Consider the following 71,569-nt stretch of genomic DNA (forward strand, 5'->3'; position numbering starts at 1 on the left):
TTGTTGAAACATAAATCATTAAAAATCTGATCTACTGCATATGGGAATGAGAAGTTTGAAATAGATGAACAGAGAGAAAAGAGAGAAAACAAAGGTGTACGCATACACACACATTGTTATATAAAGATATAAAGATACATATCTACGTTACTATACATGTTTTATATATATATATATATATATATATATATATATATATATATATATGTAATATGTGTATAAACCATGAGTCAATTTACGAATAACAGAATTACAGAAAGGATATAGCGATTACGGAAAGACGAGAGAGAGAGAGTACAGTTTGAAATAATCTCTTACTGTCTAACTAAGCAAGTAAATATTTGCGCACTTACATTTTGCAGCCGCAAAAGTTTGCACAAAATTTGATTGTGCGAACTTTTTCTTTTCTGTTTGCTTTGTTGTCTATACAGGCAAGTAAAGAAGAGAGAAATTGGGTCACACATGAGTGTACACGCACACTCACACACAAACACACACACAAACACACACACACACACACGCACGCACATACACGTACACGCAAACACGCACATTTACACAAGTAAAGACACTTTTCAACGACACGTCGCTCAATGTACTGACTCTCGGTTTGAGTCCGTAAAAAAACCAAAAAAAAAAAAAAAACCAAGAAAAATTCATTTGTATAATAGTTCTGAGTATGGACGAGTTAAGTGTGAAACACAATCACACGTGAAATCCTCGACGACGGCATTTGGCAACCTGACAAAGGATAATTCATCATTGGTATTATTATAACCACTGATTCACAGTCTGCTATGGAGCATAATCCTTGATGCGATTTACAGATAAAAGAAACATTACCAGAGCTACTGAGCGATTATTATTATTCCTCGCTCTCTCTTATCAAGGCAATGAGACGACGTTCCCTTGAAATTGCTTTGGATGTCTATAATGTGCCTACCTTATATCTCTTCAAGGATCGTTCATGTACGTTTAGTACACTGAAGCACATACAGTTTGATTTTATGGTAGAAACGATTAAGATACTCACGTTGTGGAAAGAAATTACGATAAACAGGTATAACCAATTGCCTGATGTTCTAATTCAATTTAATTTCATTCGAATCAATTCAATTCATTTATTTTCATTCTTCTCTTTTTCCAACAGAACACAACACAGTATAAATTAGGAATTATATCACAAACGTATACATACAACTTTGCAAATGATATCAAATGATACAAATAAAGTTAGTTATATATATATATATATATATATATATATATATATATATATAATGCATACTTGCAAAAATAATACAAGGTTATGTTTCAGTTGAGAAAAAGAAAAGAATTGAGAGGTCCACTAAAAAGCAAGCGTGTAGATTGTGAACCACTCAATTGAATTGAATTGAATCTAATTTAGTCCAAACTTTCTTTACCACTAGCATTGTCTTTTGCTGATTGTGATACTCGTATAAGTTTATCATCAAATGTGGTGCATAGACCCTATACTAACAATGTTTCTTTGAGTTTACTCGTATACCGTTTTCTGCGTTTGCTATTACTTTAAAAGTTTATTTTAATTCATTCTTCATTTTCAGAAGAGATTATATAGTTATCAATAGAAAGAGTAATCGATATCGTACAATTTCAGCCATAGCAGCAAAACTACATAAAATGGCCCCGGCTATCATAAACCTTTATAAAAAGCACCTTGACACATACAATCAGTGTTAAATATTGCCTTTATTTCTTTTTCTTTGCTAAGCAGTGTAACGAGAGGGAGAATTTTTTGTTGTATTTTACACAAATTATATGCTTTGACCAAAGTCTCTGCAAGAATCTTCACCCATCCCAGCCCCCCCCCCCAAAAAAAAAACTTAAATATCTAAACAAAATTGTCTGTAATGGTGAGAACAATAGTCGCAGCCCATGCGGTCAAGGTATATACAGGGCGATTAAAATCAACGCAAACAGGTCAAATGTGACCAAACAAGTACCCCCCTTGTCGTTCGCCCCACGTGACTAGAAATAGTCAGCAAACGGCATCAACCAGGCACATTGTGCCAGAAGAAGAAGAAAAAGAAAAAGAAAAAGAAGAAGAAAAAGAAAAAGAAGAAGAAAAAGAAAAAGAAGAAGAAAAAGAAGAAGAGGAAGAGGAAGAGGAAGAAGAAGAAGAAGAAGTCCTATGAAATTACCCAATTATTTACCTGAGCAATCGTTAGCACACTTACCTTTCATCAACAAAAGCAACTTCTTGAGTAAATCTCCTTCAGCAGGCATTTAAGGATGAAGTAGTCAAATGACGATCACACGATTCTCTTTTTAACACTTTCACAGTATTGTGTAAATCCAATAATGGATTTCAAGTACATAGCTATTATGTCGCAATAACTTAAGTTAAGACAGTTATGTAACATTACATTTGAGAAGGTGATATCATTATGCTAAAGTTTTGTTCCGCTGTTTTGAAAGCATGCCTTAGTTCTCTACTCCAAATCTTTGCTGTGGATGAAGATGGTTGTAAAACACTGTTGCGTCAATTTGGCAAATAAATCACAGTGACACATGGTGTATTCCTGTTTCTGATTGAGCATTAGTCTTGTTAGTCCAAGCTAACATAATCCCTGTGCTATAATTTATTGTGGTTTTTTATTTGAATACAAATATAACGCGCAGCTTATTGAATAAATATGACTGCATAACTGCCAGTATATATCGTAGATATTGTGTGGCAATACAGCTTGGTATATATACGAATATCAAACCAGTCTGGAGTTCAAATTCAGAATCAAATTCATTTTTACACCAACGTGAGACATATAGTTATTTTCTTTACCACTAGCAGCAATAACCTATAAGTAACAGTACATTATACATACACGTAAGATGAACCGGATTGAGTGGATCGATGACAATATTGTTGCATGAGTTAAACCAGCGGTGGTCAGTCTGCCTCCAAGTTAATGAAGCATCAAATTAATCCACCGATTACAAATTGTTCCTTTTCTCAATTTTAAAGAAATAATTTCATTGAATCATGGCTCAATCTTACCAGACATAATGAGGAAAAAGTAACAAGCTGAATATGATATGAATGCTGGGTTGTTAAGTATCGATATTCTTGAGTGGAATTCAACGAAATTGAGGTCTACACATCCAAGACAGTGTATTCATCTCCATGTGAAAAATAAGAAAAACGTACGTACATACAAATCATTGTGATGATGACGGCTAGCTGTATTGTCAACACTAAAACTTACAAAACGCTGCCGAATACAAAGTTAATATTAACCTTGCCCCGGTACGTTTATGAAACCGCAGGCTATTATAGCTACCAAGATAGACATGGTATTTTCTGGAGTTTATATTGCAATCAAAAAGAGTAACGATGACCGAAGGTTTTTTGGTTATCGTTGGACGCTGTTTGTGATTCTTACATATTATGAACACCGTCCAATATTTGTGATCGTTTGCCTTTATCTTGAGCCATCTACAAACAGTTGCAACAGTGCAAGGCAGTGATGTCCACTTCCAAGCGGTAAAAATATATCTTCGCAGATCACGTGTCTGCAGGATTAGGGCGCTCACGTGTCGGGAACAACGTGCCGTGTTCGGCTTTAAGCATCATCTCCAGCCGCGAATCTCCCACATGCTCACAAACCTCACACCATGGATGTCGTCCCGCAACTCACCGTCCTCGTAACCGTTGGTTACCTACTCACCCTCTTCTTCAATTTCCAAGCGGGCATTCCACCGGACTCCGAGCTATCACTTGGTGAGTCAATAAGACTATTATTTTAACCAGGTAAAAGGGATCAGAGAAACTCTACGACTCTGAAACCATCTAAACTACTTGTCATTCTTGTGATGGACGATGGTCACTTGAACATCGTCAGGACAAAACAGTACTCGTTTCTGTCCCCCCGGCCCCCATCACTCCGCCTTTCTCTAACTCCCCCTCTCTTTCTCATGTTCTTTTGAACGTTTGATAAAGGTCTGTTTCGAAACTCAATCGGCAACCTCTCCGACAAGTACACGACGCCAATCACCCCGGCGGGCTACACCTTCGCCATTTGGGGTGTCATCTACAGCTCGTTTGCAGCATGGCTCGTCTATCTGATCACCACTCTCTTCCGGTCCAACGCTAAGGGGGCTGTTTACCTCAACCCACCAGTTATCAACGAGGCATTCCTTGTTGCCATGTTTCTTAATCTTACCTTCAACGTAACCTGGCTGTTCGCCTGGGATCGGACTACATTCATTTTGTCTCTGATTGTCCTGTACCTCATAACCATCTCCCTATATGTTGCCCTTTCGATCAACGCAACACGTGTCTACCAATACATCTTTGTCTTCAGGGAATTCGGACGGTAAGACACTGCATAATGCTTCAATTTTGTAACAAAGGTTATATCATGCAAGGTAATGACGACACTGATATGAATATTATGAATATTAATGCGAATGATAGTGAAACTAACATTATACTTCTACTACTACTACTACTACTATATCTACTGCAACTATACTAATATCTGTACTGGTGATAATTATTATTTCAATGGAAGAGCAAATTTTTATCCCTAAGCGCTCAACTTGTTCATGGTATGATTGTATTTTGTTTAAAGGAAACGCAAACCCTAAGAACAATGTGACTTGACTGAAAGCAGTAACATTAAAAGAACACACCAGTGAAAGTTTACAATCGATGCAAAAGTTATGATTTTTTAAAGCTTTGATGTTGGAACTGCTGGTTAAGGAGACTACTAGAGGTTATGACGTATGAGTGGACTACAATATAAAGAAAATATAAAAGGGAATTCAATAGAAAATAAATATTCATGAAAATTACACATTCCATGAACTTGATACTGACATATTTTAGAGGTAGCACTTATTCTCCCTCCTTTCTGAAAGCGGTTTGTCAAGTATTCTTTCATTTTGCTAGAATATTGAATCTTTTGGAATTCGTTTTATATTTTCTTTGTTGTTTCTATTTACGTTTTCCTTATAGCATGTATATCGTTGAACGCATGTGACATCACAAGCTGTAGTAGTCTTCTCATCCAGCGTTGACTGCGCAAAAACTTAAGAAATTAGTAACTTTTAAACAGATTGTCCGATTTTCCTCAAACTTTCACTGGTGTGTTCTACGAGTATTGCTTCATTTACTCATTCCACATGTATATGAAGGTGAACTTGTCCTTCAGCTGGTCTAGGGAGTAAGTGAATACATAGTCTGTTACGAGGCTGTAGGAAAAGCAATATCCATCCATTTTGATACATTACAAAAACAGTTTATTGCATAACTAGGCAACATTTTTTTTCCAGATTCGATCTCTGGGCGAACCGTGTGCTCGTCCAGAATGGTATTGCCCTCTACGCCACCTGGACGACTGTGGCAACAAAGGTCAATCTCTCCGTCACGCTGATGTACGTCTTCGGTATTGATGAGTAAGTAACACTCTCTTGGGATAAAACAAAAGTAATGAACGTTAAACTATGGATATAATGTGACGTCATCGTCTGTTACAATCTTCAGGCGATGACGTCACCAAATTATCAACATCTCCTTAGTCGCTCACTGAACGGTATTTTTACCATTTTCGTTCTGGAACCCGTTGAGGACTGACTGATTTTGCTACAACACGCATTTCCCATAGACGCTTGCACGACTATACTAGGGACTCGTCCTGAACGGGTTAAGATGGTTATAACAGTTTGGAGTTGTTAAATGTGAGGGATATTCCTTACAGAAGGATAACGTGTAATTTTATAATATTTGTTACATTTATATTTTTCTCACGAAAACTGGTGTAGAAATGTCGGTGAAAGACGAAAATCAAATTAAGGATTAGGTATAACATTCTGGGATGTCTATGGGTAATGGAGATACATCAAAGCACAAAATATTACGAAGACAACCCCTCAGAAAAATCCATCATTTCGACCACAAGGGTGCAAGAAAGAAGTGTTTATATTACCCTATCTCAAAGGGTTTCTTTAATAAATTTCTTGTATCAAACAGGGTAACAACGGTGTATGTCTGCCTCTTGATCCTGGCCACCGAACTCATCACGTACTTCATATTCGATTGCTTCATCTACGACCGCTACTCACGGTACATCCTCATCGTCTACCCCGCCGCCATGTGGTCGCTAGGTGGCGTCCTCGTAGCCAACATCACTAACCCGACCAGTGTTCAGGCGGTGCTGGCGTCATCTCTCTTCGCACTTACCTTCGTCTTCTTCGTTATCAAAACGGTACTGGTGATCATCCGCGATCCCGTCTACGTTGTCGCCAAGCTGAGTGGCTCTGACAAGTCAGTTTATTCCCGCTTAGTCTAGAAGCATCATATTGTGAAGATATGCAAATCACGAAAATACGTTAGGTTCTCGAGGAGGGAAAAAAGGACCAAGCGGTCCAATGCTTCTTTGAATCGCAAGGCAGAACTTAAAAGACGGAGTATCAAGAAAATTCCGAAAGCTGAAATAGGGAGCTTTATAGGACTGAAAGCTTGAAATAATACTTCCGCGTCTCGATAAGATGTATATAGAGTCGCATCATTCTCTTGCTGATATCGCGACACTCCGTATCTGCATGATTATTGTAGGTAGAACTTTCCGAAGTCGTCATGCCGAATCGATTATTTTCCATCTCACATCTTCCTGTGTGTAACGCATTTGAATAAAACGATATTCTAATCTGCTTATAGAACAATGCATCAGTGGTAACGGAGGTAGAGTAATTTTAGACAAATAGCCACGAAAACTATAATAGAGAAACTCAGAATGTCAACAGATTAGCAACTATAATTTCCGTTACAATAAAAATTCTCGACTGACATCGACACGAATTTATGATGACTTTGTTCAGGGTATGCTGAACTTACACGTTTTCAAACTCATTAAAAAGACTCGGGGAACAAGTCGTTGTTTAAATGTGATCGTGGCTTATCCACTTCTTGGAACACTGATATACTGTAAGATAGTCAATATCTGTGTCTGATTACTAAGTCCGTCTGAAAATTTGATTTCCATTTTTTTTTTTTTTTTTTATTCAAGTTCCATATTCCACATTCCATATTCAGGCTTCATATTCCATTTGATTTCGGAGTAAAATATGTATAACACAACATTCAATTTTAGACATAATTTCACAAATGTATAAGGACATGTGATAAAATGATGTGTAAATATGAGGAACCTACTAAAAAGCAATGCTTGTAGAATGTAGGTTCCAAAGAAACAATATAAGCGTTTAGTACAACATGCTAATTACGAATTTACTAATTTACGAATTTACTAATTTACGAATTTACGAATTTACTAATTACGAATTACGAATTACTAATTACGAATTTACTAATGACGAATACTAATTTTGACTCGTGCTCTCTCTGTCACAGTAGACGTGACTACAATATCGAGTTTACGATTAAAATGTTAAAGGCCTTTCCGACATGAACTTGAAATTTCTCAACATTTTCTTGTTTACTACAAAAGTTAAATGACGTATCGACATTTTGGCAACATTTGATGAAAAGAAAACGGCCTATTACATCAGAATTTAGCATCATCTAATTCTTTGTAGTTCATTCGATACTTAATGTGTTAGTTCTTGATCACATTGTTAACGTTCTCTTCTAAATCCTTTCTCAGCTAAATGGTAAGCACAATCATAGTCAATATCCTGTGATTTATTTGTTGTATCTTTTCCATAGCATTTCATATATGTATTTAAAATGCTATATATGTATAACTTCACCGTCTATTGTCTGAATTGATTATAATTATGTAAAATGCACAAAGAATATCTTATTACATGTTGTACAAAATTGTATTTACATTTCATTGTTCTTCATTGTCCTGTTCTCGATCATAGACTTTAAGAGATGGAGGAAGAGAGATAAAGACTAAGAAGAGAGAGACATATATATATACATATATATATATATACATATACATATATATACATATACATATATATACATATGTATATACATATATATAATATATATAAAATTTCAATGTACCTCGGAAATAAACTATGAAAACACAGATTGAAATGAGACTATATTACGCAATCCGATCATTTTAATGTTGCATTCTATTTCAAAATTCAAACAGAAAAAAAACCTAGAATGGAAACGGTTACGTGTCAAGTGACCAGTTTTGTAACTACGTGTATTATGATAATAATATGACGTGAAAATAGTCTGACGACATCCAGTTGTTTAATAATAACATCCTTCCATATGGAAGAATCCAACGTGACACCATTCACAATTAATATTCCTTAAAATGGTATGAAGTATTATCTGAGAATAGAGGAATACTGTAACAAAAGAAAGAGAAGTCCATTTTTCAAAACGCATACATGAAGACGAAGCAAACATACACACGCGAGTGTTTGCACTCCCAGAAGTATTCGAGAGGTGTTTTTTTTTTCTTTTAGGAGTTCTATCAAGAACACGTTGCCAAGATGAAAAAATGATGATTCTATGCGATATGGTATAAACTAACACAATAATCTAGTGACGTCACGTTGCAAGTCAAATGAGGCATTTCATATTTAGTACGGTCTGCTATGTCGAAATATTGGATCCCGTGAGATTTTCGTGCCAAAATTGATTTTTTAGCTAACTCTGTCAATTTTGGGGTGCTGAATCCAAAAAACTTTGGTTTCATTTTTTTCGACCACGTCTTCAGCCGCCATTTTGAATTTCAAAATGGCCGCCATAGCAAACTGTATTTTGTTTGTTTGTTTGTTTGTTTGATTTATTTTTCTTCCAACACAATTTCATACATAAATCAAAATTATTTTCAGTAATATCACATGGAATATCAGTAAGCAGATTACAAGTGCATGATTCAAAGAAGGAAAATCGATGTGTAAATTAATTTCATTAAAAAATTATAAATCGTATTACCAATTTTCCAAATAATTATCTGAGAAATTATGCGGAAGAAGAACTGCCACTATAAGCAAAAGCTTGAGCACGTGGCAGCCCAGGGACCTATCTACATAATACACAAAAAATTATATTGTTTGCGGAATGGAGAAATACTACAAAATATAAAACACTGTAAATACATTATGTTTTTTTTATATATGTATAGTGCATAGGTACGAATAAGAGTAACGTGAAATATGATGATGATGATGATGATGGTGATGTATGATGATGTTGACAGGGTAATGATGAAGAAAAATGTGATAATGAAGATGAAAGTGATAGTGGTGATGCTGAAGATAATGGGAATGAAATGAAATGATAGACACAGAAACATTGCGTATATTTATTGTAGTTTTAAATCTAATTTACAGGAAAAGAAATGTGATCATACAAAAAATATATATATATTCAAATGCTATATTCATAGATTGTAATCTGACAGTAATGTAGTTTTCAATCTAGCCTTGAATTTTGACCCAGTTCTCATAATGTGAGCATCAATGAACGTTCAAATTTGATGCAAAAAGCATGTTTATGATGTCAGACATTTTGATACACCAATTCCTGATATTGTAGAGTGTTCTGATACAATTTGAGGGCTGCCACCTTGAAATTCAAAATGGCCGCCATAACTAACTGTGTTTTTACCTGTATCTCAGGTTGTAAGCATTATGGAAAGTATAAATTTGAGGCAAAAAGCATGCTTATGATGTGACAAGTGACATGTGACATGATGTGATATGCTAATATATACATTTTTGTTTTAAATGATGGATCATTTTGGTTAGCGGCCATCTTGAAATTCAAAATGGCCACCATAGCATATGTAATTGGGCCTATATCTGGAGTCGTATGCAGTGTGTAAGGTTCTAACTAGGGGCAAAGAGCATGCGTATGCTATCAGACTTTCTGAAACATCTTTTTCTGTCCATTTTGATATTATACTAGTAGGTGGCCATCTTGAAATTCAAAATGGCCGCCATACCAGAATGCATATTTTGACCAATATTTCATGTTGTAAACAATACAGAAAGTTCACATTCCGGGCATAAACCGGGCTCATGATGTTGAACATTCAGATGCACTTTGATCCCCTCCGTAAAATTGCAGATCATTTTTGCGGCTGCCATTTTATCATTCAAAATGGCTGCTTTTCAGCTAATATCTATGGTTACAAGCAACTTTTAGGCATATCAATGTTTATGGAGGTGTACATTGTATATTCTTTTACAAACATACACGCACATAATCATACATTTTGTAATAATGGATTATTCGCATTGGCTGCCACTCTTGAAATTCAAGATGTGGATTTCGACCCATATTTGGTGCTGTAAGATCTTTACCCTGCAAACTCAAGCATGCTGGAGCACTTTCATGTAGGACCTACAAATATGTGGAAGTCAATCACTTCAATAAATAGTATTATCATTGCATAGACGGGACTGTTTCCTGTAGGTACACTGCCACATTGAAATGCAAAATGGCTGCCATGGCTTCAAGAGCATTGCATTTGGGCAAAACTTGTGAATGGGAAATCATGTGATTCTGGTGTCAAAGCAAGTGACTTTCAAACGTGCCTAAATAACTGTGTCTGAGTGACTAAATGCTCACATTTAGACGATTTGGTTGTGGAGTTTAAATAAACAATATTAGCCGTGTGGGAATACTCGAAAATTTATCGTAAATTTACTTAGTTAATGTCTTCTAGCTTCGTTCCCTGCATGTGTTTTTGAAGTCACAGCACTTGTATAGGGATGTACACAGTGGAGCATTGGTTCTAAATTCTTCCACAAACAATGACTTTTGCATTTCTTGCCATATGAACATGATAATGAATTCTGTGGCTACCATTGGTGTAGGGAGCTCAAAGCATTTAATTGCACAGTTTATGTATATCCGCTGGAAATAACGACAATGTACCATATCATATTCCCCTGAAGTAGAGGCACAAATTACGTTGTGAAGGTTTACAAGGTTTGTTCTCTGGATGTGTTGTATCAAGATTCTACGAGAGCAAATTGTCCAGGTTGAAGTCATCTATGCCCAACTTCTGGAAGGCATGGACTGTCTCATTGCACATTCTGCACGATTCAAGGCTTAGAGAATTCTTGATCCATCTGCTCTTGGAGACATCCTCAAATTCTCAACTTCAGCCTTTGCCATGAAAGGCATGACCAAGCAGACCTCTGTTTTTCGCAACAATTTGCAGAACATAATCTCTCAACAGTGTCAATTGTACTTTATCATCTTCTTTTCCGGTGATGGAGCAGACAACGTGCGATGCAATTGCAAAAGTAAAGTAAAGATCCATTAGGAGAATGAAAATGTCAGTGTCTATACGTAATAATCATCAATATCTCTGAAATTCTCTGTTGCTCTTGAAGAAGCATCTAATACATGCAATGGAATGAGGATATCAGCTTCCTCGTTGTGACAGGTGACAGCTCCCATGGCATCTTTGATGAACCCTTTGTTTCTTTTTTTTTTACCTGTTCTGTGTCAGATGGAAGAGAAGGCCATAAAATTGTGAGATGAAGAGTGATTGTGGAATTACTTAGAACAGTAGAACTTATATAACTTCCGATAATTGTATCGTCCAGTAATGACTGGATAATGACAGGTCTATCAGATAGTTGTACTGGTAGAAGCGTTATAAGACGATTGTGGCCCTCTTAAGCTTACGACTTTTGATTAAATCTTAGACAGTATATTTCAACTGCGAGAGCTGAATGTGTGGCCTTTCTCATATCATCCCAGACAGATCTTTTCTCATATTATCCCAGACAGGTTTTTTGTTTTGTTTTGTTTAAATTCTTTCAGATACAAATTCTTAGACAAGAACATGAAAACTTTCTTTTTCATCCCTTTCTAGAATATCCTCCTTGAACGTTTCCGATATCTGATTGCCAAGCACCATATTCATAAGTTTCAATGCAGGGGCAATTTTTGAGATTGCCCTCGTGTGATGGTGTTCTAAATTGTTGAGGAATTCTGATGCATCCAAAGTGCCAAAGAACTGAGCTATTATTGCTCCTTTGTAGTTTTAGAATAATTGGCGGTACATCTGTAAGCATCTTGGAAGTCTTGATAATTAAGGATGACCCACACAAGGGCAATCAGGTAAAATCTACTCATTGGCATTCCTTATTCATTCTGTGTTATTCCAGAAATACATCCAGCAATTATGAGCTCCCTGATGAGTTGTTTCATTTTGTGGTCAACAAACACGCCTGTGAATGGGATGCCTGGTAGGGTGACTATGGCATTTTTTGCCATTGCAAGACTTTTCCTTGTTTGTCTTTATTCTCTCGAGGCAGTATCAAGTTTTTGAACCTCAACTTTAATCGCATCAATGCTTGCTTTTATAATGACTGGGATTAAAAATAACTATTAACGAGGTTCAATGACAACATGTCTTGCCTGATAGTTAAAACAAATCACGTGTACGCGAACCACATACCCGCTTGGCTATTATGGGATGTGGGATGTAACGTTTACACGCTTGCCCACACTTATGGGAAGTGGTATGGGACCCTTCCCCCCCCCCCCCCCCCCCCTTACGCAGTCTTTGCCCCTCAGGATGGCTTGATGACGTCATTGGAACCTCGTCCTTACAGTCTGAATTTATGGCGGCAATTTTGAATTAAGAGATGGCTGTCGTTCTGCGTGACCTGAAAATGAATTCGGTCTAACTAGTACAATTTTTGCAAATTCATCTATGGCTCTTACCACAGTATTACATTGTTATATGTTTTTCTTTGGCCACCATCTTGAATTTCAAGATGGTGGCCTGTCTAATGATCTACAATAGGAAACAGATGTACTGGAACGTTAGATACCACAAGCATGTGCATTACTGAAAATTTGATGCTCCTACAATAATTGCAACATGAGATATGCGTAAAAACGCTACGGCGGCCATTTTGAACTCCAAGATGGCAGCCTAGTAATTGTATCAAAACAATCCACAATATCAGAAAATGATATATCAGAGTGTCTGACATCACAACGATGCATTTTGCACCAAATATGAAGCTTTTACAATGCTCATTGTATGAGATATGGTTCAAAATACTGTTTGCTATGGTGGCCATTTTGAAATTCAAGATGGCAGCCTACAAATGGTATAAAAAAATCCAAAATATCAGAAAAAGATATACCAGAGTGTCTGACATCACAACCATGCATTTTGCACCAAATTTGAAGCTTCTACAATGCTCACTTAATGAGATATGGATAAAAATACAGTTTGCTATGGCGGCCATTTTGAAATTCAAAATGGCGGCTGAAGACGTGGTCAGAAAAAATGGAACCAAAGTTTTTTGGATTCAGCACCCCCAAATTGACAAAGTTAGCCAAAAAAAAAATCAATTTTGGCACAAAAATCTCACGGGATTACATAGTAGCCTCTACTAATTGCAGATGTTAATCGTTGAAAAGCAGATTATCGTTGAAAAGCAGATTATCGTTGAAAAGCAGATTGTCGTTGAAAATATCAATACACATTTCACCTACATTTCGAGTAGTATACTATATCTTGATCCGTCCAAACTTCCATTCAATACGCCACTTTCAAGACGAATTGAACCGTTGGATCGGATTTGAGGCCAGCATTGCAGAAAGTGAGTCCAGGAAAGTCTTGTGGATCCGATCATCCAGTCAAACGTGTTCAAAAAGTTTGCACTTGAACTGAATTGATCTCTTTGTCACAATTTAAAGTGTTTTATACCGAGCGTGTATTCCCACTGCGCAGAAGACTTTCATAAAGCCTAGTTGCCTCCTGAACAATGTAGTCCCCATCATATATTGTCATGTGCTCGTTGTTATTGAGTCATGCACCCTTGCAAACTGTCATATATAGTCAACTTTAAGGGAAGAATTTTATTCATTCATAGCTCACTTTCACCGGACATGTTAAAAGCGTAAACATCTTGTTGTTCAGTAATGATATTCTTATATAACAACAAACCAATGGGGTTGCAACGGTTCTGACACCTAATCCAGATACGAAAAGATGAGCTATCGAACACAAAGTTCTCATCTTCACGTGCAAAATATAACAGCTGTATAGGCAACTCGTCTTGTCCATCCTCATGCAGTTTACACAAAAAAGCAGTATGGATTTCCTCGTGATAATGAAGTGAGCTCCATGGTTGCCCTTGTCCTTGTCCTTACTGAAACTTACAAGACGATGTCCCCGGTACACTCATGAAACAGCAGGTATATCAGCTCCTGAGCTCCTGTGTTTATGCAGATCCTAAAAAGAATCACCTTCGATTGAGTAAGTTACAGCGATGATCAGAGACGTACAGGGTTTATCGTATCGTCTGATCGTAGTTGTGATTTTTACGTATATGAATACTGTGCATTAATTGTAGGTAACCCTGCACAGCCATTATCTTGAGCCATCTACAAACAGGGCAAGGTAGCATCCACTAATTCCAAGTTGTGAGAATCTCTTGGCAAATCACGGGTCTATTGAATCTTTAATAAGCTCATCACGTGTCGGGAACAACGTGCCTTGTTCGGCTTTAAGTGAGATCTCTCGCCATGAACAAGCTCCCACATGCTGACAAACCTTGAACCGTAGATGTCGTTTCTCAACTCACGATCCTAGTATACGAAGTTATCAATACTTGCCCGCTTCTTGAACTGAATTGAACTGAATTGAATTGAATTGAATTGAATTGAATTGATTGGATTTGAATTGATTTGATTTGAATTGAATTGAATTGAATTCAACTCAACTCAACTCAATTCAATTCAGTTCAATACAAGTTCATTCAATTCAATAATAAACAAACTGTTCCTGATCAAAAAAGTGAATTGATAAATAAAACAAAACGCTGATTCAGTAGGTTAATGGGCCACAAATTATTCTAGTCTAATCGCAAAGGGGATCTTGAATTGCTCCGCTTTGCGTTACTACTTTGGGAAAAACCGGAGGAAGATAACCGCCAAGACCCCAAGTATGATGACGATTTGGAGGATTCTGAACTTCGAACCTGTCATTTCAAGTTCCTTCACCGACGCCCCGCCTTGTCTGGCTTTGTACGGCTTGTAGACACGTTGCCACACTGTCATGATATGCTCGCGTGCTCCCGCCCAACGATGGTTGCCAACGAGACGATAGTGGGCGGGGACGTAGGGACCGAAGATGTAGTGGTAGGCAAGGACCGGATCAGTTAGAATTAGCACGAGAAGGTTGGGCTTGGCGCCGATATCACTGGCGATTTCATCCAAGTACTGCATGACGTCGATCTGTGATGGACGGCAGGGTGTATTTTCAAACAGTGTTTGAACGCGAATGCATAACTCTGATATAAAATACAGGCCAAACTGATGCGCAAGCCCAAGATAGTGCGCTGTTAATTTACCAAGGTTGCAGTGAAATAAATTTGCCGATGACATTTTAATGGTGTATGTAAACTAAAATCGTGCACAACTGAGTATGCTCTGCTAATTTTGTGGCAGTGTATAACCTTTATTGGATCAGTGTTTCCCGTTACCAACGTCTGTGGTTGTACTAGAATGCGTTGTAACGAAAGCAACTCTTTTTTTTTCTTGCTGCCAATTCACTCATTCATGTCATAAGAATTAATACGACACAATGGAGTGCCCTTCCATGTTCATTAATTATTAATGCTCTTACTACCTAGAAAAGAAAATTAAATTGTTCATTCATATCCAATCCGTACCTGCAATAACATTGTTTTGAATTACCCAAGAATCCCGGTGGCTCAGAAATCTTTAAGACACAACAGAACTGATGTATGGGATGCTCTTTCTAATCATCAACTGAAGCAATTCAAATCCTTCTTAAAACCTTTAATAAGAAAGTAATGATGAAAGATAAAGATTGTTCGCAGATGAAAAGTGGTATTTGTATTTATATAGAAAATATATTGAAACATAACAATTTATTTGGAATTATAACAAAAACATATAGTTGATTTTTTATCCCTTTAGATATAATATTATGATCCCTTTAGATATGATTATATCTTTTTTAAGTAAAATCAAATCATTATCAATGATTGAGGTATCTAAATGAGTTATTGACTTTGTTTGTAAAATTCAATTTTCCTCAGAAGATCTTATTTCTCCAAATTCTCTGTGTTATCTATGTATTTTCGTTTTTACACTATATTCTGAACAAAAAAGTTTGCAGAAATTATTTGAAATTGAAACTCAAAATGAAAACAAAACTGAAACATCATTCATTGTTATTATCATTATCATTATCATTATCATTATCGCAGTCATCGGTAACAATAAATGGACGTCGAATCTGTGATCATTAAATACCTCGAGTGTGTGACGCGGGGATTTCTTGTAGCGCTTGTCCATGGCCTCCTGCGTGCGTCTGATGTGCGCCATCATTTGGGCCTTTGTCGGAAGCTGATTATCACCTGTCAGGAAAAAATATTTCATATCGAACACGACATTCTTAAAAATGCTATCTCACTGAGCGGAGAATGTTTGCCAACGATGCGAATTCAGCGAATTTTAGGTTTCCTAAACAGTTGCAGTCAAAGTCGCAAGCAGCTTTCAGTTTTAGTTTTTTCTTGTCGTTAAAAAAAGTATATTTGCGAAGAGTTAAATTGCGGCAAGAAAAACTGTTCGCAAATTTTATTACAACTGTTAACAAACTTAATTGCAGCTGTTCCTGAAGCCTGGAGGAACCGAAGATTCACTACGTTTGGAAAAAATTCGGCGCTCAGTGAGATGGTGAAAAGTTATATTATTTGGACCGATAACTTATCAGTAGAGAAATCGCAAATCAATCCCTTGTAATCAAGTAAATTACTAGATGTTAAATTCATGTGGTGTTTATATCCGTCTTACTTTACTCTATTAATCTCTGTAATGTAGCAATAATTTCTTTGATTTATTCACATCTAATACAATAGGTTAACCACGTTTCCTTGAGATCTATGAATCGAAAGAGACTTTTATCTTTCTCTCTCTTTTTTCTTTAAAGAGAGCTGTCTCGTGTTTGTTTATGTGTGTGTATTTCGTTGTCTTTTCATTCTTTTTTTCTTAAGGGCAATTTTCCTATTGTTTTGCTAGATGAACAATTATCTTAGGAAAGAAAGATATATTCAGAGGGAGACAAATTGAAGACACTTACACCTGAACAGTTATTTTGTTAGTTACTTAGTTATTTTTCATGAGGAGACTGTTAACTTCAAGCCCCGCTTTTTAGCAGTCCTCTCCATTTCCAGCAATTTTGATTCAGTATTTGTCATAAAAGTCACAACTTTAATTATATTTTAGTGCATAGTATTTTACATTCTTGTACTGATTTTGCGGCATTATGTGTATTCATATATTTTGTTGTCATAGTATTTTTGTTGGAAATGAAATGAAGGAAACGAAAAGGGAGATTTACATCAAAACATTGAACAATCTGCTGAAAATGATTGGAGGTAACCATTTTGGTAAACGTAGATGGGTACTTATAGTATTCAAATGATGCACAGGACAGAGTGGATCGGTGAAAACTGGATGCGCGAGTTTAACTTTGGAACTGTTTAAACCCACGTGCCCAGCTAGTGGTTTTTAGACTGTTCCAAAGTTAAACGAGAGCATTCAATTCTCACTGATCCACGTAATAGGCCTGTGCATCATTTGTGTTATAAAATTCATGAAATACAACCATTTTCCCCATCACGCGTCCGGTACACCTACAACACTATACAAGACTTGAGCTATGCACGGATTTTACCGGATGAATGGCCATGCATTCGGATTTTACCGGACGCATTGCCATGCATTTGGATTTTACCGCACGCATGGCTCAGTGTGGATCAGTAGAAAACAATGCATGACAACTGACCAATCAGATTGCAGAGATTCTATAGCCCATTTTATAATAACCTTTGAACACCCTTGTCGCCCAACGCGCCTGTAGCTCAGATGAGGGGAAGATGGGGCCCAGGGACTGAATCAGACCAAGCACTGCCAAGGTTGGGTGCTGATGGTGCGGAGAAAAGACATACCGATACATTTCAACGCGGTTGTCATTGACCGGAAGCATGGAAGATGAGAGGAATGGGATGGAGATCTTGTAGCCTGTTGCCATGACAACGAGATCGATGTTATCCTCCGTGGTGCCGTCTTCGAACACAACTCCGGTCGTGGTGAAGCGACGGATGTTTGGCTTGACAGTGACCAGGCCATTCATGATACAGCCCGGAAGGTCATCGTTGACGGTTGGGTGAGCGGCAGTGATGCAGAAGTCCGGCTTGAGGCCAATAAGTTCGTGGTCCACACGTTTCCTAGAAACACGGAGATGTAGTTACAGCGTCATTTGTCATATGCCATTATGTAGAAAGAGAGAGTTCCCACGTGGGTGATACTTAGCTATAGTTTAACATATCATTCCACTGCACATAAACCACATACCACTTGTCAATCCTTATCTTTTCGGAAAAGTGGTGAGGCTCGTGCCACCTATTCACACTAGCCCTGTACACTATACTTCTACAATCTGCATGTAAAAGACCCCATTCCACTGACCATCGGAGACTCATCTGATCCCCAAAATGCAGAAATTTCGGCATTCCGGTGAGATCTGCGCCGACAAATATATCATATACTATTACGTTTGGGACCTTGCTTCTGGCGAATCCGATAAAAGATCTCAAATCGATCGGGGTCATTGGACGAAAGACTGGCAACCGTCCGATTATTTCAGCCGTATATATTGGCGGCGTCCAATTCATCTGACACTATTATCGAAACTTCCGACAATGGTCCGACACCAATCCGACCAATTCTTTATTATCCGACAAAGTTTATATATTTTGTGTATTACATCCTTGTTGTAATTTTTTGACAAAAATTGTGATACTACTACAGGAAATAAATTTTGTTTCAATTAGATTGAACTGAATTGAAAAAAGAAAATCCGACTAGTCCGAATCGGTTAGAAATCGGATACTGACCATGTTGACAAGATGAGAGTGAGAATTTTTCGCCAAAATCCGAAATCGTGCACAGAACGTCGACTGTAATGCTTGATTTAAGTCTCAAATTTATCAATTCTTGTTTTAAATATCTCTCATTTCATGTGTATACGGCTGTGGACGAGCGATCGATGAAATTCGTGTACGTGTATAGAATAGATGTTAGCATAGGCATGATAGGTCCAATGAATTACAGACATACAGTATAGGAGGCATCAGGTATACTCACTTGCTCTGATAAAGAAGTATCCATTCTTGGAGGCTGGTGGGCATTAATTGATCGAGTCGACTGCCGAGATCAAAAGGAACGCTTCTGTCACTAATTCTGTATCTAATCCAGGCTCCACTTCTCGTGCTCAGAAACAACTAGGGAAAAGATCCAGAAACAGAAGACAAGCGGAATAGAAGAGTGGCCAAACGGCAGATCTGGGCAGGAACCCAGACTAAGATCCTGAACATGATTTCTTACCCGTCTCGAAAAGAAAAGAAAATAGAATTAGTATTTCTCATAGTAAGTATCAATTTATCATAGAAAATATAACTGTATCACTGTTTCAAATTTTACTTTGAGTAGATATTTTAGGTTAGATACATCGTAAATGTCATTGACTGCTTTCTACGAGATTCCGCAACAAGCAGTATACGCTGCATAGGACCAATTGATTTATCAGTTTATTGTGATGGGATTTCCCGATCAATTGCAAGCTTTCTCCGATCAATTTAACTTTTTGAGCAATTTATTTCTACGATATGATCGCGATAAAAATTCAGAATTAAAATTAGTGTCTGCGCGGTCAAAATCAGCAATCAAATTTCATGTTGCGACGATCAATTCAAAAATAATCATGAGCAACGGTATTCGTCAATCGTGTCAAACGAAAACGTGTACAGAAAACATGTACAAAAGAATGAAATGAGAATAAACAAAACATCGAAAACAAAACAAAAAGGAAAAGGAAAAGGAAAAGCATTTTTCGTAACGAATAGAACAAAAGAAGAGAAAAATATGAAGAAAAGAATATCAAAAGAAAAGTAAAGAATAAAAGAATGAAATAGAAAACACAATGAATGTAAATTGTATGTACTTTAGCATACATTTTGGATGCATGTAGGATCAATATGTCTGTATTCTGTCCACATGGATACACGTAAAAAATAATTCTAATTTGTATAAGTAGAAAATCGGCTTCTTCAAAACGAATTTGACTGCTCGAAAGAAGCTCATCAGTCGTGACTTCCTGATTTGATTTTATGTTTTAGATTCCACCTCTCATCACAAAAAAAAATGCATTCCTACTTACACTTTTGATTGCTAAAACACGAAATTGAGTGCTCTTCAACGAAAGTGGTACATTTAATCGCGCAAAAAGAAACTGCTTGCAGTTTGTGTAAACTTAAATAACCGAAAGGTACAAAACGTGTGTTATATCTCGTTGGATATGAATGGCCATTTAAAAGAATTTGATAGGCAAGAGTTTGAAATTGACCAGATCAGTATAATATTATGATTCCCGGGGGCCCGTTTCATAAAACTTGTCATTAGTGACACGTTGTCATAGATGTGACAAGCTACTGAAATCCTTGCATCTGATTGGCTGAGAGCAAATTTGTCATAGAAATGTGACAGTTGTCACTGATGACAAGTTTTATGAAACGGGCCCCCGGAAATCATGATATACTGATAATGTCAGTTTAAGTACTGAGAATGATTTTAATGATGATAGCGTCATCCTTAGCATTGTCAGTATCATAATCATAATCATCCTCCTTATTTTCTTGACCACTACCATGACTATTACTGTGGACTATTTTCACTCGAAAATTTTCGTTTGAAGATTTCCGTTCGAATTCAAGAATAGGCGTTCAAATGTTTAAAAAAAAATGTTTATCAACAAATTACTCTCATGGTTCATTTTCATTTCTTGATCATTCAATTATGTTTCATATCATTCTGATTAATTCTATTTCATTCATCTTGGAGATAGATTGACTCAATTCAACAACCTGACGTTCTCATATAATGTCGCGCCAGATAGATAGACGTTCAATTCGTCCTAAATACCGACTTCAATTTCATTCACAGGCAAACACATTCGTACTTTGAGCGTTCGAACTCACTCAACAATGAAAAAAATGAAGGTCTATTTAATTTGTACTGTATTTCTTTATGTCAGATCCTTTTTACTATTTTTATTCAATTTCAAACTTTCAGTTTAATTTCCGATTTCAATGTAAGGCAAAAGTCCCCATTTCAAGGTATTACTCAAACAGATGGAGTAAGAAAAACACAAGTAATAAAGAAAAACACTGTCCAATTGCTGTAAATGTTTGCCCATAGTGGAGTTGAATTGAATTCTTAACTTCGAACTTATTGATCAAATTTTGAATTGAACTGAATTGAACAATTGCACCGTCGCATCGAATGGAATTCTTTAGAAAACGGGAAAACTACGCTAAAGGCAAGTCAAGGGAGACATTATTCTGAGAGCCTCCAGTGTGACGATTCAGTGTCGCTTAAGAGCTCCCATGGTCAGTCCGTCAAGTGTCTTCGTGACTCCACCACGAAGACGGTTGAACAGGAAATACACTTACATTGGACGCCATCCGCCCGAGCTCGAAGGCCGCGTCGCCTCCTGAGTTCCCGATCCCGACGATGACCACTCTCTTGTCGCGGTACTTCTCCGGTGTCAAATAGTCATGACTGTGTATCACCGTACCCATGAAATCTTCTACTCCTGGTAAAACACAAAGATGTGATCTATATTGTCCTGGTTAACACAAGGAAACACATAACATTCATTTGCACACACGCACACACGCACACATCCACACTGAGAGAAAAAGAAAGAGAGAGATAGAGAGACAAACTCGCCTCTCGCTTCGCCGCTTGTTTCCTAAGGCTGCGTTCACATAGAAGTATACTATTCGGGTATTCGGGGCTCCTTTTCGAGGGCACGCGAATACGAGCTTGAATTGAACGATAGGATTTCCTAACAACGGTTCACATAAGAGGGCACTATTCGAGAGTACCGAATAGCATAGAATAGTATAGCATAGTGGGAATCGAGCTTGTTCGATTTTCTTGCAGCGTATACCGTCTCTCGTTTATGAAATAATGACAATTTTGGTCTGGATTTGCCCTTTAGCAAAAATAAGAACGTAGACTGACATTCTGATGCAGTTTAGAAATTGTTAATAAGATTTGGTGGAATGTAGGAGGAAGAAATCCTCACTGCATGGGATGGTGAGTTGACGGTGCGGGTGATGGTGTACTGGGTGCCCGAATAGCGAATAGCGAATATCGTATACTTCTATGTGAACGCAGCCTAAGAGATACGGGTATTTCCTATTGAAATAAATCACAACAGAATAATGTTGTTGATGCAGTATAAGAATACCAATTCGACCACACAAAACAATAGGCAACGTGTACACAATATTGTACCACAATCACCTCATAACGTTGGAAAGTCACTGTTAAAAAGCAGTGAAAACAAGAAATTCCCTTTTTTTCTAGTGTGAAAATTTGATGGCAGTCTGAGTTGCAAGTTGACACAAGTCAAGATTATGTGAATTACTTCATTTGCAGATCGTAAAAACTTCAAATAAATTGTTGATGAAGAGCATAACATTCCAGAGGAATTTCTCTGTTCTCCTATATATGTATATGTACATCTCATTATAAATCATACACATAATTTTAATAATTGTATGCATTTACACAATTTCCTTAGCTAGATATGATTGATGAGGTGACACGACATTATTTCGCTCCTGCGACAATTGATTCGATCTTATTTTCTCCAAACACTTATAAGGTTAGGGTTAGGGTTGTGATAGGGTTTTAAGTTCAGTTTGTTTCGAGGATTAGGATTACGTATATGGTCATGTTTGCATAGATTGAATTTAGGTTTTGTTTAGCGTTCAGATATTCCATGGGAACAATAATTGCTTGCAGGGGCACATACCATGGAGCCAGTTGATGAAACCGGGCAAAGACAAAAATACCTTCAAAGTGTGGAACGTTTGGCTCGCAGTGATGACCGGTACAAACAAACACCGCGTCGAAAGTTTCCTTCCACGCTTTATTCTGATCAACAGAGGTCAGTGTCACTGTCCATCTGCCCGTGGTATCGAAGTCGGGTGCGGGGTCAACACTGGTGACCTTGGTGTGGACTTTCATATGCTTACGAAGTCCGAAGTGATCGGCGTACATCTCGAAATACTGCGCGCAAAGGTGAGAAAGACATTTGGAACTTGTTACAACCCCGTTGAACTTGGTGTGGACTTAAATATGCTTGCGCAGTCCGAAGTGATATGTGTACATCTCGAAACACTTTAGCAAGAAGCACTAGTAAGAATTACATTAGAAAATTGTTAACTGACGGCTATCAGTAGAGACTGATGGTAGAAGGTGACGATGATAGTGGAGGTGATGATAATGATTGTAAAGCATTTCTAAATGATCATATCTCATTTTTCATTTCATTTTCATTCATTTTCCAAATCCAAACTATATAGAACAAATCTTGAAGAGCACTCCGAGAGAGCAGACCCCAGACAAACAGACATGACTAATATATCATCATTTCGTAGTCAATATCCTCAACACAACGACCGAGGTATATAAAGACATCTGTACAATACATTTGGTGTAAATCTGATCATCCATTGTAAAGAAAGATGTAAAAAAGACGTCTAAATATGACGTAAAAACGTAAATATGACGTGATTTTTACCAGTGTGAATGCAAAATTCTGGTCGTAAGGACGACATAATGACGTCATTTTTAAACAAATAAGACGTCATATTTTACTTTTTGTGCTTGTGCATACTGTCGACAAGAGGTAAATATATTTGACGTCAATATGACGTCCATGAAGACGTAAAAAGACGTCAATATATGACGTCAATATGACGGCAACACGACCAAAAAAAGACGTGGATATGACGTGATTTTTACCGGTGTGAACGCATTTTTACTGGTGTGAACGCAAAATTCTGGTCGTAAAGACGTCATAATTACGTCATTTTTAAACCAATAATACGTCATAAAGACGTCAGAAAATGACGTGCTGGTGCAAACTGTCGACTATAAGACGTAAATATATGACGTGAATATGACGTCTGTCTTTAAGTAAAAAAAGACGTAAATTTGACGTGATTTTTACCAGTCTCTGCTACCAGGGAAGGTGTAGGAATTCATTGTCATCTAGTGCGGTAAATGGGAAATTACAGGAATTGTTCATTTCGTAAATGAATCAAATCAACTAAGTTAAAATTACTGTCAGACCAAGGAGGTTCGAGAGATGGGGTTACAACTGACTATAATTATTCAATCAGCTGTCAGTTTTCTATGGGTGGACAAAAGAATTCCACAGGTGCATTATTGTGCCTTTGATGTTCGATGCTTGAAGCCGCCATCTTTCTGAGCAATCTGATGATTCATTTTTAACGCTAACAATATCGGGCATATGCTGCTCATTCATATATCAAATGCAATGAAATTTCACCTAATGATAAAGCATATAAAACAAAAGTCAATTCCGTTCGAAAATATGTGCAAAGGTGTAAATCTGAGCTGTATTTTGTGAAAGTGTTTGAAATGTTACCCTCATGGAAAGCCGGTTTTATCACTTTTCCGATTATTTCCGCAAAATGAAATTAATATGGTATCATCTTCAAGTATAGTTCTTCATAAACTAATATGTCAAATTAGCGTACAGACACGTACAGTCGAGTAATTTTTATATCTATTTCAGCAATATTTGAGCAATTTCTATTCGCGCACCCCCGTGCCTTTACCATTGTCTATAGCCCATCGTTTGTAAGTAGGGATAACGAAAAGTAATTAACATCATAAAGACATATCTTCTGTAGAGAGTGGCTGGTCATTATGCAATGAGAAATGAATTTATTGTCTTCCTACCGGAGAAGCAGATCCAGTTTGACACAATCTTCAAATATTTTTTGAGTGGCGGCTTCGAGCATGGGATCAAAGCAAATAAGACTGTTGTGACTCCATTTCTCGAACCTCCTTGGTCAGACATTACTAATGGCGGAGCACTTCCGACGCCCTGACGGCCACGTCGAGATTCATTGACCCATGAAAAAACAAGAACATCACAGAAAATACTAACCAGAATATTGATACAGTAGGAACGGAGAGTGGGATAAACACTAGACAATACATTCACGCAGTACACACACATAACAGTAGCAGTGAGTACACAGATACAAGCATAGTGAAGGAGATTACATGACTGACAGTGAAATAGACGACGTAGAAAGAGGTTGGGGAAAACATCCGGGCTCCTGTTGTCTTTGTTATTTGTTGCCGGTCGGGGGAGCAGATTAATATGAACTTTGTATGGGGAGAGAAGAATGGTTCCATGGCATTTGCTCCTGCGACAATTACTGCTCCCATGAAATCTAAATCAAACATAATCTCGTGTCACGCGAGAAGAGTGGAAGAAGAGGAAGTCAAAAGAATAGGTGGGTGGAGTGGAATTTGGTGTAGACCTTAAAGGTACAGTCTAATATTGGGAGCAATGATTTCAAAAATGTTCGAGTTATCACATCTGATGCATATGTGTAGGTCAGCTGTATCACAAAACATCCTAGTATGCCATATCAAAAATATGCAATAAAGCCTGAAATAATAAGCATAATAAGAGATACCTCTGGGTTTTTTTTTTCAATAAACCATTACTGTAGATGGTTTATTCATGAAGCAATTTTATCATAACTATTGTTCACATTTTGTTTATGTAACAGTACTTAACATTAGTTACACTGATTAACATTTTCACATTGGCTGTTTCTATCCCTAACTCACATTTTAAAACTACAGCTGTATTTTGTAGTACTAAAGCTGGGACTCTTTTTTCATCTGCAAATGGTAAATACGGCCTTTAATGAATTCCCATAAGTTTGTGGCGTAAACAAAATTCCCGGGGTGCTGTTACCAAATAAATTAACAGGTTAGCGACATAACTGAAATTCCATGGGGGTGCTGTTCCAGAAATTAATTATACATAAAATCGTTAGAAAATGAATGCCATACTTTTGTGAAATGGTTAAAATCAGTAGTTGGAGGCAAAAGCCACTGTGGTTATTTGCAAGGCAACGAACTTCATAATAAGGTAGGATCTTCAAGGTAATAGAAATACACCGGGACAAGATGAAAAGAGGTATAGAGTCCTCTGATAATACAGAAACGAATTGAATACGATGCCATCGGTACACATATAAAGACTTTCCAAGAAAGCAACATTTCCTCTTTTAGCCTTAGCGGACTAGACACGACGTGACTTAGCACGATTGCCAGAGTGTAGAAAACCATTGCTCCCAAAGAAAAAGAAAAAGAAAAAAGCGGAGAATACCGCATTAATTTCTGCCAAGTATTGCGCCGAGTAGGTGCATTTACGAACAATGTATCGATTACTCGGCAAATATTCATTAACAGGCATATCCATGTGAACGTAACAGGTATACTATGGCTAAGTACGCCGTATTTGGGACTTTATATATCAACAGGGGCACCATTGGCATTGTGAATATCACTATAGTATCATTACCACTGTGTCATGAATTCACCAGAAATGGGATCGGTGGCGCTACGACCACGAGACATAATAAATGGGAATACCGGGACAGGACGCTTCCTGCTATACGTAGGGTTTATCGATGATGATTTCCACGAACCGTACAAATACTTCGACGTAGAAAAGGTGTTTTCTCAAAAAGGCACAATTAGTTAAAGAAACTATTGGTCATATGGATGAAAAATAAAGTATATCATTCAATCTTTCAACAATACATCAACGATAGGTATTATTCGACATATGCCATACATTATGCATGGCATGCATATTAGTAGTGTCAGTCATGTCAGTTGAGATCGCTGTGTCTTTGGCTGCGTTTATCAACTTTCCCCTGTTTAAACGGCTTTCGATAGCCCTTTCGATAGCCCTTTCGAAAGCCATTTCCATAGCCCTTTCGAGAGCCCTTTCCAAAGTCACGACTGCCTGTACTATTAGTGTGCCGCTTGTTTTCTAAGAAGGGACGGCGAAAAGCAATTACCATCGTAAAGGCATATCTTCCTTTGAGAGTGACGAGTCATGATGCAATGCCACATGAATCAATTGTCTTCCTATCTGTGAGGCAGCTCCATTCTAGCACATACTTCAAATATTTCTGAGTGGCGGCATGAGACTTTGGCTGCGTTTATCAACTTTCCCCTGTTTAAAGGGCTTTCGATAGCCCTTTCCAAAGCCCTTTAGAAACGGCTTTCAAAATAGTTGCGTTTATATCCCTCATGTAAAGTTTCTTGCCATAGGATTGTACAGAGCACGAACATGGTGTAGTTTTACTAGCTAGCTACGAGCAGCTGGATGCGGTGCAATTGGTTACTAGCCAGCGGGATATAGTACTTTTGGGAATCCACGATTTGCACCCAATCACGATCGTGTGATCGATATCTACATTTTTCACTTAAGAATGTACGCAGTGCGCGTAGTAGCGATACTTTTGAGCGACAGTCCTGAGGCTTGTAGCGAGCTAGCTAGCGCTAGCATCATCAGCGCGGTGCGCGACAGCATTACAGAAATCTGTGGTGCGATGGCGTGTGTGTGTGTAACGTTATTAGTGTGATCAAAGTATTCAACTCAGTTGACAAAGTGACTGGTTCTAGTAACGGAGTAATGATCGCAGGAGGACACCATATCAGGTACGAATTAGGAATAAACTAAAGCCGATTTTGAAGATGATCTGGGTAACGAAGCCGCTTTAGGCCTACTTCTAACGTAGTCCTGGACCTCCTCGATCTTTCGGAGTTTTGCACGCTGTAGTGTAGCTATAGCTCGTGTGTAGGAATCAACAACCGGTAACAGCGCAGCGGCACGTGTCGTTCGCTACGCGCTGCACGCACTGCTGCTGCACTGCTACGGCCTAACGTTAGATTTATCGTTCAGGAAACCTGCACATTTTTCCAAAAGGGAACCGTCATTACTCTAGTAAAATGCTCGAGAGGGATATAAAGCAAATATCGACTGCTTTCTTTCGGGCCATGGTAAAACTATTTGACCTCGGTGATTTCTCAACAGTGCCATGTCCCTCGACTTCGTCTCGGGACATAGCACTGTTGAGAAATCACCTCGGTGCAAATAGTTTTACCATCTCCCTCTGCAGCAGTCGATATTTGTATACTATCAACTCTCTTCGCGAACACGATTTTTTAACAGGCCTGTCACTGCACAGCTGCATTGCGCTATTCGACCCGAGGAGAAGTACACGTACTGAAGTACACGACTACAAAGCCGTTTCAAAACAGCTTTGCGTTTATTAACTTCCAAACGGCTTTTACAAACAGGTTTCTGAAAACCTGTTTAGGAAACCTGTTTGGATAGCCACAAATTTGGGGCTTTTGAAAAGGCTTTCCTAAAGGGCTTTCAAAACAGCTTTGCGTTTATCAACTCGTAAAAATTCCTTGAAAGCTGTTTGGATAATCTGTTTCTGCCGAGAAAGGAGAGTTGATAAACGCACCCTTTCGTAAAATCTTTCCTAAAGGGCTTTCAAAACAGCTTTGCGTTTATCAATCAACTCATAAAAATTCCTTGAAAGCTGTTTGGATAACCTGTTTCTGCCAATAAAAGGAGTTGATAAACGCACCCCATGATACATCAGATCTGGGAACGGTAACATCACACTACAACCACGAGATGAGAAGGAGAAATCCTAGAGAGAACGCTTCCTTCTCCACGTACCGAAAAGAAATTTGAACAATAGTTTCAACTTATTACCATAAACCATACATATAATTAAACGCAACAATAACATTTTCTCTTTTGAGGCGCACTTTAGTTAATGTAAATGTAAATGCAAAGGAATAAGGTAATAAATAAGTAATTTACCTCACTCCTGAAACATGGGTGTCTGTAGGCCTACAGAGCGGCATTTAGGTACTCAGCTAACGTTCTTCGGTCCAGGGTGTCCAAGCCTATGGTCGACAACTATCTACGGGCTGGGTTCTAGTCTGAGGAGTGGCTTGTGTTCCTTTTATAGTGATTTTTGTCGCTAAGTTTTTCTCCTTCCTCAGGTGGTACACTAGACTAGAGAAGCCAATCTGCAGAGCTCACACTTTATCCTCTGCGACAAGTCGGTCCGGATGGCAGTGGATGGTGATACGCGGTGCTGGGTTGGGTTCTGCCTGAGGAGATGAGCGAGGTCGTTGCGAGGCTTGAAGGGTCCTGTCGCGGTCTCCCGTCCTACCAAATCGAACGATGATGTGGGCCGGTCCGACATCGAGTTGGGACTGACCACCGGCGCCGCTTACTGACGACACGTTCCTTCTAGGCAGTCGAAGGGCATTCAAAAGAGGGATGGAGTGCGTAGCTTCATTACTTGTTATGCTTGTTACGCCAAGAGGTGATGAGAAGACTGAAAAACATACTTTGAAGATTTGTTCATTGGTGGATTTAGGAACGCCATAGATGAGCAAAATTCAGTTTCCTTTCATGAATTTCGTATTGAAGCAGTTTCTCATCAATCTCCTTTTTCATTTGCAATGTACATGGTCGTGGCCGGAAGCTTGGCGTTTTCGACTTCGTCGATGCTGTTCGATGTATCGGCCATGTTGGCTTCAAGATCCGCTAAGGTGTCTTTAATGCCTGATAGTCCGCGTTTAAAAGAGATTAGCTCACCGATGACGAAGACGAGCTTTGCATTGATCCGACTGGTGTTGGACTCGAAGGTTTTCTTCGTTTCGGCTATCATGTGGCGGTAAGGTCAGCTATATACTCAGTAGTCCACAGCCGGTTCACCATTGACTTTTATCGGAGTGTACAGATACGTCGCTTAGGGACTTACTTCTCCTGAGAGATTCTGCACTTTTATTGGTTTTATTTGACGCTTTGGTTCTGGGAAAGGGTGCCCAAGAAGTCCTCTTCATTATGGTAATGATTAGGTAGAGAATTAATGAAAAAAAAAAAACTGGTAACATTTGAAGTGTGAAAGAGTCCTGTGTAGCAGAGCTCACTGGAGATAGTCCTACGTCCGTTCAGGTCCTTACGGAATGCGGAAAAGTTCGTGAAGAATCTCTTGCGCACTAACTTCCTAAACCAAAGGTACCTAAGCTGTCTGTAAGTGTCCTTAAATATTACATTTGTCATGACGTTTGAGAACCGAAGCCAAAACCATGAACCTTAGTGAGAGACTATGTTAATTATTGTTATTGATACAAGCAATTTTTCATACCGCTCTATATGTCAAGACGTAATTTGACGGCCCTTTTGCGAAGATTTCATCAGCAGTCCCAATGATGTAAGGGCTTATCTAGATCCTAACAAATACTTTTGATGGCTAATGCAAATGTAGAGAGAGAGACAGACAGACAGACAGACAGACAGGCAGAGAAACAGAGAGGCGGGACAGGGGAGGGGGGAGGCTTATGAGTTATGTACTTGAAGCTCATTGCCAGAGTATTTCCAGAAGAAACATGTCCACCTCCATCCCCGTAATAATATAGTCCTTACCTTGAGAACTTTTTTTGTTGTGCAAAAAATTCGGCCAGTCTTCCGGGACAGGGAAGTCGCTGAAACACATTCATGGTCTCCTTGTATTAATGACAGTGGAGCGGAAGACAGAGGACTGTTCCGTCCGGTCTTCGCGATAGTGCCACAGTCCTCCGATCACACTCGACTTCTCGAAGCACACGACGTCGAGACCCTCTTCCAGACAGGTCTTGATGGCGACCAGACCGGACGGTCCTCCCCCGATCACGGCAACCCTTCGAGCAGGAGGTCGTGTGCTCATCTTGAACATGATATCGATTTACCAAGTTACATGAACTTCTTTCCTATAGGGAGTTTTTAGTATAATGAAACACAATAAGCGCACAGAAATCAGGGGAACTGCCAGTGTGTGTTGAAATTTTGTTTGGTTTGTGTATTGAACGTGTGCATGATGGTCACTGCCTATTTCGCTTATAGGGGTCATCCACTTCGATTGTCGACTCGCCAGTTGTTTCGCCTGTGTCATTTTATTGATACAAATGTAGGTTCATTTTCATCAAAGGCGCATTTCGAATTCTTTTTTTCTGAAGAGATGATAAGTATGTTACTCTAATATTCTAAAAAATCAATGACACAGAATTTAGACAGCGCAAGTATACAAGTGAAGAGCTCAGTTCAGAATGCTCGAATTTGGGGCATGATATTATGAGGAACGTAAAACTTCCGAAAGTGTATCAGGATTTTGTGATATCTTTACAGCGACGACTGTATGGAAATGTTTGCACTTACAAAGTTAAAAACCGGTTACCTACCGTCAAATTATTATTTTGTGTCCAATGCGACCAATGGCAGTTTCTCGTGACGAGCAGTACTTGTTAAGACGTCCATAGAAAAGAGAGCGAGTTTCCACGACAGCTGGCGCTTCTTGTCCTAAACATCAGAGAGGGGTTAGCACTGTTGACCTTGGTGTGAACCGTGATATGTTTGCATAATTATAAAGGCCTGCATAGACCAAGGTGATCACCGTACATCTCGAAATTCAATAGTAAGAAAGACGATTGGAAACGCCTGAGTTTTCACGGTCGGTTCTGGATCTTTTTTGGCGTCCGCTCAAATTCACGAGGCAGAGAGCTAAGTGATGCAATGATCATAATATGGGGGCGCCATTTTACTTTGTACATCTGTGTAGGCTGCGTCTTTGCGAAAATTTGCGACACGACGCTGGTAGAGAGGAGAACGGCCAACGCAATCGTCGTCTAAACGTTCGCGTTGCAAATGTGAGCTCCCTAATTGATTCTGATTCTGATTCTGATTCTGATTTTATTTCTGAATTTCTTTGTCATACATAAATGAAGTACAAAGTCAATTGAACAAACAAATTGAGCACAGTATAAATTGAATCTGACAATTAAAGTAAATAAATGATTAATTCAAATATTCAACTTTTTTTCCCCTGATACAATTCAAAATGAAAATAAACTATTTTGTGCATACATTTATGCAAACATAAGTTACAGTATATCTCTTGCTCAAAGACAAATTAGGCAATTCTTTATGTACAGAAATTCAAGAGACCATCGTCATATGCAAGCGCTTGACGAGGACAATGGCCTCAGAAATGATTGTCTAAACAATACAACATTGTAAGAATATAACATAATAAGTCACCACTCACTGAGTGGCGATAAGGAGAAAAGGGAGGATGACCCGAGCAGAGTTTATATTAGGCCGTGCTAGAGTCACCTCTCTTCGCACTTACCTTTGTTTTTGTTTGATATTGTTTTGTTTTGTTTTGGTTTGTTTTGTTTTGTGTGTGCGTTGTTGTTGTTGTTGTTGTTGTTGTTGTTGTTTTGGCTTTTTTTTCTTCATCAAGACTGTACTGGTGGTCATCCACGATCCAGATCCCGTCTGCTTTGTCGCCAAGCTAAATGGCTCTGACAAATCAGTTTATTCCCGCTTGGTCTGAAAATAGTATGTCAAGGTCTACAAACCTTAAACATGTTAAACTTCTCGGAGACAAGAGTGGCGGTGGTCAGAAATACTTTCAACAGCAAACATTAACTTACAGTCCTCGAGAGCTGTAGAAACTACTGCAGGGCAAGTCCACCTTCATAGACATGCGTATTTAATGAATGCAGCGATGTTAATAGAACACATAAGTAAAATTTTCAGGAAAATCGGACAATCCGTTCAAAAGTTGTGAATTTTAAAGTATCTGCGCAGTTACTGCTTCACTGTCTTCACTGTTCGAAGAACAAACAAAAACGTTGAAGAAATAAGAAATCTACCGAGTTTTCAAACATTTTCAACTAATTTCAAAAGCAGACGTTTATAATACAGGGGGTGTAAAGGGCGAAATGCAATTCTAGATAATATCAAGACTATGAGTTTTTGATATTTTAGGCTTTGTTTATAGCAGCAGCTATAGTTTAATATCTACCAGTATGTATATTATAAAGTTTCATATCATGTTATGCGACGAGTTGTTGTTTTTGTTTAATGTCAGTCTCTGTATTCTTTTCATGTTGTCTATAATCAGTATATATGAATATATATATATATATATATATATATATATATATAAACATAAATGATATACGATATTTCTCTCTATGCGATTTTTTTAATCATTATTGTACACTGAATCTATTGTGGTATTTTTCTGTTATATTGTATGCACGGAATAACAGCCACTGACTGAGCAGAGTCTTTTTATTACAGTGTTGAAAGAGAATAAAAATGAAAAATAGATGGAGAAGCAGCAGTTAGATTCTATAGTTAGTGCGGCATGCGTCTCAATAGATTGTGGTGACTGGTGTCTATTATAGCCCACCTATAGGTCCATCCAAATTTGGTCCACAAATGGGACTGATAGCATGTGTCACCCCCCCCCCCCCATGTTGCAACTTCACTTATTTAGCAATGTGAATGAACGATTGCTCAGTGATCGGTAGTTTACATTTGTAGAATTTTGAGCATCATAAAAAATTGAGGATGCTCAAATGTCTACAAAATGTAGAATGTTGCATCTATTATTTTAATGCAAGACAATGGCAATTCGCTAGTAACTACTACCTCCTTGGTTCATCGATGACGTGTCTGTACACCTGCATTTCTTTGTATTTGAATCCTTTTTTTACCTTTGACATGTAGTGTTTGTGTGTGTATGTGTGCGTGTGTGTATTAAGTGTGTGCGTGTGTGTGTGTGTGTGTGTGTGTGTGTGTGTGTGCGTGTGTGTGTGTGTGTGTGTGTGTGCGTGTGTGCGTGAGTGTGTGTTTATGTAATCAATCACACTTATAGCCCAGTGACAACCTGGCACAATGACTAAGTTAATAATGATACCGTTTTTACACCTGATGAAATCTGGCTGAAGTTTAAAAACGGTCCAACTTATTAAGACTCCAAATAATGAAAAAGGAGGTAGACTACGAGTGGCATTTTAACGATTACTTTCATTCTTTTTGCTGAAACATCAGCATCAAACATGATAACAAAGTCTCTCAATAAAATTCTCCTAGATACATTGCATAATTTATGTCTTCACAACGCAGTGATTTTCACTGAATCCAGAACTCTGAATATTCTTTAAACAAAGGGAAATGATGTTATGTGAGATATACACATAATTATCTCGAAATAGTTCTGAAACCCAAAGAGCCTGCTAGCTCAATGTATGATTCAATATTTACAACTCTATCGAATAAAGTCAAGAAAGTGCACGCCAGTATGATATAAACCTTTCTTCTGACAAAACTGCGGAAGACAATATTGCATTAATACCAAAAGTAAAACTCAAAGGTCATATACAATTTAACATGCTTAACTATCGTCATTGATTGATCAAGAAAAAGTTAAAATACTCGGTTCGAACACATTTATCTTCTCCTGGAATATCCAAGGGATACAGTTATGAATAAATCAATATCCCTTTATTCAAATATCATTAAGTCATTCTTTTAAACTACATTTTTGTATGTCTTTGCCGAGTAATGTGAATAAGAGAGAGAGAGAGTGTGTGTGTGTGTTTACAACTATTTGTATCATATAAATTATGTCGTACTTGTAGGAGGAGCTCATTTTCTAGTATAGGAAGTTAAGTGAGCCTTAGCTCGCAAAAAAAGAGAAAAAGGGAAAAGAAAATACGAAATACATTATGTACAGTCTGTACCTGTTTAAAGTTTACAAAGAAATATCAAGAGTCTTACATCCACGACAAACGCAGTAACATTTATACTATACTTCGGATATATACCGGTGATTGGTATGACTCAAAATAGCATGACCGAATTGAACTCGGTCTACTTTGCGCAAGGAATGTTGAAAATATGTTTTGAATTAGATGAAAAGTTACAAATTATATTAAAATGTGTGTACACTGCCCTGGGCCGAGTAGAACACAGATATGCCATCCATGTTAGAAATCCGTGCATGGCAGTTCAACAGATGAAAATTCAGTCAGAATATAAGGATTACCGTTTATGTTCCTGCTTGAATTGATTCAAGTGCCCGGATATTACATACATAAATCATAATTTAGCCTACTTTTCATTAGATTGGAACCAGGAATCATATTGAATGTTATAAAAACCAATCAGTTCTTACTCAGGACTACTTTTAAAAATTCAATTCCATTGTTGCAATGATCAATCATATTATCATTATGTTATTAGTGTGGTTATTATTGCCATCACCATCATAAAAATGTTAGCACTAGCATCGTTATAGCTCTTAGACTCCTTATTTTGATAACGGGTGTTTTGATGATTATCATTATGGTGTTCATTTCACGTGACATATTACTCTTGACCATAATTATTTTGATCGATTAGATGTATGAGACTAGCATATTCAATATCATCTGGTTATCTGAATAGATGATATCATCTAGGAACCTTTAATCAGGGCAATGTACTGAAGTAATGTAATGACATAAGAGGAAATGAAAGGAAATAGATTATCGTACAGAACTACAAACTCTTTACATGGGCCATGTTGTCTCTCTATTTCAAAGACGATTTTCGAAATCATACTGTAAATATTGCAACAGTTGTAACCAGCAGCAAGAAAAAGCAGAGGTAAGTACAAGTTTGAAGAAAACTCACATTTCACAAGTTTTTGATAACATACAAACGCTTGGCAAAATCAGTTGATGACGTCAGTGTTTAGTATGTACGATATGTTACATGACACAATTTGGCAGCCATTTTTGAAACTAACGTTTTCTTTTACTTCGTGTATGTGTATTGTTTTCCGAATTACTTATTTTGGAAACTTTTGCCGAGATATAATGGCTGATGAGACAATGGGGTTATATACAACACTACCGACTTCGACTCTTATTCACACTGTATGATAATAGTTTTACAATGCCAAGAAAGCATATTATGAGGAGGGAACAAAGTAAAATATAGTGTTAGTCATGTTGTTGTTGCTTTTTTTTTGGGGGGGGGTTGGGTTTTTTTTTTTTTAGGGGGAAGGGAGAAGATTAAGGGACAAGTTTGGTTCCAGGTAAAACTTTAGAAACGCAAAACCAAATATCATATTCTTCCCCGTATACCTGCACTCATAGTCCAATATCCCCTTATTGTTGGGATATCACGTTAGGATACGTTCTTAGTCAGTAGACTGCATTCTTGAGTGGAACAGGGAGGCCACCTCCCTGAGTGGAAGAATATTGTGACAACTTGCATGACTTGGCTGGAAGCTGGTTCATGCTTTCACTCTGTTTTCATTCGCAGTTGCCTGCAGCTGGATGTGCGCTGTCTTGATGTTTGGATATGCCGTTTATTTACGATATAAAATGGGCAAAAATGAAACAATGCCCATATTGTGTGTCCAGCGGCTGGTTATTTCTCAGACTAGAAGAGTAGAATGATGCAAGTCTTCAGCCGCGAAGAGCAACCATGGTAACGAGCTCAGAGTATAGAGGGATGGCAGATGGAGTTGGCCCCTCCGTAGGAGCGACAGTGTCTTTATGGTCGCCATGACAACACTTCCTTTAGAGACTGGTGTTTCCAAAAGCCACTTCCTTGTCCTGGTCCCCATCATCCGCAGGAGGAGGTGGTGGTGGCGTTGCGTCAGCAGGTGGTGGTGGTGGCGTTGCGTCAGGTGGGGGAGGCGGGAGCGTTTCGTCAGCTTGGGGAGGGGGTGGCGTTGCGTCAAACGGAGGAGTTGGCGGTCTTGCGTCAGGTGCTGTAGGGGGTTGCATGTCATCGGATTTCGATGGGAGAGTCTGCTCTTTATCCGAATCCGGCGTGGCGATTACGTCAACGACAACGACCTTGGTGTTTGAATCAGACCCATCGCTCTCGACTTCTTCTATACCGCTGGCCACTTCATCGATGGCCGCAGCCACGGCCTCAACCGCGTCGGCTGCCTCAGCACGATCAATTACCGTGCTGTAATCTGGTTCGAAGCCCTCGTTTACCTTACCAGCATCGACTTCGTCAATACCTTTAGCAGAGTCTGCGCCTGTTTCCGCAACGATCATGGTCTTCGTAGCTTGAGTGCCTTGGCTATCAAAGTTTGGTTTCTTCTCATCGCGTCCGATATCCGTGTAATCATTGTCCTGGACCGAATCGAGTCTGTTATAGCCAGGCTTGGCATTGCCGTTTTCTGAAGAAATAAGTCATAAGATATGGAGAAGCAATTACTGATTTGCAAAGACTGATCTGAAATACGCAGGAATATTGGCTTTCGTCATTAGCGTGTATCTGCATCCCTGAGATTGGTTGCAAAAGAGTGTTAGCTGAACATAAAGTGATTATTTGTAACTGATCACATTGATTAAGATTTTAGGCCTGTAGACATTGTCGATAACTGACAATACATGCTATCATGAATCTGAGTTACACTATATCCTGACTTGACGTGATAGGTTTATAGAAAATCCCGATGTCATATCTCTGCAATTGCCCACGAGGGGGGGGGGGGGGGGGGGCAAGCACGTGACTCCGTGAGGAAAAACAATGTCGGTCTTCAGGCATTCACACCAGGAAGGCGAAAACTGAGTACTCGTCATATATTTCCCACAATGTTATGACACCATGCGGAGATCAGGGTAGATCTCTTACCCAATCACTAGTAAGAAGGGCTTTTGTGCATGCATCCTCCGTTTACGGAGCAGCCGATTCTCACCTACAATCGCCAGCTTGGCTACTTTGGCGGCGTTCTGGGCATCGCGCTTGTTCACCGTGTACAGGGAAGCCGAGAGGACGATAGCTATCAGGGCTGCGGCCACGCATACTCCGGCCATACCAAACTTGTACGTGGACAGTTCACCCTCCAGGGAAGCAATATACGCTATATCGGGATCGGGTGTTGCTTCCGCGGCTGTTTGAGGAATACAAAGATATCACAGAAAGTATACGTTAGAGGGATAGTATGGTTTTGGTCGAGATGGGACTTCAGGTTTCCAACTTTTTTGTGAGATAGTAAAAAAAAAAACCTCTTATGAAATATAAAAGAGAATAAACATGTAATTCTAAGAGGAATTCAAAGTTCATTTTATGAAAATTGGTTTTGAAATGGCTAAGATATCCAAACAAATCGATACTCATAAAATACACTGTAAAAAATGCGACATGCGACATGTTTATGAACTAAACACAGTGTTAAAAATCTAAACACTTTGTTTAACATCTAAACACCCGGTGTGTATAGCACGTGTAAAATATTGAGAGTTAAAGTGTTTAGCTTGGAGTGTTTAGTTGGAGTGTTTATTCTGGTCACGTTATGTTAATCTCAATATGTCCATATATATATATGGAGAAGTGTTGGAAATGGTGTGTAAATTGCAATTTTTCGTTTCCTTTTATCACGAGAAAGTGGAAACTGTTACGACATCAAGATGCACTATGAAATAATTCATGTTTTAGGCCTTTCATGGAAATGCCTAATCAATAAGGAAAAAGGATAACCTAAAAATATGTAATACAACTGTAATAAATTTATATTTTGGTTTCGCAGGTACAGTCCTATATTTTAACTGCTAGAAAAAAATGGGAGTTGCCTTTGTTAATGATTTCGTTCATGGTTTAGGGCATTACCCAAATGTTTGTTGGTTAGGCCTAAACACTTCTACTGTCAGGATAAACAGACGCGTTTACATTTAGAACGCCTCGTAAACACGTTCTAAACACCGCACATGTTTAACATAAACACTGTGATACTCGTACTCTACAAGTCAGCAGCGCATGTGACATGACGGCCGCGGACACAACGCACGCAGTGGTGCCCTGTGCGTGCGCTTCTAGCGCACACTCGTGCTATGAATGATTATGACCATAATCAATGCACAATTGGCGGGAAAGGAGATGTGCGCGCGCGTACGTACCTGTACGGATGGATCTGTCTGATTGGCTGGCTGGTGCATGCTGCGATTGCATGTCCCAGCAGCGTGATGTGCGTAGGCCTACAGTACGTGCGCATTCGTTCTCTAGGCTTGATTGGTCGTCCACTACACTGCACTTACGACTCGATCAACTGCATGCATAAACTGAGCTGCTGCTCTGACTCGATTGCACTGCATATAACAACAAAGGAGCGGATCTAGCTAAGATGGCGTCGAAGGGATAAAGTTCTAGCCTGGCCGGCCTGCATGAAAGCGGTGAGTCTGCTAAGTCTGCTAAGTCGGTGAATAACAAGATTTATTGCAAAATCGCCCTCGTTTAATGTAAAACTGTAGTAGGCGTGGAAATAAGCTACGTCCTTAAAGATTTTGCTCGTTTGTTTTAGTTTTCTATTTCTAAGTCTAACGACTAAGTTACGTTAGAACGGGGGAACGCTCTAACTGTAACGTGTAGTGTTGTTAACGTTACAATATCTAGGCCTACACTCTGCAAATTACCGGTACCGTAGTTATGGGTAAACTCGGCCTAGCGGGTAAACTCACTGTATCTTTAATTTTACAAAGTTATGAAGTATCTTTCATGTGAATGACGATGGGTTAGTGACTATATTTTGAGCGAAATTCAGTTTTATTCCCTGTAAATTCTTCACTCAACAGGTGGTGAAAATTGAATGTAAAGCCCATTAGGATGTCTTGGAAGGGGATGGCGATGGCACCAAAGTGGGTGACGATGATGTCCTGACGTGTACTGTATAAATCCTGAAAGACATTACATCTGCTGGCAGAGAACGAGGCATGGTGCAGTCAGCAGAGTAAATCGACTGGGGATAGTACATCACTGTATACCATGTACTACCCATGTGGAAAGTGGAAATCAAGTAAGTACTCAAAATTGCAGAGCCAAATCAATGAATATTATGTACTTAAAGGGCATGTAAATGAGTTTCTATAAAATGCAGATTTTAGATGCTTTAAGTTCTTCTGTTTTGCGTGTGTGTGTGTGTGTTTTTTTTTTTTTTTTTGGGGGGGGGGGGGGGGGGGATTACCTACTCCCGACTCCCGAATTCTATCCATTAGCTAAAATAAATATGGAAAATTGATTTGTTGCAAATATTGTTGAAAGTGTAAATTACAGATGTGAAAATCTTCACCCAAGAAACAAAGGATACAGTATGGTCGTAACTCTGCTTGATAATGATGATGAATAAGAAAGAAGAAACAACAACAACAAAAAAGACTTGAATTATTTCCAGAAAATTCAGCAAAGTAAGTAAAAACTGACGCAAGACACTATGTGCTAATGTGATGAAGGGATTCTGTCATTCCTTTTAATTTGAACTTGCTTATGGATTCAGTCAACTTCTTTGCTATCCATTCATTTTCAGAATCTATGGGAGCAGTTAAGTCCATTGTATTGCAAAGCCAACTGATTTGTTTTCCTTGTGTAATCATTTCTTTTTACCAGCACCAGTACGTCATGGAAGAATTGATCAGGGATCACGCCAAACCTGTCTGGATTAGAATGAAAGATGCATGCGCTTACTTCTATACAACCCGTCTAAGAGTGCAAACATCTGAGGATTACAAGGACTTCGCAAGATATACTGATATACAGTATATCTACAGGCCTACATGCCATATGAAGGGAATGAACCATGGATAATGATTTTGAATGTTAATAATCTTTTTCCCGCTAGCCATGTGATGTCTCACATCGTCATGATGCACTACAGACCTATTAGGAGGCATCCCACCTGTTAGAGCAACCTTTCTTTTGTTTTGTTTTTTTTTTTCTTCACTGGCAGTGTGCATCTAAACCTGTATACTAGAATAAAATAAATCATATGGGGGTTGATAGGATTTTGTATGCGCTGGGGCTTCAGTTCTCCGTGTGCGTGTATGCGTGTATTACATAATGACGAACCTCTAAAGAAATATGAAGGTAGGGGGCCTATATAATTCGAAGAGGAATTCAATACTTATTTGATGAAAATTGGTTTTGAAATGGCAGGGATATCCAAAACAAAGCGATTCTATTGTCCTCTGTGCTTACGATAATGGTCACCTGTATTCTTATTGCTCATAGATATGTGTAATTGTCTTATTTTAATAGCTGGTACGTAAAATTGTAATGTTATCTATTAAGTAAAGACACTTGCTCGAAATCGTTTTGCACTACTAAGAAAAACAGTTTTATTCACTTCATTTTATTCATCAACCAATATCCTTGTAATTCACTGTTAAGATATTACTCAAGAACTTTGTTCGATTGGCTTTCTGTTATATTCTTGTGCAAAAAGGAATATAGAAATCAAAACAAATCAAATCAAAATATCAGCCATTTCATTTTTTATTCCCCTCAGGTGCTTCAAATACAATCAGCAGATATTGGACGCAAATAAGAGGCCAGTAGTTGCATTTGCTTGGAATTCTTTGCAATTTTCTTATACACCTGATAGGAAATGCAGCATTCGGTAGTTAATATTTTCTTTCTGAGATATTCCTGAAATCGGTCACATGGAGAGAGGTATCAGAAATGTAGTACAACATGCATGGAGAATAGGGAGGAGTCTTGCAACTGACTGACAAATTGACAAGGGAAGAGTCTTGCTGATCACATCGCGTGTTCATGACAGCCATGCATACCCTCCCGCCTCCAGTTGCAATACATTATTTTTTCTTTGTTCATATCCTCTTGTCTTTACCAAAAATTCTGCTGTATCGAGATTTAAAGTGGCCCTCCATACCATGATTATGTGGAGTATGATGAGACTGATTAGACTCTAATAGGCTATTCATGTATACCCATTGAGTTTGACTTCTTTCTCCAAGGTTCTAGCAAGGTAGAAGTTTTTTCTCACTCACCTTTTGAAATCCACTAACATTCTAAGATTTCTCTCGAAATACCAAAAGTGAAAAATCAATACAGTACTGTTAGCCTACATGTACTTTCAGTGAACGTCGCAGTGAAAAGAACAATATCATGTATGCATGTCATTCCCTCACAACTTACTTAATTTCAAGTTTTTCAGTCAAACGCAATTATTCCCGAGGCTCAAGTCCTGATATATCTAACTTATCACTTTTCTGAAGTTATTCAACCAGCAATACCATAATGTTTCACATTTCATTAACATAAACATTGAATTTCATCATTTTTTTTTTTTGGGGGGGGGGGGTACACGATCAATGGAAAATTGTTATGGCATGGTCAACTCACTCATTTGCATATTCATATCCACTTTTAACTGCTTTGCAGAAATTAGCAAATCTTCACAGTTTGATAACTTCCTTATCATTCATCCGATTTCATTCAAATTTTTACTGTTAAACTGGTAAGGTTTTACTCTTTTTTATCAGACTTATTTATTGGACTCGAATTCCCCTTTAAAGGATTTTAACTTATTATTCATCAGATATTGCCCAAGCTTTGACTGATGTTTTGATAACTTGCATTCAGAGAATTGCCTTTAACTCTTGTAGCCAAAATGTTTCTGAAAGCTAACCCAGGTCTTCCCTGGTATTATGCGATGTAAGTGTGCTGATGATTTGGTACATACTGGGTAAATTCTATATAATGTTATGCGTTTATCTTATTCCATGCAAAAAAGTGGAAACAATCCACTTTACATTAATAAATACATGGGAATTAACATGCATGATGATATGTCTCATTTAAACACGTAGAAATTAGCATGTATGAATGTATGATGTGTAAACATGTCTCATATAAACACGTGGAAATTACCATGTATGATGTGTAAACATGTCTCATATTATAAACACTCAGCATGTATAAGGTGTAAACATGTATCATATAAACACTGAGAAATTACGATGTTTAATATGTAAACATGTCACATGTTTAGTGTATGCAATTTTGTGATCGATCTAAAAATCAGACATGTGTTCTGAGAATAAACACTAAAATGGCAAATAAACATGTCGCAGTGTTTTTAATCTGTCACAGCTAATAAACATGTCGCAGTGTTTACATCGTAAACAGTGCGTCATGTTTATTTTTTGGTTCAGTGTTTAGATCTTAAACATTGTGGGTGTTTATGTGACTGTGCGGTGTTTAGTATTTAAACACTGTGAGTGATTACGGTGTAAACGTTTGGTGTTTAGGCTATAAACACAGCAGGTGTTTAGTTTTTAAACATCAGAACCGTTTAAAATATAAACATGTGTGTGTGTGTAATAAACACCTAGGGTGTGCTGAAAATAAACACAGCATGTGTTTAGTTCATAAACATGTTTAATATATAAACACGTCGCAGTGTTTTTAAACTGTCACAGAAAAGTGTTTAGTTAGGTGTTTAGAAACTAAACAAATTTTTTACAGTGTATGGCACCCAACTTTGATTGGGATCGCTTTGTTTTACTTTTTTTGTTGGAAATCTCAGCCGTTTGATAACCGATTTTCCTCTAGTAAACTTTGATTTGCTATTCGAACGGCATGCTCTTTAACATTTCACAAAAGTGGTTTCTAAAAATCTCACAAAAAGTTTTATGCCGAATCCTCATCTCCAGCCAATACTCCATAACGAATCGTGCATGCAATGGTTCAATTATTGGAAGCACTCAACAGACATGGTGTGGCCTATACTGCCATGGTGGTAAAGTAACAATTCTGTCCGATATCCAAATCTATTCAATACTTCTCCACCCCACAGAGAGAGGCACACATGAACAACATAAGAATACGAATACATATACATGTACAAACACAAACACAAACACATATAACTATGTGAATAGATACATGTTTTCTTTTTCTTCACAACTTTGTCAACAGCAGTAATTTTGAGGGAATAGTCAGAATTTCTGTTGTTATTCAGAAAGTAACTATATCTTTCTATCGGTTTGCGATTAGTAATATCGGTAGGCCTTGTGCATGATAATTCTCGAGAGCATCTTCAGCAAACTTCGATAATCATGATAAAGTGATCAGAGCCATTCTGGAAAAAAACTTAGACTACAAAAAATAATAATAAAAACTTTCCAAGCGAATGGTTGGTTAGTTCACGGATAGGGCCTACTGCACATTCTCAGGGAATTTGAATATCAAACGTTAATCTGTACTGTCACTTGACAGTACAACAATAGGAGCCAAGTCTTACCTACTCCAAAATCGTAGGTAGCCTTAAAACCACCTCCCGGTACCGAACCGTCGGAGGAGAAGACGACCAGGAGGTTGTTCGTCGGGGATTGAAAGGTTCCCCAGGGCACGTTGGTTCCGCAGTAATAGCGGAGCAAGGGGTCGTCGGAGGTCGTGCCATTGTAGAGCGCCACCCAATCATATCGGCACAAGGATTCATACTCGATGTCCATCTCGTTGAACCGGAGGTATACCACCTCTCCTTCCGGAGCCTGGCGGTGCAAACGATACAAATAGACGAATTGATAGATTAAAGTCTCGAGAGAGGCGAGTGTTCATCATCGAATATCAAACTCTTCCATACATATCAGGCATGCTACTCAATACGTTATGGCTACAAATCATGCAATCGCGTCATATCGTACCTCAAGGTGGATTTTGTTCTTGCCTCACAGAATATGACAAAATGGAAGACTAATGTCCCAGCTCATCTTTATTGCTTTTGTCTACATTTAGTATGATGGTGCTTATAAACATTATGATGTGATATAACAGTCTTATCACCATAAGGGATGACGTTGAACGATGCTTGGAGAACGTGAAATCTTTGAGTGTACAAAATTATCATAGATGTTTATTTTGGTCATATGAATGTGCGTATGTACATAATTATAAACATAGATATACATATTTCATTATACATATAGCTCTATATTTGTTTGTTTCTTTGTTTGTAAAATTTATTTTCGTCAACATAATCTCATTCATAAAAAAATTTAAATTCTTTTCAGTTATATTACATTTCCTTTATTATAGCTGGGAGACCTCAAGAGATTTACCTGAAGGAGTGTGCTGCATCTCACGCTGTTAGGGTAGTCGGATGGGTAGTTTGGTGACGTCACTATGCCTGGACCAACGGTGTATGTCTCGTCACAGTCGTAATCTAAAAAAAAGATAGAAAAAAAAATGCAATATGCCAGCTAGGTAAAGACAGCTGAAAATTCGAAGCTATTGAATCAATCAACTGATTACCATCGATTACCGTAAAAATACAAAGAGAACGATGGAGTCAATTAAAGCTGTATTTTTACTAAAAATAATTATTTTATTTCAGGGAGATTGCTGAACTTCCCAAAGAGCTCATATTTATCTTTATCCATCTGCAACGTATGGGCGTAACATACATTTATTTTTCTCTCTCCTCTTTCAGTAATTCTTATTTCACGGTGTTCATTTTGTTTGTTTGTTCTTGTTAGTTAGTTAGTTTGTTTGTTTGTTTGTTTGTTTGTTTGTTTGTTTGTTTTGAAGTGGGCGGAGGAGTGGATGGGATGAACTTCCCTTAAGCGGTTGCTTACTGATCTGCTGATATCAGATCTGCAAAGCACTGAAGATTTGGGCAATCCAACATCCCAGAGGTAACGTGCTGAATAATGTTGTGAATGATGTTCTGAATAATATTGTGTGTTACCGTTACTAAAGCACACGTGGAGACATGTCAACGCAAGATGCTACACTTAATCAATACAACCTAACTACTGCTGTTTCCGCTATGTTTATTTTCATCAAAATGAGACCTACTGTGTTTTGTTTATTCTGAAAAAAAAATCATCATGATTTTGGTTTTGTTTTGTATATCCTCTGAATAATATTCAATGGCTCTCACCGTAAGCTTAGGGCAATTAACCCCTGGTTAAATACTGGTTAGCGGTAAGGTTAGAGTAAAGATTAGGGTTAGGGTTAGGGTTAGGGTTAGGAGTTTGGGTTAGGGTTAGGATAAAGTTCAGGATTAGGATTAGAATTAGGATTAGGACCAGGGAAATTGCCTAGTGGGTAATTGCCCTAGACCCGGCTCTCACATGGACAAGGAAGAAGGTCTTCTTTCTGTATGTCTTGTTTATAATAGCCCTCTGGTATCCTCTTTGTGATATCTATTGCCGCCATCAGTGTCGTAGCAAACTTACATGACTCGTAGTCGAGGAGAAAGCCGTGCTCGACCGCGTCCGATGTCATGAGGGTGACTATGACTTCCGTGCTTTTGATGTTGAACTCGACTTCCAAGGCCGCGTCATTCAGGCAGAGCGACGTCATCTCCGCCGTCGTGGTACTGCTGACGGAGAGGAGGGCGAAGTTCTGGTCGAAGTCTTCACAGTCTGCGGAGCTGTTGACGGCGAGGAGTTTGAATCGAAGAGTGTCTCGACCCGCGAAGGTGACATTGATGGTCCAGGTATATTGTTTTCTGTATTCCAGACAATTCATAATTTAATTTCTCATCAGGTGTAGTACATAAATCGATAGTGTCATGTACAGTTTTGTGGACTTTACTGTGTCCTTGGGCAGATAAACCAATTCTCTGAACAAAATCATACTCCTTACTACGCATAGGCACATAATTCTTCGCGACAGTGGCAGCAACTCATCAAAATACATACAACCGTAAAATATACGAAGGTTTTTCTATATTATTTAAATAAAGTCTTATCTTGATTCATAAATGACTAAGCCATACTGAGGTATGTTGAGTTATGGGGGGAAATGGACGAAGAAAATGACCTACAGGCTGGTATCGGCACCGGGCATGTAAGTCGGGGAGGCGACCACACCAGCCGCCTGCTGGAACACAGCTTCCGGCTCTGCAGTAAGAGGGGATGAAAATGATACAAAAAATTACATATATTACAGTTATTAACGTAATTTTTCTTGGCTCCATATCACAAACTAGTTCGCTGTTAAAGTCTCACGAGTCTTTACGAGTTAAACGTTCTTCACGACCGGTAGATTAAGTTTGATTCGCACACATTTTCATGCATTCACATTAATTGAAAATATAATGATAATGATAAGAAGGAATCCCAATCAAATGAATTCTGCTCTCATCTTTTATGCATATGATGCTCTTGATAATGAAAACTTGGGGAAAAAATCATCACTTGTTGTCACTCATGTCAATAATTCTGAGACACAGAGGGGTGCTCCTTTAGCATTTCAAATCTTTTACACCATACATGTGCCAACATAATTATCACAGGCGTACATGGTGTGAAAGTATTCATCTGCAAAAGAAAACTAAAAAACAAACAAACAAACAAACTAGATCTGTCGTCTCTAAGACGTGATACATGAATGACATAAGTTTGAAGTTGATAGTCGAAGGGCTTTTTGAGTTGACCTCCTGCACAACACTTGGGGAGAAATAAAGAAGAGATCGTAAAAATACAATCTTACAGGATACTCGGATCACTTAATGAAAGGACAAGTTCACCTTCATAACAGGATTGAGAGAATGCAGCAATATTAGTAGAACACATCAGTGAAAGTTTGAGGAAAATTTGACGATCCGTTCAAAAGTTACGAATATTTAAGTATCTGCGCAGTCACTGCTGGAAGAGAAGACTGCTACAGTGTATGATGTCACATGCGTACAACTATATTAAGGAAAATAAAAATAGAACTTCATAAAACTTTACTTTTTGAATAAAGTGCACATTTCTTCGACTTGCTACGGACGTATATTAAGGGTAATATTATTACCCCTGCCTTCTGAAAGAGAGAAGTCGAGTGTTCTTTTGAAATGCGAGAAAAATGGAAATATGTTGAATTTTCTTTATTCTTTCTTTATATCGTTGTACTCATGTGACATCACAAGCTATAGTAGTCTTTTCATCCAGCCGTGACGGAGCATAAACTTAAAAAATTCATAACTTTTTAACGGATTGTCCGATTTTACTCAAACTCTCACTGATGTGTTCTGCTAATATTGCTGCATTCACTCAACCCACATGTCTATGAAGGTGAACTTGTCCTTTAAGCAGGGTACATCATTACCTTGGATGAGAAAGACAAAATGGTTGAAGGTTCTATCTGCGTCGTTGTCTTCCCGCGTTGTACTGTAACCTGCCATGGCAAAGTCGCATTGGAAGCCGTCTTCTCCTTGGGGTGTGACGTCAAATGCTCTGCAGCCAATGGCGAGGCAGCGATTTGCACAGTCCTCCTTCGTGGGATGGACCTCCTCCCTGCTGATGTCATCAGCGACGATTCTCTCGTAGTAAAACACGTCGAACATTTTCAGCGTTCCACCTTGGTGTGGGACAAATTAAGGGAGAAGGATGCAAATCAAAAGAATAATATGACGATAACGCTGAACAGGGGGAATGATATAACTGCGAGTTTGAAATTAAGTGTAAGTGCATAATATGTGAGGAGTAATTCAATATCATCTGTTACATGCTATTTCATGATTTGGGACACTGCACAGATGTAACTCACTTGAAAATCTGTTTGTCTTTTTTTTTCTTTTGGATAGTATGAGATATTTCATAACTACACTTAGCATAAAAAACCGGATTTGTCATAGAAGCATGAAATTTTGCTTAAAAAAAAAAATAAGAATCGTTTGTACAGAAGGTGTATTAACATTATGTATGCAATTCATTGAGTACAAAAATTTATAGCTATTTGGTCAATACTTCGGTCAATAGATTTACCAAAATATTGACCAAACAGCTTTAAATTTTCATATTTTCACTACGTTTTAGTCGTTTTTCTTTTCTTATTGGCACGTTTTATCAGAGATGGGAAATGAATGAATGAAATAAATTCAGGCAAGCCACGTGCCAGTAAATCGTTGAACCTACTTTCCCGCAGACTCGTGGAACAAAGCAGTAGGGCTTCTTCATGCCTGTAATGTCACCTGCTTTTCGACATTTTGTTTTGTTCATGATCTCCTAAGGATTTTACACACACACATACACACAGACATACTCTTCTGTGAACATTTAACGTATGCGCCTTCGAAATGTGATTTGATATTTAAAGAAGAAAAAGGACATATACTGCAAATATGATGCTGATAAAGGAAGAGTTAAAATAACCTGTATAGAGAAGAGGAAAAGCAAATATAAAAGAGAAGATTAAAAAGAAACAAGGATAGACAAAGAGAGAAAAGAATGGTAGAGAAAGAAAGTATGAAAATTATGAGAATCATGATTTCATCGAAATGCCAAGTCAGAGTTATTAATCTTAGTGCTGCTGCTGCTGCTGCTACTACTACTACTACTTCCACTTCTACTACTACTTATACTACTACAACACATGATAATAACGAAAATGATCATGAAAATGATAATAACGATGATCAAAATAATAATGATAATAATGATAATAATAATAATAATAATAACAATAGTAATAATGATAATAATAATAATGATAATAATAATGATAATAATAATAATAATAATAATAACATAAAAAAAATCTGCTCTGATAATGATAATGATAATGATAATGATGATAAAAATGAATAGAATAGAAATGAACAATAATATTTTTTTAAATAATCTGTTAAAAATGTTGATCGTTAATTTGGCTATGATTATCAATATAGGGTGACAACGACAATGGTACGTGCATCAATGACAATTGCATCATTATTGTAATGACAATGACAATGACGATAATTATGTGAATAACACAGAGACAGCAGCTTATACATATATCTCTATGCTTCTGCATTTAAGGAGATGGTGATTGCACACAGGTGTCTCTGTGGATGTTTGTGAGAGGTTGTCTTACTGCAAAACTCCTCGTCGGTGTCATGGTAACACTGTCCGGATCCAGAGCAGCGATACAAGTTCGGGATGCATTCTCCTCCTCTGCACAAGAAGTGGTCCTCAGCACACGTGCCGTTTACTGTAAAATGGGAAAGGGGGTTGGGGATAAGGGCGTGGTTGTCATATCAGATACCATGGAAATCAGATAAGATGAGAAAACAGTTTATCGTAACTTCTTTTTTTGAAATCTTTCGGTACGATGCCATGTCGATCTTAACCGGAAAGTCCTTCAGCCAAGACAGAGATGATCCCGTTGCGGGAGAAATTGCGTATTTTTGGTTGAGATGGGGCTTAACAAGAAACCTCTTATCAAATGTGAAAGAGCATACAATTCTTAAAGTTTATTTGATGAAAACTGGCACATATCCACAAGCAAAGAATTTCTATAATAAAAGGTGGGACCCAAACTATAAAATAATTTCCGAGATCGCAACATTATTTTGACGCTAGTCAATTCGTCTCTCCCTCCCTCCCTCCCTCCCTCTCTCTCTCTCTCTCTCTCTCTCTCTCTCTCTATATATATATATATATATATATATATATATATATATGTACACATATATATATATATATATATATTCCGTGTGAGAAGATTTCGATGTGAATATATATATATACATATATATATATATATATAGGAGCGTATTCGGTTTAAGATACTTCTTTTGGTTTATCATGTTATTGAGGGAACAGCTCCTGATTACAATGTTTGTTTGTTTCGTCAATACCAACCTTCACGAACTCTTCGATCCTCAACTTCAGGTCTCTTACATATTCCGTTTTCTAGGAAATCTTGGGGGGAACGAGCTTTCGCTCACGCTGGACCAACACTGTGGAATTCACTTCCTCGTGAGCTGAAAGACTCGAGCTCTATAACATCTTTCAGGAGTAATTTAAAATCCTATCTGTTTAGCAGTGCATTTTGAAGACCAGTGTCTTTTGAAGACAGACTTTCATGTCTTTTTTTTCTGCTTCTTCATCCTTCTTCTATTACTGTGATGTACTTGTATTTTCAATCTGTTTGCTTTGATGTACAATTGTAAAGCGCCTTGAGCATTTAATCAAAGTGGAGAACGGCGCTATAGAAATTGTATGTATGTATGTATTATTATTATTATATATATACAACTTTTATTTACATAAATATATTTGTCTATATAATCATTCACATTAAAATCTGCTCACACGGAATGGAGTCACCCATCGGACAACTAAGGCAACTTACAGCGTGTGGGGTTGGTGGTATCGTCTCCGTCGAATATCGGGCTTATCCAATCCTCGAATTGGGTGACCCGGGTGTAGACCCCAGGTAAGCTCGGCTGTGCACAGCCATATCCCCAGCTCACAATCCCTATCAGGTAGTACTGCCCCGTACTGTCATTGCGCAGCGCCACCATTGGTCCGCCGCTGTCACCCTGTAAAAAGATTGGTAGCCAAAAGGTATCAGACCTCATTACTTTTGATGTAGTTTTGATCCATTGTGACTAATGAATAGCTACAAACTGTTGCAATGTGCATATTTTGGGGGGATGTTTGTTTGTTATTGGTTGTTGTACGGTTGTTCTGCTTTGCTTTAGGTTTGTTGTTTCATTTGCTTGTTTGTTTATTTGTATGATTTTGTCAAGAACCCGGTAACGAGTCACCTGATTAGTTTGATTTCATTAGGGAAAAACAACAACTCAGTCAAAACTTGAATTGCAGAGGGTACGTGCATCTGTGCATAATATAAGTTGTCGCTGTGTCGGTCAGCTTTCTGCACGGTTGTGAGGAACAATGTGAAATGGAATGTTTCACAAAGACACTGATTGATCTAAAGGTAGGCCTGGTCCTCATAATGGTTACCCATACTCTTTCTATCATTTCTGTATTGAACACTTCGATGAGTTTCGATTCCATTGCAGAATTCAATATAAAGAAATACGGTTATTGGAAGTCCAAATCATTTCAAAGGGCATCTGACCTCGAAATTGGATCCCAAAGCTTATGACTACTTGAAATGCATCAACCACATGCATGATCAAGTCAAAATAAATCATGTATAATCAAAAACAAGGTAACCGATTTCAAAAGTAGAGAAAGGAAGAACAATTTCAAAATCAATATAGGAACTGAGTTCAAATAAGACATGCTCTGATAAACTACTGAAATAGGGAAGACAAGAAATAGAAATTATCTTCTTCCTCAAATCATCACCACTTGTGTCAGATCAAAAGTACTTATCTCAATTCGTCGGAGAGGTGGTAAACCCTCCTCAATCCAGTATATAAATACTAATAAGATATCAGGAGTAGGATGTACCTGACAAGAATCAATTCCGCCCTGCTCGACTCCAGCGCAAATCATATTTTCCGTAATCTCTCCTTCGTACCACTCGTTACACTGGGTCTGCTCCACGATGGGAACTTCGACCTCGTAGAGTTCGTCCGGGGAAGGACCTGTCCGAAGATTGGAAGGAGTCGGGTGACAAGAAGGGGATAGATATTTCATGCTTCATGAAGTCGGTTTTCAATGTACTCTCTTCCACTATTTTCGAACACCAATGGCATACAGGGTGGTATACTATTCTTACTGTATAGGCCACTTACACATTGTATTTGAATCTTCATGCATATTTCTGTGACAAAAATGTTTTACTAAAAGATTTTACTAGTCATAATTATTCTCTATAGGCTTGTCCGACTCAGAAACATAATTGATCATGTTAAGATGGTTAATGTTCATTCCAATGGATTTACAAGAGAAGTTCAATTCTATGTTACAGAGCAGAAAATACTTGTTGGTTGGATTCTAACGGTAAAACATTCATACTGTACGTTTGATTTTCAATATAGTGGCTGTGACCGTCTTGAATACATGAATGTGCTATATTATGCTGTTGGTTGATGCTATTCGAACGGAAGTGCATTATGCATCTTCCTCATTAAAAGCAGCCATTTTCAATGTATTTCAAATTCATCAGTATTTTTTTTCCTGACAACCTGGTAACAAGCTTTTGGTACCGGCCATAACAAGATCATCAACTCATATCATTACATCGAATCTAGTTTACGAACATAAGCTGTTGCAATGCCGGGTACCCAACAGGCGAGTTGCAAGACGTTTTGATATCCGGAACGACTTTTTGTTATCAATCAATGCGTGTATAAACTTTGAATACGTTAGTTAGTTGACATCAATCTTTGGCAAACGTATCGTGCAACAAAAAATAGCTTAATTCCGAACTACAAGTTGCAAAAAGCAATCTCGAAGGTCTAGATCTAGAGTATCTAGACCGATGAGCGAAAGAACAAAACTAAACAAACCCCAGGCAAACAATCCTCCATAGACCTTTCCCGCTCCCCTGAAATGGTCAAAGGTAATTTGCGACTAAGCCCCCCCCCCCCACCTCTTCTCAAGAGTAACATGAACACATCCTTACCCCCTTGTTCGAGAGCACCCCACCCTGTGACCACAGCTGTTGTCCCAGCCTCGAAGTCATCGGCCATATCTGCCGTCGGGAGGCAGACGGAGTTGACTGCGTTGTCGGTCGGGAAACTGAAGTGGTCCCCAACTCTAAAGAGAGCGATGTCGTTATCGAAGCCCGAATCACTGTACAGAGGATGGACGTAGACCTCGGTAGCCCGAACCATTTGGACCGGACTTGTTACGTTGCTGGAGAGTCTCGTCGAGCCAACCTTGAACTCGAAGATCTCAGGTTCGAATATGATGTCACTGGAAGAATATTGAATATTCATATCTAAAGCGTATTGGAAACAATTGCCTACTACAACTTACTGTAGATGAAGTTTTGAATTTTTTCACAAGTTTTTCCAAGCTTTTTGCTGCACTTTATGTTTAGATTCTGTAACACTCTTCACTCGGTTTATGGATGTGAAAACAGCATGTATATCTATACTACTTAAAATCAATTAATTTTCACGAGATGATAATTTTTTTTCGATTAAAAAAACAAAACATTTCTGCAATGTGATCAGCCAGAACCTTTATGTTATCATAGAACTAAAAAAAAAAAATATGGCAATGATATTGATGAAGGGTCCCCATATCCCGTACAATTTTTCCCCAAGCTAAGCTAGAGCTAATACTACTTACACACAGTGAGCGGCTGTGATCGCCCACTCGTAGTCGATCACCGAAGCGCCGCATATTCTCCGCCCGCCACGATAGAGGGCGGCCTGCCATGGCCATTCATATTCCTCGGCCTTCTCACCGCCCACGATCGCGGCACTGGGTCCGTTGCCCTGTAGACCACATTTATCAGCCCGCTCTGCAACAAGGAGCATCGGTGACACTGACATGAATGCATCTCTCCACATGGATTAATATTGCAACATTTACTCAAATTAATTCATGCAATGCAGTCTTCGCTGGTAATTAGTCACTGTTGTCATTCATATTGATAGGGAGCTTATCTACTGTATTTTTACGGGTAGAATAATGTAGCACTTGGTTGCTGATTCACAGTTCAATTTATTATTTCGTTGATCTCATTTTCCGGGGTTGTTGTTTTAGTTGCTCATTTCTTTATGTTCCCTTTTGAAAGAACAAAACAGTAGCTCCCTTCGGTTTAAATTTAAGCATTCTTCATCGAATTCGTTAAAATGTTGCTCCAATCCCGAAAACCTCATTTCTAGGAAGAAAAATCTAATTTCTATATTTGAGAAGCTGAAAACAGTTGAGGAAATGATTGTCAAACCCAAAAGGAAGTTTATAGAAGATTCAGCTCACTGAAGTCAAACCAGTTTTCCAAGCAAATAAAGCTCTCCAAGGTGAACACGAGACGATCGTTATATCATTGTATTACGCCAAAAGTGAGAACAGCTTTGCCTCCCCATTAGACTTTTTCTTTTACAAATAAATTTGTATTGAATGCGATGTGATGTATTATTTTGATCAGCCGTACGTCTTTCCCTTAAATGTCGTCATTATCATCTTCATTTTATTATCATTTTCTCTGTGGACTTAAGATGACCTTATTATCAGGGTCTACAATCATCAATATATTACTTTATCATTATTAATCGTACTTTTTTTCTGTTTTGCAAGTTTGATTTTCTGAGTGGGCCATATTTCTACAAGCTTGTCTTTTAATTGGGCCTCTTTTTTTCCAATAACACAATTATTTTGAACATTAGTTTCACATGTATATGTATATGTATATATCTAGTAATGTTGTATACATTGTATTTTCCCCTTGAAATTGTATCAACAAAAATGTGATATTGGAAATAAAATCTCATTTGAATTGGATTGAACTGAAAAAAAAAAATGAAAATCTCGGGATGCATACCTTGCCACTGTGAGAGTGTGGGAGTCAGTAGAGCACAGAAAAAGACAAGAATGCCTAATCGTAATCTTGTTTCCATGGTGACGCTGGATTGTATCAAGAAAAGAAAGAAAAAATCAAATAAGATGAGGAGTATGATCACAATTAACAACTCGTAAAGCAAAGAAAAAATATACAAATGGACTCGTTTCGTCGTCATTGGACTAAAATTAGCGGACACGAAAATCAAACCTTCGAATAGTCCTTGCTTATCTTTTTTTTTTAAATTTCAACAAGTATACAATGACTAATAGACAAGAATTACACAGGAAATATGAAAAAATACACCGAAATATAAGGTTAAATGGAGATTAATGTACGCAGTAGTCACCCATTTGAAACGGCAGCGAGGCATCAGTTACATAGCACATACATTTGTACATTGAATTGGAACTTATATTAAAAAAAAGAGAAACAAAACTTTTTACACCCTTACTGTTTGATAATCAACCGTTTAAAAAAAAAAAAAAAAAAAAAAAAAACATTACTAGAAATGTGTGACAACTACAGCGTCTGTAACACAGACCAAGCGGTTAGAAACTGTCAACAATCCATGTACTTGACATGCTTGAAAAGAGACTAGATGTTGATTTTAAAGGGTGAATGACACTTGGGGGTTGGGATCATGTTCAAGACATGAATCGCAGGATGTCAATATTGAGCGACAAGTTAGTGTTTCAAGGACCATGATAAGATTAACTCGCCATTATCGTCATAGTTACATCATTTTGGATCAATAGTCTCTCAACGCTGATGGAGCGACCAATCTAGTGGGACGAGCCTAATTTTCTGTTCCCACATAAGGGGTCTGTTTAGGATGCAAATTTCAATGTGATGGGACAGGAAAGTTTTACGGTATAGGAATGATTTTCAAAATGAACTCTAATATTTTTCTGAGTTCGTTAGGTTTGTTACAACAACAACAAAAAATCTTCAGATATCTTTGATCTAGTTTTCGCTTACTCATCTTTGCAAATTTGAAAATCTTTGTGCATCTTCCATCATCTTAACACAATGATTGAGTTAAAAAAACACACACACACAGTTTGTGCCTAATAACCTTGCATATTTGATATCAAGTGAGTCTATATAATTACCAACACATTCATATTTCAAATGATGGCTGCTAACCAAGACGATTAACGCGATTAAGGCACTGGGCACGCCCAGGAAATCTGTTCATAGCTTTATCAACAAATACAAAAATGGCACTTCTGGCCATTACGAATTGTTCTCACGTATAAGACAAGTAACGAGGGAAGGAGCAACAGAACGGAGATAACAGAAATCTACAACGTCTTTTGTACATAATAACTTTTGCGTCAGTTTGTGATTAGTTTTAACCTTTGCTTCGTGCTTATCGTATATAGAGACCAAACAAAGATAGGTTACCTAAATGAACACAATCTTCTGCTAGGCTCCACGTATCAGCGGCTCCTAAAGTGAGAACTTATGGAAAACTTTGCGAAATTTGGATTCCGTCTTGATGATTCTTTTTAATTATTTTCATCGTTACTATCGATACTCTCCGGTTGCCGGAAAAGCTGTTGGTAAACTCCGTTTTTGTTTTTTGTTTTTTGTTCATCAGTTTTCATATCTGTGCGTACAGATTTGTACATTTTAAACTTCTGTGCATTTGTTTGGTGTGACATTATTAACACATCTGTTTTTGTGGTTTTACTATGGTTCTTCTTTTAATTACTAGTACGCCCTCTGTAGTAGCTAAATTTGTGCAAAAAAAAAATCATTCCTATCTTGTTGTTGTTCTCCCGTCTCCTTCATTTTCTCTTTGTTTTCCTAGCTCCTCCTTCTTGCCTTTCTAATCGATTTTGCAAGAATCCTTTTCTCGTCAGCTTCTTGTATTTTATTTTGTCTGGAGTTGCCCTTTTATGTTCTCTTTCATTTATACATTATCAACTTTCCTATTCCTGTTTGAAGTGTTTTCAGGCTAAGTAATAGACTACTCAGTATTCAAGATTCATGATTCAAATTTATTTTCACTTCCATCAAATAAACAAAGAAATTGTATATAATGCATATGTACAGGATGTTTGCGATAATTGCAGAATGTGATTTAACAAAGTACATATGAAAATGAGTAGCAGATGAAAAAAAAAAAAACCCGCAATTATATCTTTGTTAAAATACATAAAGCGTATAATACAAATTAACTAAGGATGGGGATGAAAATAGAGGGTCCCACTAAGAAGCAAAGCTTGTACGATATGGGACCCTCAGAAAATACACAAGACAACAATACAAAACAAAATGAAACGAACCGATGTCAACTGACATGAAATCAAAATAATTGGGAAGGGAAAAAGGAAAGAAAAAAGAAACAAATAGGTAAAAAATAGGAAAGCCTGAGTCCCAAGAAGGAAAGAGGAAGTTATTGGAGGGATAGAAGATAACGGGAACAGAAACTTTACTAAAGAAATGTCAAAGCGAAGTTGAAAAAAACAATAGTTTAACTCTGAACACGCTCCTGAAGGTATTGTAAATAATGACAAGCAAAAAATAACGGCTGCAATAGTGATAAACACCGCTGTAATAAAGGACAAGCAAACGATAACAGTTCTCAATAATGACAATAATCATCTTGATTGATATCTTAATACCCATAATGATAAATGCATGATAGTCAATAAGTATCGACGCTTAGAGCAGCCACTGGTTCTAAAGGAGAACTCCAGATATTATTTTCACAACGTATCAACCTTCAATTGCCCCCGTAAAAATCAATACTTATTATGCCCTATCACGACGAAAACAAGTGAAAAGATGGATGTGAGAGAGTTATAGCCAAGGAAGGGGTGCAATCTTTATTGCGGCGCCAATCAGCTATCACTGACCACTAATTTTGATAAGTAGTGCCCTTACAGAGATTCTTTTTGTAAATGTCTGACATTTATACTCAAAATAAACAAGGGCGGCTGTGCAGAACAGTGATTGAAACCGTCAAGAATTTTGCTATGAATTGTGCCAATGATGCTAATGGGATATTGCTCTATTCGAAATTAATCATGTAACACAAATTTAATGTCGTCAAGAATTCGACAATATCTGATTCAAATTCGTGTCATAGATATTGCCCACTGTTGGTTGCTGGTATAGACGCGCTTCGCTGTAAATCATTCATTGTGTGTTCAGAAAGAACTTGAAGAGAAATGAACTTGGAAAAACCGCACAATCATCATCGGAGGGGCAATGCTTTTTATTCTCAGCATTGGTATTTGAATACGTTATTTTCTACTAAAAAAAAAGCTTTACAAATCTTTAGAAAGGGTGGTAATATTTTGAAATCTGAAATTACCAATTAAGTGAGTCGTATAAACATTCTAGTGTACAAAGACGTTAGCATCTTAATTTGCAAGATTGATGCAAGACAATAATAATCATCAAGATCTAATGATCGCTTGCTCTTCATCACTTAAATTCTTTGAAAAATAATATACTTTGAGATTTCTACCAGACAAGGCAAGGCTTGTTGGTGGTGAAAGTGAATTTTTGCTGTCTCCGAGGATTGAGTCGATTGGATGATGTATTAAAAATGTATTCATCCTTCAATCTTTCCAGTATTTCATTCAGTCATTCAGGCCGTTCACACATTCAATTTGACATACAAAAGTCTTTACACTGGCAGTCTATGAGTCAAATTCGTATATTCCGTATGTATGGCATTCAGTCTTGATGTGTAATATCTAACGCAGCAAGAATGAAGAGCGAGTGAATAAGAATTGACAGGTTTGGTATAAGCTTGGCAAATCATGTGAATTGAGAAGAAAAGAAATGTTCAAATCTCCTGTTGATGTCACGGTCTTGATGTCAAGCTCATTGAAGAAGAAGAAGAAGAAGAAGAAGAAGAAGAAGAAGAAGAAGAAGAAGAAGAAGAAAAAGAAGAAAAAGAAGAAGAAGGAGGAGGAGGAGAAGGAGAAGAAGGAGAACAACAACAATAACAACAACGTTAAAGGGATGAGGATTGGGCATTTAACTCTCTTTTTTAGATACTTCGAAGCCACTTATGACATGTTACAGAGCATATCACTCTAAAAGGAATTCAAAGGTTATTTTATGAAAGTATAGGTTTTGAAATGGCTGAGATATCCACAAACAAAGTAAAACAAAGAGCTCCTATAAAAAGGTGAGTCCCACCTTTCATTAGGATCGTTTTGTTTTGGATATCTCAGCCATTGCAAAACCAATCTTCATCAAATAAATTTTGATTCCTCTTAGAATTACATGCTCTTTTATATTTTATAAGAAGTTTCTCATTATTTCACCAAACAAACAAACAAACGTTAAAAACCTGAAGCTAAGTCTCATACAAAACTATACCATCCCCTTCAGAGTCTCTCTTTGAAGATCCGCTGCAGTTGAGACAAAATCTTCGGCGTTGTTTTATGACCATATGGCAATTTCTTCTCCTGCTCCCTGATGTATGATAAAGAAATGAAATAAGGAGTGAATTTGAAACGCAAGAACTATACTTACCACAATTCGCCGTCGAAATCACCGGCATACGTTGACGAACCTCGGTGAAATATGTAATTTCTTTCTTATACTTCGCAAATTTGTGCAGGTGGTGTGACAATCCAACGTTTCCTTGTCGAGTGCTCGCCGTGCTTCTGACAGTATCTCAAGGCGGTCCCGTGATATAGACTTTAGCCCCCATTTTTCCACCCCAAGCCATGATCAGCGTACTACCCACTAGTCAAATACAGAACGGTTAATGATTGATTCGGATCATAGATACGTCGTTATCGCCGCTCATTTACCTCGCATTACGTTGGCAGAACAGAGAGAAGTAAGGGTGCGTAAACATGGCCTTACGCAGTCTTAATCGTTTAACTTGTTCTCGAGAGTAGAGGGGACAATAGCAAAGTTCAAAAGGACAATTGAAGAATTTTGGTCGATGCGATGATATTACTCCCCCCAATCAGTCTGGGAAACAATTGAATTACGATTACATTACCTCTTGCAGTAGATAAAACGTCTCCATCTTCACTGGTTGTAATTATATAACAGTGCGTGTGTATGTGTACATTAATGTTTATGATGCTCCCTATACTGCTATAGCTCAAAATTTATTGTGTGTGTAGAGTTGTAAATAAGAAACGTCTTTAGTTGCCTCGAGATAAGATTCATGTTTTCTTCCTACCAAGTCACCGTCCTGTCCCAGCCCAACCTCCATCAACATCAAAATTTACCTCCGTCAACTCCTACATGACTAAATTGGTTGCATATCTTATTCATTCGTTCGTTCGTTCATTCATTCATTCATTCATTCATTCATTCATTCATTCATTCATTCATTCATTCATTCATTCATTCATTTTTATTGGTCTACGATGGGACATAGAAATTGTGTTTCCATTGACATTCTGTTAAAGCATTGTGTAAATTTTACCCCTGCTTATTTAATGGAAATGAAAGATAAAGTTGAAAGTTGAAAGCTGAAACATTACGATTGTACAATAATCGTGAAAATACAAACACATCTCACATCACAATTACATATCTCAATGAGAGGTACAATGAACACATGTAACTCAAACACCCTACAAAACTATTGCACAATCATACATATGCAATATATCATTACTTTAGCCTATATAGCCCAAGCTACTTTGACCCTTTCCAGGCCGCAGAATTTTGAGTTCGCAAACTGATGATATGATTCCCCCCCCCCCCCCTCAAAGAAGAAGAGAAAAAAAAAAACTCAGTTAAGACTATTTGTAACAATCAGTTTGTTCGAATTGTTAACCTGTACCAATAATCCTCAAGTTTGTTTTTTGTTGTTGTTGTTGTTGTTGTTGCTGTTTTTGTTGTTGTTTTTGTTGTTGTTGTTGTTGTTTTTGTTTGTTGTTGTTGTTGTTGTTTTATTTCATATCTGTCTGTCGAGTCACAGATGATGCAACGTTTTGATTGACCGGTGTAAAGAAATAAAGAGCGCCATAGATATCCCAAGCCTACCCTGCTCTCGATGTTTTCTGTTCATATCAATTTCCTCAATTTGACATTGATATTTATGTATGAAACATGCAGACATGTCTTCCTTGCGTACGTATAGGCACAGATTGTTATTTTGTTTTGTTTCGCAATTTTCTATTGCTTCATTGTTTGTTTGTTTGTTTAGTTGTTTGTTCGTTTGATTATGTACAGTCTATAATCCCAACCTCAAAGTCACATAACAATATTTAAGAAAATCAGTCTTTATAGGCAAGTGTCAAGTGTTCTGTTTATTATAGTATTTTCGATGAAAAAAAGATGCTTAATTAATGTCAGCATTTCTTAAGGGCTATTTTTCTCAACTGTATATTATATCATTCTTATGATAACGGTTTTGAACTCTTGTCAATAACCCACTGTTGGTTTTCTAATCTCATTCGCATAGGCGTTTCATATTATCGAATACAGTCACAGATGATAAAACTCCCATGAATACGTAGAATGGTAGCTGCTGTTTGGCTTTGTTCTTATCACATGACATCAGTCAGGGTGAGGGTGGGGTGAAGGGAGGTCTGTTTCTTGTAGACACGACACTCTGAGGTGTGTTATGTGACACAAATTTGTCACCTCGTTCACCGTGAATGAGTGTCTGCGAGATTAGTTACGGTAAGTTGAAAGTTTATGGCAACGCCCTGGTACTTTGAACTTAACTTCTATAGAACTCAAACTGTCAGCCCTGACATGCCTGACCGATCTTTGATGTTCGCTTTGGATATATCTTCATGTAGGATATTGCGAATATATCGTGTAAACTTGATAAACATGAAAGAATTCATTTGACCCGAGGATGAGTTCCAGGCTCACTCCCTCAAGGGAGTATGATTGGTCGAACTAAAGATTCTTCTTCTTCTTCTTCTTCTTAGGTCCTATGGGCATGTATGAAATATCCCATATCACCTATATCTCGACCACACTTTTGGGTGTGAAAATATTGTGAATGAAAGAATACATCTGAAGGATTATGCTGAGGCGAGCCGCGAGTGGCATAAAATCTTCCTCATTCTACGAAAAAAAAGGTGAAATCAAATCAGTGTCCAGATTATCAATTTTCGACTGCCTTGACACCAACGAACCTAGCATGGACTCCAACTCCGAAGTGTTGGCCGCAGCTGATAACATCGTCTATAGGCTCTTAACTGTTACAATTGAGAGGTCTAGTGCCATACGATGCTACCAGTTGCTATCTGTGGCTAATTAAAGGTATTGTTTACCATTTGCAGATGAAACAAAAACCCAGCTTTAGTGCTTCAAAATAGTTCTGAGATGTGAGTGTTAGGGATAGAAACAACCAGTGTAAAAAAGTTACTCAGTATAATCGATGTTAAGTATTGTAAAATATACAAAAATGTGAATAATAGTTATAATAAAACCGTCTTCAATTATGCTTTAGTAAGAAATATAGTGATATCTCCTTTAATTATATTTTAGACTTTACTATAAAAAATTTTTATGTTAGGATGTTTTGTGATACAACTGACTTACACATATGCATAAAACGTGATAACTCAAACATTTTTTAAATCACTGCTCCCAAAGGTAAACAGTACCTTTAATTTGATTGACAGGATATACCAGTAATTGGCCCAGTACAAACTTACCAGTTTATCCCCTGTTTTGTGATTGAAACTTTGCTTGATAGAACAAACTAATATGTTGGCGATCAGCTTTTGAGCACATGAGCAGTCTGCAGCGTCTTTCATGTTGTTGTAGGCACCAGACACTTAAAGGGATAGCACAGTTTCTGTTGAGATTGGGCTTGAGGTTTCAAATGTTTTTTGATGATGATATTTTTGAGAGATAATGAGAAACCTCCTATGAAATTATGAAAGAGCATAACAAATTCTAAGAGGAATTCAGAGTTTATTTGATGAAAATTGGTTTAAAATGGCTGAGACATCCAAAACAAAGCGATCCTAATAAAAGGTGGGACCTACCTTTTATTAGGGTTTCTTTGTTTTACTTTGTTTTTGGATATCTTAGCCATTTTAAAACAGATTTTCTTCAAATAAACATTGTTTTTTAACATTTCATAAAGTGGTTTCTAAGTATATCTTAAAAAGTTAAACGCTTAATTCCAACCTCAACAATACTATTTATCCCTTTAAGTTCGTGCTCTATTTAGCCAAATACCTCTTTCCGAATAGCATCGGCACTTCAAAATTAATGCGTGAGATGCATATTGGTGTCATAGTTATATTTCTGCATATAAGGCATTGTATATACCTCAGCATGAACTATGACGTGTGCGAGGTTATCTGTATAAGGCGGCATTCTATATGACCACTGTTATACTTATCACATTATCCTACCACTTCTGTTAGTTTGTCATAATATGTTTCTCTGTGTGTGTGTAAAGTGGCGTACGGTGGGTCGAAACATGGGGGGAACCATAAAGTAATTTTAGACGGTCTGTATGCTTACAAGTGCGTGTGTGCGTGAGCAATAATGGGACTACAATACATTACGGAATGTGATACATTCAACAACACAGTCATTGAGGAACATTGTAAGTTTTCCTTACATGGATTATGGAATGACGGTGTGAAACGATCGACAAATTATATACTGTCAGCAACATATGGTGAATGGCATAACAATAAAATGCGAGCGAGCGAAGCGAGCGAGCTTGAAAATTTTGATATTCTACAGTTCCAAAACTGGAGTTTTAATTGTAGCTACATATTTCGCTTTGGAAATAAATGGGGGCGCATCGGGCGCAACTGCTGGCAATTATTGGCAGCAACATTAGGAGAATGGCATAACGATTCAATGCGAGCGAGCGAAGCGAGCAAGCTTGAAAATTTTGACATTCTACAGTCCCAAAACTGGGGTTTGTAGCTATATCTTTCATTTTGGAAATTAATGGGGCGGCGCATCGGGCGCAACTGCTGGCAATTACTGGCAGCAACATTAGGATAATGGCATAACGATTCAATGCGAGCGAGCAAAGCGAGCGAGCTTGAGAATTGTAACATTTTACAGTTCAAAAACTCCCGTTTGTAGTTATATCTTTCGCTTTGGAAATTAAGGGGGGCATCGGGCGCAACTGCTGGCAATTACTGGCAGCAACGTTAGGAGAGTGGCATAACGATTCAATGCGAGCGAGCGAAGCGAGCGAGCTTGAAAATTTTGACATGTTACAGTCCAAAAACTCCCGTTTAGTAGCTATATCTTTCGCTTTGGAAATTAAGGGGGAGGGGGGCATCGGGCGCAACTGCTGGCAATTACTGGCAGCAACGTTAGGAGAGTGGCATAACGATTCAATGCGAGCGAGCTTGAAAATTTTGACATTTTACAGTCCCCAAACTCCCGTTTGTAGCTATATTTATCTTTCGCTTTCATGTGTGTATGTGTGTTTGTTCGTGTGTGTATGTGTGCTACAGACCCTAATACAGACACAGATTAAACAACATGGTGTCATCGTCACACCATGTATGAAATCGTTTATTATTAGCCCGAAGATAAATCGATTATAATGAATTTTAGTTGCATTGAAATAGAACTCATCGAGGAACACAATGAAAGCAACTAAGGCAAGTTTTATTTCCTACTATAAAAGAAGTATGCTATGAACTAAAGACACCGAGCATGAAAACAAACGAACGAACAAACAAAACAAATGAAAAAACAAACAAAATAAAAAACAAAATTAACAACATGGCACAACCTATGTCTGTTGTGATAACTCTGTGTAATTTCAGACATATCTAAATTTGTTGAATCAAAGAGCTCTGTCAGTGGTCAATCGTAACTCGCTAAATGAGGAACTTCTGAAATAATCAAAATCATGTGAATTCATTAAATCTCATTGCAGCTTGGGGGTTGGGTCAATATGCGGCGTACATATACTAGTATGAAGCACTTAAGCAGACATTGGTAAAAAATGTCGTTACAATATAAATATTCACTTCTACTTGCATACATCTACGACTAAATGATTGTTAAACTTTAATGATTACGTCATGCCGCACTGCCATGTGATGTTAGTTTCACTTTATAAGTTCACATTGTTTTATCGTGTTTTTTTTTAATATTACCCACTAAATAAGACTTTCAATATGTTTGCGTAAGCTTAAACAAGCCAATCGCTTAATTTCTATAAATACAATAGATGTAATTGAATGAATGACCCCCCCCCAAAAAAAAAAAAAAAAAAAGAAGAAGAAGAAGAAGAAACACGCGCTTGCGCTTAAGTTTCGCAAAACAGTATAGAGTTTCGAACATTTTCTTGATTCTGGCTCTGCGTAGCCTCCCGGGGTTCAGACAGGATATAACTGATCCGTGTGTGGACAGCTCACAAACTTGCCGATAAGTTTCCACACAACGCCCCTCAACCTATAACCACTGTCTTTGTCTAGAAACTGATATCTCCCAAACTGCGACATTAAACCCAATTGTGACACATCCCAGCAAGAAATCGACAGGACTCTATAACCACCATCTGTGTCTCTCGCGAAATGTGGAATCTATTATTAGGGTTGAACATTACCCTCCATTGTTAATGATGTCGCAGCTCGTGTTTACTGGCCTGCTGCGTGCTGTTTTGGAGTTGGTAAACATTTCAAGATCAATCACTTTATTAAGTAGGCATAATTGAGCCTCATATGCCATAAACAAGGTTCAATAGATGCCATAAAAAGTTTAGATATTATAGGATATGCGCAAGTTTTCAATTTGCCTACTCTGCAAGGTGGTTCAAAATGCCTACAAAGCAAATCCGCCACCACACTCATAATGATTTGGAGTAAAAAATGAGGAAGAGACGGTAAAAGTAGCAACAGATTCAAGCATCAAATAAAAGACAAGTTATTGAAGTTTAAAGTTCACATGTATTTCATCTAATGGTAATATTGGAGGCAGACAAATAACGATGTCATAATTCACCCTTTTAAAGGGGATGGCTAGTAACTGATCAGTGGGAACCAGTGGGAATGCTGGAGGATGATTGTTCCAATCCTTGTGGGATTCATTTAAGAGTACATTATATATCTATTCTTGTGTGAAAATTATTTGCTTCAGGATGGTCTCATATTCAAGTAATGTGCAGTTTAATGTTTCCAGGTAAGCGTCCCTGGTCAGTGACGGGGCATTAATCTGCACATTACTTGAATATGAGACCGTTCTGAAGCAAATAATTTTCACACAACAGTAGATATATAATGTACTCTTAAATGAATCCCACAAGGATTGGAGCAATCATCCCTCAGTATTCTCACTGATTCCCACTGATCGGTTACTAGCCCTCCCCTTTAATTTGCAATAGATATCATTAAAATTCTTGTTTTGTATTGGTACTATTGCATGTTAACCAAACTTTTACTCGGACCAAAGTTGAAGGACCAGCAGCTAGAAGCTGCAGCAACTTCGGGCATTGAATGAAAAAATTAAGTTATGGAAGTTCAAAATTCATATATTTCGTCGAGTGGTTATATCTGTTATAAACTAGGTCATTTACACACAATGATGTCCCCTATTCATTATTTGTTGCCCATCTAATATGCATTAGATATCATTAAAATCCATGTTTTCTAGGTACGTCGAATTGCAACATGGAAAACTTATACTCGGACTAGAATTGGATGGATGAGCATGTATATAAAATTTGCATCAAATAAAAAAGACAATTAACATTAAAAATTTCACACTCTTTTCATGAAAAAGCAGCATTGATCGCTGTCTGTAAACATTATATAGATGATGACTGGCGGGGGAGGGAACATACCGAATGTTCAAACCCTGAGGGTGGAACGTTTGGTACATGTTCCCGACAACAAAAGTCATCATCTGTTATATTATATGGGTGAGTCAAATTTAGGCAAATTTGTCCTATCAATTGGGTGAAAAATATGACCGTTCAATCGTTTGGTACCGTTTGTCATTTGTTACGTGAAAATGTTTTCCCATGGGAAAACATTACAACAATGTTCTGCCCATGGGCGAACATAAACCAATGTGCTTCCATCACGAGACTGTGTTTAGCCAATCGGTGACCGGTATTTGATTAACCCATTTAATATATAATAATGTCATCAACTCACGTAAGTTGTGTGTTGAATATGAAAATTACGCTTTTTAAGTACTTGCAATGACAACATAATGTATAGGAAAGATCTTTTTTTTCTCGTAGATGTTATATTTAGAAAGGAATTTTAGTGCCAATCCGTGAGGTCATGACATCATCACTTCATATAATTTTCTTTTGGTTGCATAACTGTCTCGAGAGAATTATGAAACTTTGTTGCTCCCTAGAGTGCCTTAACAGGGTCCATGCTGAAACTGTCTTATTCCCAGGTCCGATAGTCATGAAATAGTAACGATCATATCTGTTGGATTTTACTCTAGGCCCTATAGATCTAACAAACTCAATTTGATCATGGTTGCATGTTGAATTGTATACTTTGACCTAGTGACACGGAGACTTGATAATCATTTACACAATAGTACGCAGTATAATAGTCTCTGTTCCAGCATCTTAAACTTTTTTTTTGAAATTTTTGAAATTAGATCGGGCGTGACTGCTGTTCTTATAAATTTTGTCAGTCTACATCCCTTACACCAGTAATATTATTTAAATTTTCGATCATATCGATGGGTTACAGGAGCGGGACTGCGAACAGAAATATATATATATATATATATATATATATATATATATATATATATTTTTTTTCGCAAGTAAATGGGACGACTCATTTTGAGCACTATGCCGCGTATTTATTTCACCATGACAAAATCTTAAAGTGAGTATCAATATTCTCTTCATGCAAATGCAGAAGATACCTTTCAGTATAATATCAAGATTATAGTTGTGCGATTCATGAAGGAATGAATATCTTTTCATAATTGACGATTAATTAAGTAATACTAGAAACAAAAATGACGAGGACGAATTACAATATTGTCATTATGAACGTCTCTATTTCCGTCATTAGCGTTAACATCGTTACAAAAAAAAAATAAAACAAAGTCGTGTATTTCTATTATCATCAATTGAAAGTAAATAAAAAATATAAAGTATCAAAAAACGTCAAAAAGCAATCGTTCCACACATACATATCAGCACAATAAAAACTAAAAAAAATCAACAAACAAAAACCCCACACACAAACACACACACACACACATACACACACAAACCTGCGACACTCACATACATAATTCGACCACGCAAAAGACACGCACAAGTCACTCACTCACTAGTCTTCTGAAAAAGTAATATACATTGTAGGACGTAATCCCGCAGTTGAAAAGAAAAAAAAAAACGGGGTGGGGGACCGGGTATGCCCATTTCGCCGGGAATTATGCACCACGCTGAAAATCAGTGATCTTTCCTTTTCGTTTAAGCTTTTTCATGTCGTTTTCTCACTCTCGTACCATTAGGTCATAGAAACAAAAACTTCAAATTTTGATGATCCAAGCTTCTCTAGGATTAACATGAATACAGAAAGTAGGCATACAATGTGCACTGTATGGTAATTTCTATCATAGCAATCAAGCGTTTATGATATACCTTGATAATTTGGACAAATCAAAAGTGGCTTTTCATTAAAATGCCAATGGAACTGAAATTAACCTATGAGTGTGATAGTGTAAGATGGTACGTGTACTAAAATGTCAAGCACCGTTTATTCCAAATCAGGTAATAAGCCAGTTCGGAGATAACTCATGTGCACATGAGTACTAATGACCTTTCATTTTTCTCAGTTGGTTAGGCACTTCACTCAATTCAAAGCGACATAATGCATCAGCTTGCCCAACATAGCAATTTATGGAACTCGTATTCTAACAAAGAATGAACCTGTGTAGATGAAGTGACCAGAATGGTTCGTCAATCTATTTTATTGTGCTGTTTTGAATACATTAACAAACCTTTTCTCTGTTAACAATGCCAAATACCAGGCTTGCTGTCAGGTGGATGTACTGGCAGGCACCATTTATAAGGATCCATGAATAATCATAGCATTACAGAAGCTTATGTCAGTGAAATTAAAACCAACCTGTCTCTCGGTACAAAATATGAATGACCTTTTTCTGCTCATGCTCAAACTGGAACCCCGAACTCGTTTATTTCTTCCAGCTAGCTTCGTGTTAGTACCGTGCAATTCTCAAGGTGACCTTCAACTGTTTCACATTTAAGATGATGATGATGTTTTATACCCACCAAAGTGGGCTGGTTTACCAGTGTGCACACAACCTCATATAATGGGTATAAATGTCTCAAGGTAATCAGTGATTAAACCTGTTTAGTCAATGGAATCTGGTTTGCATGGATTGATCGTCGCAACAGGCAAGCCTCGGCTGTTTTCTGGATATCAGAAGCAAACTTAGCATTACAGAAACGTGTATACATAAATTATGTTTTTGATTTAATCTGCCTATTTACACTAGAGAAGAAGAGAGTGACAGGATTAAAAGAGAATGAAAATACAAAAACAGATGTGATATGAAATCTAGCAGCCATACACCCCTTATCTGGGCTGTCCCCTTACTAAATACTGAGGACCGAGGTCACTCATAAATGGTGCATATCGTGTTCCTGTATATCTTCCTTATTTCCTGCTGTCTCTCCCCCACCCCCCCCCCCCCCTTTCTCTCTCTCTCTCTCTCTCTCTCTCTCTCTCTCTCTCTCTCTCTATATATATATATATATATATATATATATATATACACACGCACGCACGCACACACACACACACACACACACACACATATATATATATATATATATATCATCTTCCTCACTAACTGAACACCATTGTTAAGACCCTTTCATCGGGTTTGTTAAAGAGATGCTCACAAATGAAATGCATTGTTCACTGCCATTTCTGTGATATCAATTTATTCATTCAATATACTCTCATTCATTCAATGATCACAAAATCTTATCAAGTTTCATACAAAAATATTCATATGAAATCAAGGAAAATGTAAGACCTTGCTTCAGCACAGTACAGTACATACTCTAAATCATTGTGCTCGGGCAATTTGCCTCACTATTATTGTGTAGGATATCTTTCATAAAGTCTGATGTGTTTTGATGTCTGTAATACAAAATGCCATTTCTTTAAAACATTTCTTTAAAATCATCATCTCCTTCATCTTAATACATGACGGTTACAACATGTGACAAACAACATTAAAAAACAATAAACACAGTGGAAGTTCACTGCAAATGAGAACTTTCACACCAGGTAAGATTTGTTCATAATGTGAAGTCACATTGGTAACCAAAACAACTATATACCCCCTTCACACTACGTGTGGCGGGGGTATAATTAAAAAAGGATTTGTACCGCTGGGGCTGAGTTTGTAGATAGAGTATCACTTATTTCTTTACATACAATCTCTCTATTTGATTTCCACATATCCAAATACAAATCAAATTTCATCTACACTCTCCTCCCAAGAAAAAAACATAGGGGGTTCTGCAAGGGACGAGTGCTCTAAGGAATGTTCTCTTTGCATTACAGTAAACTCGATATGGTGCGAAACATGAATGCAGGCATACAAGTTGACATTGTCATGCACATAAACTCAAACATGTGTAGGGCATATCTACATGCTGAGCGATAGATAAATACACAAATATATAAAATACTGAAATAATCTCACTACAACATATAGGGGAAAACAGTAATTTTCATAAGTTGCATTAGTTATTGTGGTGTACCTTGGTCTACATATTTTTTCTTCATACTGTTATATAAATTTCAAGTGCATAATTTTTTGCCTCTTCCTACGCTGTACCTCTCCTCTTGGTGCTGCCAAAGTCTTTGGGTAATTTCACACAGATAATCTAACAGTCTGTATACCAACAGCTGATTAAAGGGGCATTTTAGAGATTTTTCTACATGTATATACATGTAATTTCACATCATGAAGTACATATATCGATAGTGGTATGTATAGATCAGTGAAATTTATTGTGGCCCTTGAGCAGATACACCAATACAATGTACTTTGAAAAACCTTACACAAAATTACACTGAACACGGATGACGACACAGGAGGCTTACATACTTCCGAAATGTAGCGATGTAATTCTATTACAACGCCACTTGAAAGTTCACCTGTGTAGAATTTATGCCTGCTTTCTTCTTTTGTTCTGCTCCCTTGAGCACCCTATCATGCATTCCAATCTGAAGCTGCTATGATACCATCCTTGTTCATTGTGATTTGTAGTGAATCTTTAAACATTCAGATTCTTCATGTCATCATTATAAATTCTGAATCTCTGTAGCAAATTTACAGATGTTGCAAGGCAAAAGTCTACAAGTCATGTTGAGATGACATCACAGATAGATGCTTCACCACTGAGCAGTCATTCACATTCAACTGACCATTTTTATCTGAGACTGATGATGTGCAATATCTAGTATGCTTGCACAGAGCTGCTTCCATTCTTGTGCACTGAATGCGACAGCTCAGAAGTTTACCGATCAGTCACAAAATTGCCGTTTGGCACATCAAAGATCTTCCTTGGCATGAATAGCTGTTATGATCAGTTAAATCTGCTCAGGTAAATAGGCAACAATTTTATTTCTATTCCACTTTGACTATGAACACAGGGCAATTCAAACTACTAATCATGTGAACGATATGTCTAGACATAAAAGGCTCACAGCAGGGAGCAACTTGCACAATGTTTGCACTGACAAAAAATGGGGGGGGGGTGGAGGGAAAATGCACCTTTGTGGCAGATAGATTTGGTCAAATAATAAGGATTAATTTCTTCT

General features: G+C 37.7%; 2 protein-coding genes and 1 pseudogene across 2 annotated transcripts; 1 reads left to right on the forward strand and 2 right to left on the reverse strand.

The window, feature by feature from the left end:
• The first annotated feature begins 3,657 nt into the window (after nucleotides 1-3,657).
• LOC139724728 (uncharacterized) lies at nucleotides 3,658-6,335 on the forward strand. Its single transcript, XM_071635850.1, has 4 exons — nucleotides 3,658-3,763; nucleotides 3,983-4,358; nucleotides 5,320-5,442; nucleotides 6,017-6,335. The coding sequence occupies exons 1-4, from the start codon at nucleotides 3,658-3,660 to the stop codon at nucleotides 6,333-6,335; spliced, it is 924 nt and encodes a 307-aa protein (XP_071491951.1).
• An 8,540-nt stretch (nucleotides 6,336-14,875) lies between these two features.
• Nucleotides 14,876-30,738, reverse strand: LOC139724688 (flavin-containing monooxygenase 5-like; annotated as a pseudogene).
• Nucleotides 30,739-36,436: 5,698 nt separating this feature from the next.
• LOC139724689 (uncharacterized) lies at nucleotides 36,437-59,456 on the reverse strand. The gene is made up of 14 exons (XM_071635811.1): nucleotides 59,316-59,456; nucleotides 54,789-54,871; nucleotides 53,591-53,765; nucleotides 52,917-53,209; nucleotides 51,797-51,933; nucleotides 50,724-50,913; nucleotides 49,461-49,577; nucleotides 47,712-47,963; nucleotides 46,444-46,519; nucleotides 45,851-46,125; nucleotides 44,729-44,832; nucleotides 43,912-44,161; nucleotides 37,576-37,770; nucleotides 36,437-37,053 (listed from the first exon to the last, which is right to left on the reverse strand). The coding sequence occupies exons 2-14, from the start codon at nucleotides 54,862-54,864 to the stop codon at nucleotides 36,437-36,439; spliced, it is 2,757 nt and encodes a 918-aa protein (XP_071491912.1). The 5' UTR covers nucleotides 54,865-54,871; nucleotides 59,316-59,456.
• Between the last annotated feature and the right edge of the window lie 12,113 nt (nucleotides 59,457-71,569).

This window comes from Diadema antillarum, unplaced genomic scaffold (genome assembly GCF_040938485.1).
Source record: "Diadema antillarum isolate AM-2024a unplaced genomic scaffold, OU_Dant_1.0 scf00000226, whole genome shotgun sequence".
Lineage (NCBI taxonomy): Eukaryota > Metazoa > Echinodermata > Echinoidea > Diadematoida > Diadematidae > Diadema > Diadema antillarum.

Excerpts from the sequence above, each read along its gene's own strand:
- LOC139724728 (XM_071635850.1), top strand. The coding sequence starts at position 3,658 with ATGGATGTCGTCCCGCAACTCACCGTCCTCGTAACCGTTGGTTACCTA. Across the intron at positions 3,764-3,982 it reads GGACTCCGAGCTATCACTTG|GTCTGTTTCGAAACTCAATC; the intron begins GTGAGTCAATAA and ends CGTTTGATAAAG. Across the intron at positions 4,359-5,319 it reads GTCTTCAGGGAATTCGGACG|ATTCGATCTCTGGGCGAACC; the intron begins GTAAGACACTGC and ends TTTTTTTTCCAG.
- LOC139724689 (XM_071635811.1), bottom strand. The coding sequence starts at position 54,864 with ATGGAAACAAGATTACGATTAGGCATTCTTGTCTTTTTCTGTGCTCTA. Across the intron at positions 46,520-47,711 it reads TTTTGTCTTTCTCATCCAAG|AGCCGGAAGCTGTGTTCCAG; the intron begins GTAATGATGTAC and ends CTCTTACTGCAG. Across the intron at positions 44,162-44,728 it reads GATGCAGCACACTCCTTCAG|GCTCCGGAAGGAGAGGTGGT; the intron begins GTAAATCTCTTG and ends TTGCACCGCCAG.